The following is a 56890-nucleotide window of genomic DNA, read 5'->3' as shown; positions in this document are numbered from 1 at the left end:
TGGCAGTCTGTGCTCCAGCTGCCTTTGCTGCAGCTCAACCATACACTGGAGCATACTAGTTTGGTCCTCCAGCAGCCTCAGCATTGAATCCTGCCTCCTCTCATCACGCTGCCACCACATTCGAGCTTCAGCCCTCTCTTCAGCCCGCCACTTACTCTCTTCAGCCCGCCACTTACTCTCTTCAGCCCGCCACCTCTCCTCCCGGTCATTTTGTTCTTTCCTGCACTCTGACATTATTTGCCTCCACACATTCGTCTGTGCTCTGTCAGTGTGGGAGGACAGCATGAGCTCGGAGAACATTTCATCTCGAGTGCGTTTTTTTTTCTTTTTAATCTTCACTAGCCTCTGGGAAGGAGAAGATCCTGTGATCATTGAAACACATGCAGCTGTTGGAGAAAAAAAAAGGGACAGCGGTATTTAAAAAGACACATTTTATAAAACACTGGCTACAGTCTTTCAGGGTAAACCTTGCTGTTAACATCACATACATAGCACATGTGCTTTCGTTACAAGGTTGCATTTTGCCCCCCCCCCACCGCGTGGCTACCCCCTCAACCCTCCCCCCTCCCTGTGGCTAACAGCGGGGAACATTTCTGTTCAGCCGCAGGCAAACAGCCCAGCAGGAATGGGCTCCTCTGAGTGTCCCCTGAAGAAAAGCACCCTATCGCAACCAGGTGACCATGGATTATATCTCACTCTCCTGAGGATAACACAGAGAGATAAAGAACGGATGTTGTTTGAACGCCAGCAAATATACACTGCAATGCTTTGTTGTACAATGATTCCCGAGTACGTGTTACTGGCCTGGAGTGGTAAAGTGTCCTACCATGAAGGACACAATAAGTCTGCCCTCCCCAGAAACCTTTTGCAAAGGCTTTGGGAGTATATCCAGGAGAGCCGCGAATGCCAGGGCAAAGTAATCCTTTCACATGCTTGCTTTTAAACCATGTATAGTATTTTAAAAGGTACACTCACCGGAATGTAAAAGGTAAAAAAGTTTAAAAGGTACACTTCTCCGCCTGCTGGGTCCAGGAGGCAGCCTTGGGTGGGTTCGGGGGGTACTGGCTCCAGGTCCAGGGTGAGAAACAGTTCCTGGCTGTCGGGAAAACCGGTTTCTCCGCTTGCTTGCTGTGAGCTATCTACAACCTCATCATCATCATCATCTTCTTCGTCCCCAAAACCTGCTTCCGTATTGCCTCCATCTCCATTGAAGGAGTCAAACAACACAGCTGGGGTAGTGGTGGCTGAACCCCCTAAAATGGCATGCAGCTCATCATAGAAGTGGCATGTTTGGGGCTCTGACCGGGAGCGGCCGTTCGCCTCTCTGGTTTTCTGGTAGGCTTGCCTCAGCTCCTTCAGTTTCACGCGGCACTGCTTTGGGTCCCTGTTATGGCCTCTGTCCTTCATGCCCTGGGAGATTTTGACAAAGGTTTTGGCATTTCGAAAACTGGAACGGAGTTCTGATAGCACGGATTCCTCTCCCCATACAGCGATCAGATCCCGTACCTCCCATTCGGTCCATGCTGGAGCTGTTTTGCGATTCTGAGACTCCATCATGGTCAGCTCTGCTGATGAGCTCTGCATGGTCACCTGCAGCTTGCCACGCTGGCCAAACAGGAAATGAGATTCAAAAGTTTGCGGGCCTTTTCCTGTCTACCTGGCCAGTGCATCTGAGTTGAGAGTGCTGTCCAGAGCGGTCAAAATGGAGCACTCTGGGATAGCTCCCGGAGGCCAATACCGTCGAATTGTGTCCACAGTACCCCAAATTCGACCCTGCAAGGCCGATTTAAGCGCTAATCCACTTGTCAGGGGTGGAGTAAGGAAATCGATTTTAAGAGCCCTTTAAGTCGAAATAAAGGGCTTCATCGTGTGGACGGGTGCAGGTTTACATCGATTTAATGCTGCTAAATTCGACCTAAAGTCCTACTGTAGACCAGGGCTAAGAAGTGTTTGTTAGCCAGCTGAAAAAGTACACAGACTTGATTCTTACAAATCTACAAGAACGATTGCTGGATTCTACTCAACCTCTATGTAGCTTTTACAGATCCCTGTCAATAAAACACCGACAGCTGAGTGGAATGAGGCACTACCAGCAACGGGGCTGCCATGTGCTCAGGCCAGAGTAGAGAATTTTGAACACAGAGTGGAAAATCATAGGACAAACAAATGAAAATTTAACTTCAACTTCTTCTTTATCGTCATGAGTCGTTCGACCCAATCTTTGTGCTTTGTTTCCTGCGATGAAAGAAGCAGGAATTCATCTCTTGCTACTCCCAGTCACAACAGCTACAGTTGATCATTCTTTTTCCTCATTGAATAGAATTTTGTATTCTGAAAGAAGTCACCTTTTGCCTGAATACGAGCAGATCATGAAGGACTGGAAGTACCGGACACACAAGAAGACACCAAAGAGTTGTGCAAAATTACAAGAAGAAACCAAGAAGGATGTAGATGTCGTGCTTCATAGTAGGCTTGAGTAGCCAACTTTAATTTCTGTGATGATTTTAAAATATGAGTTACATCTAATAAAATAATCTTGAAACATTTTTCAGCTTTTATTATAGTGCCATTCAGCCCCCCTTCACCCTCACGGTCTCAGCTCTCGTTGGCCCTCACACACACACACACACACACACACACACACACACGCGTATATTCGAACACCCCACCCCCCCATTTCAATTCCTGGGGAAAGTGCTGGGTCCCGTTGTCCCCCACCTGCACCTTTCAGAGGGACAGCGTGGGGATGGCTGGGGGAGGAGCCCCACCCTCCAGCCCACTGACATGAAGGCAGCGTTTGTGGAGGAGCTGCTGGGACCAGATGGGGAAACACAGGTGCTGCTCTGCTCCCATCCATTCTTTCCTGGATTCTTCCCCCCTCATTATTTAGCACCGAGGGACATCTGCCCAGAGGACTTATCCTTGCTTCTTAGGTGGCCCTGTATTTCTCCAGCGCAAACACCCCCCACACCCTCACCCACGCTGCCCATCAGCATCCTGACACTGCTGCAGCCTGAATCACCATGTAGCAGGTGTCCCGCAGCCCAGCTCTGATGCCGATTATTGTTACCACTGTTCAATGCTGATATTCCAGTGCACAAGCAGGGAGTGGGGGCCAGATCCTGCCATGGGGTGAAGTGCTGTCCCTGTGCTGCTCCAGCCAAAAGCCAGCTGGTAAGAGCCACCCGTCAGGGCTGTGGCAGTGGCCTGAGGAGACAGTCCCTGTCCCAGGGGGCTTAGAACCTACCAGATCACTTGCTTTTTGAAAACAAGGTCACTGTCAGACCCTGAGAATCTCCAAGCACGTAAAAAACACTCATTACTTGAGCTTCACAACCCCCCTGTGAGGCTGTAATCCTAATCCTAATCCCCAGGTCTTTTTCTGCAGAACTGCTGTTTAGCCAGTTGGTTCCCAGCCTGTGGCGGTGCATGGGATTCTTCCGTCCTAAATGCAGGACTCTGCACTTGTCCTTGTTGAATCTTATCAGATTTCTTTTGGCTCAATCCTACAATTTGTCTAGGTCCCTCTGGACCCTATCCCTACCCTCCAGCGTATCTACCTCTCCACCCAGCTTAGTGTCATCCATGAACTTGCTGAGGGTGCAATCATTCCCATCATCCAGATCATTCATGAAGATGTCATAACGTGATTTTGGTAATTAATTGATCTTTAAATATTCGTGGTAAATGGGCCCAATGGCCTGTGATGGGATGTTAGATGGGGTGGGATCTGAGTTACTACAGAAAATTCTTTCCTGGGTATCTTGCTGGTGAATCTTGCCCATATGCTCAGGGTTTAGCTGATCACCATATTTGGGGTCGGGAAGGAATTTTCCTCCAGGGCAGATTGGAAGAGGCCCTGGAGGTTTTTCGCCTTCCTCTGTAGCATGGGGCTCGGGTCACTTGCTGGAGGATTCTCTGCTCCTTGAAGTCTTTAAACCACGATTTGAGGACTTCAATAGCTCAGACATAGGTGAGAGGTTTTTCATAGGAGTGGGTGGGTGAGATTCTGTGGCCTGCGTTGTGCAGGAGGTCAGACTAGATGATCATGATGGTCCCTTCTGACCTTAGTATCTATGAATCTATGAATCTATGTTGAAGAAAACCGGCCCCAGGACCAACCGCTGGGGCACTCCGCTTGATACCGGCTGCCAAATAGACATCGAGCTGTTGATCACTACCTGTTGAGCCCGACAATCTAGCCAGCTTTCTATCAATCTTATAGTCCATTCATCCAATCCGTACTTTTTTAACTTGCTGGCAAGAATACTGTGGGAGACTGCACCAAAAGCTTTGCTAAAGTCAAGGTAAATTACATCCTGTGACGAAGTGGGACTGTTCTTAATGTTTCCTCTGAATATTGTGGGGGTGCCTCAGTTTCCCCTATGCAGTTCTTAAGTCTCTAGGTGGTGGGGTAAGGGTGTATAATCACTGCAGAGCCCTAGAGGGCATGTGTGTGCAGGAGTCTGGACACAGAGGATGGCCGACACCCTGTTTCCTGGCAACTGATGGCCTGGGCCCTTCCCCCCTCCAAGGTGAGAGCTGAAGGGTTGGAGAACAAAGGAATCAGGTGACCTCCTGGCCTGGGAAAGGGACAAAGCCCAGAGGAGGAGGGGCTGGAGGGAGTTTCAGTTTGGGGCTGGCTGGGACATGGAGTGAAGTGCAGAAGTGGTTGTCTGGCTCACTGCCCCCCAAAATGGACGCAGCTGAGGGGTCCTGTTCTCTTCACCTACAAGCTCTGTTTTAGACCATGTTCCTGTCGTCTAATAAACCTCTGTTTTACTGGCTGGCTGAGAGTCACGTCTGACTGCGGAGTTGGGGTGCAGGACCCTCTGGCTTCCCCAGGACCCCGCCTGAGCGGACTCGCTGTGGGAAGCGCACGGAGGGGCAGAGGAGGCTGAATGCTCCAAGGTCACACCCAGGAAGGTGGAAGCTGTGTGAGCTTTGTGTCCTGAAGACAGGCTGCTCACAGAAAGGCAGCTGCCCCAGAGTCCTGATTGGCTTCATGGGGAGCAGTTCCAGAACATCGCCCAGGGACTCCGTGACACATCCACCACTTTCCGCATATCCACAGAGCCAGTTATCTCATCATAGAAGGCAATCAGGTTGGTCAGGCATGACTTGCCCTTGGTGAATCCATGTTGACTCTTGCTGATCACCTTCCTCTCCTCCACGTGCTTCAAAATGGATTTCTTGAGGACCTGCTCTATGATTTTTCCAGGGACTGAGGTGAGGATGACTGGTCTGTAGGTCCCCAGATTCTTCTTCTTCCCTTTTTTAGAGATGGGCACTACATTAGCCTTTTTCCAATCATCCAGGACCTCCCCTGATCGCCACGAGTTTTCAAAGATAGTGGCCAATGGCTCTGCAATCACATCAGCCAAATCTTTTTCAGAGTCACTGCTTCCCAGGATAAAATCCCTCACTGTGTAAGTATGGCCCACATTCTTTTTTCCTAGATGTAGACATTTATATATATCCATATTAAAATGCATATTGTTTACTTGCACTCAGTTTACCAAATGACCCAGATCGCTCTGAATCTGTGACCTCTTAGTTATTTACCGCTTCCCCAATTTCTGTGTCATCTGCAAACTTTATCAGTGATGATTTTATGTTGTCTTCCAGGTCATTGATAAAAACATTAACTAGTGTTTCAGATGTCATTAGTATTTGTATTCTAGTAACACCTCCGGCCTCCTTTGTGTGTGGCCCTGTACAAATGCAGAGCAAGAGAAAGTCCTTGTTCTGGAGAGGCTGGGTCTCCGGGGGAAAGCTAAGCTGGTCTTAAGGCTGTGTCTTCACTAGAACCGCTGCAGCTGCACCACTGTAGTGCTTCCGTGAAGACGTTCACTACAGTGACAGGAGGGGCGCTCCCTTGCCGTAGTTAACCCACCTCACCAGGATATGGTAGCTCGGTCTGTTGATTTTTCACACCCCTGAGTGACGTAGCTGGAGCAACCTAACTTTTTAGTGTAGACCTGGCCAAAGGTGTCAATATAAACCAATGTAGGGCTGGTCTACACTGAAAAGTTACATCGACGTACCTATGTCTCTCAATGTTGTGAAAAACCACTTGAGAGACCTACTTAATCCAACCTAACCCCTAGTGCAGACAGTGCTAGGTCAGCAGAAGAATTCTTCCATCCACCGAGCTAGTCCGTCTCGGAGAAGTGGACGACCAACAGCAACGGGAGAGCCCCTCCTGTCACTGTAGTGAACGTCGTCACGGAAGCACTACAGCGCTGCAGCGATCGCGTAGTTATACCAGTGCAAGCCTGGGAGTGGACATTCTTGTTCGGGTTAAACGGGGCTTTCTTCTGTTTAACGCAGGCCATATCGACACTGACAATTTTTTTGCTGAAAGTTTGGTCAACAATCAAAAAGTGTTTAAAGAAAACCATTGTTGCATGTTCACATTGTCTTCATCTGTCAGCATAGCATGTCCACACGTGAGGCAGTCACATCAGCAGGAAGAGCAATGCACTGTGGGTAGCTGTCCCACAGTTCAACTCTCCATCCTATGCCGCTCGATGTTGTGGGAGACGGAGTAGATCGCAGCACATCATGGGTCCAGGCTCAATGTCCCATGGTGCAGTTCTTTCTGTCCCAGTATTCCATGTGCTTCCATCTTCAGTTTGCGGCATTTTTCAACATCCCTTGTTTTCTGCTCGGCCTGCCATCTCTGTCTACAGGCATGGATCCTGCGCTGGTCTCCAGTGCTCTGCTAGCTGTCACTAACACATTACGAATGGCAGCGGAGTTATTCTTGAAGTTACGAACGCAATGGTAGTCACAGTTGCCAGACGCGCTGTCCAGCCTGGATAGGGCAACATTAAATTACTATTGGCATTCATGGAACAGCTGAACATGGTGGATCATCGCTTTAGGGCTCTGGAAACTAGCACTAAGTGGTGGAATCGCATCAGAGTACAGTGCAGAGTACAGTGACTGCCATTTATTGCTGGACCCCATGGAAGACTTTTATGAGAGATGCCAATGCCCTAGAGAGACAGCCTCATCCTATGCCATTGAGTTAGAGGCCCTACAGCAAGCAGTAGAGAAGAAGCTCTGAGGCGGCCATCCTTCCCCTGATTGGGACTGTAAGTTGACACAGCAGTTCATGCAGGGCATCTGGGAGCGAGAAGTGTGCGACATGCTGGCACCTATGCAGCCTCGCTACATGACATTCCAACAGCTGGAAGGAGAACTGCGTCAGCTGGCCTGGGAGAGGAACGTAGAGGGTACAATGGATAGGCCAGCCCGGAGGATAAACAACATGCGGCAAGCTGCCCTGCCAGATGGTGCTGTGCAGGCTGCTCCTGAGAGGCCTCCAACCCTGCAGTACCCCAGATCATGTGATGCTGGAGGCAGTGAAGGGCCTAACTGGGCTAGTCCAAGAACTGACTCTCCTCCAGAGATAGAGCCATGGGAGAATGGGACAACTGGAGGTACAAGTACTGCGGCAAGTGCAATAGCGAGGACGACACCCCAAAATTCTAGATGGGGACATGGTCAAGGTACCCCTGATGTTAGTGTTCATGCCACCGTTGTGGACAAGAAGGCCACATAGCCAGGGGCTACCATCAACCTCCTCAGCCCCACCCCATGGCGCCAGGGCAAGTTGAGGCTCCCGCTTCTTTAAACTGCTAAAGACTGACACTGAGGTGCAGATGAAGGTCGTAGAGCTGGTGAGAAGTCCCCCAACAGCATCAGCGTGCAGAACTTCCCAGTGTACCATACCAGTTGCAACCTGGCATCCCAGCCTGGTGGGGCCCTTGAACGAAGAAACTGTGGAAGTGAATGGTATCCTGTGCAAGACTCTAATTGCTTCAGGGTCTTAGGTCACAACCAGCACAGAGGATTTCTGGAGAAACCACCCTACCCTGAGCAAGTTGCATCCCATGCCTGTAGATATCCTAATAGAGGGAGCCGTGGCCAAGGAGTCTCCCATCAAGGAGCAATCAAGTTAGATTTATCTTTTCTTTGCCGAACCAACAAGGGTGCCTGACCTGGTGGTGCCTGGGACGAAGTATTGCTAGGGAGTACTCATGCTGTTAGGGACAAATGTCATCCATACCAGTCGGCAGGATTTAGCTAACCAGTCCGGGAACTAATTCCCAGCCTGCCTGAAAGGAAAGTCATCAGTCTGGTATGCAGCCTACAAGCAAGTGGTCCCTGGCCAAGGGAGGCCATCCTTGAGATACACTGGCCAGTGGCCCATCTTGTTAAGAGCTGGAGAAGGAAGAAGTGAAGGCCCCCTGTGGTGCAGGGTGGGAACCATGCACTATTCTGGTAGGACCTGATTCTGAGACTCACCTTCCAGAAGACCTGAGGGTGGAGGAAGGTATAACAGATGTTGAATACGGGAAGGCTTATGTTTATCTGCAAAATGTAGGACAAACAACAACTGTAATAAAGAGGAACCAGCATTTAGCAATAGCTTCAGTAGTCTACAGCATGGCTAGCGTGAGCAGCAACATAAAATATTCTCCAGGACAAGCACTGAGGGAAGTGGCACAGGCCGATGCTGCTGTGCCAGAGGTGGACCTCAGTCAGGTAACTGTGCAGGACCCAGCTCATCTGAAGATATTGGAAGAATTGCTGCAGCGGAATGTAGACGTATTTTCTCAAAATGATCTTGACTTGGGCTGCACTTCTACAATCAAGCATGAGATACCCTTGATTGATACTATTCCTGTGAGGCAACCCTATCGGAGAATACCTCCAGCACAATACCAGGAGGTCCACAATCACTTGCAGGGGATGGTAGAAGCGGGAGCAATCAGACCGAGTCAAAGCCTTTATGCTTCACCAATGGTGGTGGCATGGAAGAAAGATGGTTCTATGCTTGACTACAGACAGCTGAATGTTAAAACCACTCAAAATGCATTTCCTCTGCCCTGTATCAAAGAAGCCCTGGATGCTCTAGGCGGAGCCTGATATTACTCCACACTCAGGATAGTGGCAGGAGGAAATGGCAGAGTAGGAAAAACCCAAAACCGCATTTATCACCCCTATGGGGCTGTTTGAATGTAATCGGATGCCTTTCAGTCTACAGAATGCCTCGGCTACCTTCCAGGGGCTGATGATGCATGTCTTGGGGGATTTAAACTTCTCAGCAGTACTGATTTACATTGATGATGTCATAGTGTTCTCCCGTACTTTTGAGGTGCATCTACAGCGCCTGGAGATGGCTTTTGATAGACTCCATCAACACGGTCTCAAGCTGAAGCCCAGGAATTGTCACTTGCTACGAGAAGAGCACATAGTGTTTGACAAGGTATTGCAACAGATACAAATAAGATACAGCAGGTGACGGATTGGAAGACCCCCTTCTAACAGGAAGGAAGTGTTACCGTTTCTTGGATTTACTGGCTATTACAGGAAATACATCAAAGGCTACTCCAAACTGATAGCCCCATTATTCAGATTAACTGCAGGTGAAGCCCAGACCAGAAGGAGAAATCAGAGGGGTCCCACTAAGATACCCAGTTTTGTTTGGACAGAGGAATGTGACCAGGCTTTCACAGAGCTGAAGACAAAGCTGACTACTGCACCAATATTGGGAAATGCTGATTACAGCCTACCATTCATACTCCAGACAGATGCAGCCACAGAGGGGCTAGGAGCCGTACTGGCTCAGGTCCAGTCAGGGAAGGAGAGGGTCATAGCTTATGCCAGCAGGGGCTTAACTCCCACAGAAAAAAATATCCCGTCCATAAGCTGGAGTTCTTGGCGTTAAGATGGGCGGCTGCAGATAAATTGAGAGACTATCTACTCGGGCACCAGTTTACGGTGCTGACTCAGAACAACTGCTACTGCTAAATTGGATGCAACTAGTCAAAGGTGGATGGCAAAGCTGGCAGAGTTCAACTTCAACTTAAAGTACCGGCCTGGGAGAAGTAATGCCAATGCTGATGGCCTGTCTCAGTTACCCTGGGAGGAGGTGACAACTGTTTCAAATGCTGGATGCAATGTGTCCTCCATAGCAACCCAGGGTGAATGCCAAAGGAATGCAACAGAGAGAACTCCACAGTCCAGGCATAGAATTAATCCCAGGCCTGCCTAAGGAAGAGTTGAGGAGGCTGCAGGAAAAGAATACCATAATCTCCTGAGTAAGGACCTACCTGCCCAGGCAATGGGCACCCAGGAGAGGCAGAAGGAAGAAACACCAGTGGGGACATTACTGAATCAATGGAAGTGATTACAGCTGGTAGAGGATCCTTTACAGGAGGACAACAATCCCGGGAGAGGGGCAGATCCAACAGGTGGTGCTGCCAGAGAAACTACAGAGAGAAGCGTTCAAAGCTCTGCACACGGACATGTGACACATGGGCATTGACCATACGGTGGATCTCATCCGCTCTCACTGTTATGGGAAAGACATGCAGTCCCCCATCCAGGGGTGGTGCCTCTCTTGCGAAAGGTGCTGCCTAAGAAAGAGAGGCATCTCTGAAGGCAGAGTTCCACTTACCTCAATCCACACCAGTAGGCCCCTGGAGCTAGTGTGCCTCAACTTTCTCACCCTGGAACCATCCTGGGGGGCATCGAGAATGTCCTTGTAGTCACTGACCATTTCACTGTTGGGGAGTTCAAAGAGCAGAACCATGGCCGATCACCCTCAAGGGAATGGGACTACTGAGTGGTTCAACCAAACACACTCATGGATATGCTGGGAACCCTGCATCCGGACCAAAAGGCGAACTGGAAGGACTATGTTGAGCCCATGACTCATGCCTATAACTGCACGCAGCATGCATCCAATGGGTTTTCCTCATTCTTCTTAATGTTTGGCTAGCACCCCAGGCTGATGGTAGATCTGGCCCTGGGTTTCCCCACGGGGGGGTGATGGGGTGGAGGTGGAGGAGTACATCTCCCAGCTAAGGGAATGCCTTGAGAGAGCATCTCATCAGGCTACACAGGCGTCTGAAGCCACCAAACTTCACCAGAAACAGGACTATGACTGCCAGACACGAGAAGCCCCACCGACCCCTGGAGACAGGGTGCTAGTAGCCAGGGAGAAGAAAGGAAGACAGAAACTGGGAGACAGATGGGAACCAATTCCCTATATTGTGATCAGAAGACCAGGGAACTTGCCTGTCTATACTGTACAGCCGGAATCAGGAGGAGGGGAGTAGGTGATACACTGTAACCAAATTACACCATGCATGTTTCTACCTATCGGTGGGGTCAATCAACCAGCAGACCAGGAGGTACGTGATAAATGGAGGGAGCCAAGCTGCGACTTGAGGGAAATTTCCCATTGGAGGCAGGGGCAGGGAAGGAACTTCCTGGGGGCTCTGTAGGTAGGCCAGGCTGCTATAGGGGAAAGAAAACCAGTAGGGGGGTGATGTACAAAGGGGATACCTGGGACATGGGGGATGGGCAGTGCAATGAAGGGGAGCCAGTGCTACATTGTACTGAGTCACAAGACCCAGACCCGACCGAGACCCAGACCATTTTGACTCAGACCCTCAGTACTCTGACCTGGAGGCAGAGGCAGATTTAGAGTTAGTGGGGCCTGTGCACAGCTTCATTTTTGGGGTGGGGGGACCCTTGGGACCCAGCCAAGAAAAAGAACATTCTCCCTCCGCCCCACCCATTTTTCATTCTTTTTTTTTCTTCCTCCTCCTCCTCCATTATAAGTAATAGGAAGTAAATGAAAATAAAATGAGGTACCTTGATTATTTTTTGTAGTCTAACTTTTTTTCACAGCCCACTTGAAAATTGCTGAGGGTCTCGGCGGACCACTTAATGATCTTTCCAAATGCTGTTTGTACCATTAGCTAACTATTGTAAAGTGCTTTGTATAAGAGCGCTTTCTAAAACAAAACTTAATAACCTTTCCTCGGTCCACCTGAATGGAGTTCTCGGACCACAGTTTGAGAACTTCTGGTCTAGAAGAAAGCTTATAATTGCATCACACTAAGGTGAAAAATGTGTACAAATAAAAAGTATAGATGACTCATGAATAGAAAAATAAAAGTTAACTTCCTCTGAAGAAATTTATTTGAAAAAAAAATTTATTCAGATAGCTTTTTTCTACACCTTTTCTTTACAAAATCGTCAATTAAGTCATCATAAGTAATATTTTGTAAAGAGGCACGTTCCATTGTCAATATTGCCGAACTTGTCACATGTTCCTGACTCATCGTATTTCACAAATAATTTTCACTTGTTTCAATACAGAAAAAGAACGTTCACCAGAAGCATTTGTGACAGGTATTGTTAAAAATATTTCCAGAATGGTTTCTACATTTGGAAAGTTTGCCTGCAAACCATCACATACAAGTCTATACAAATCAACTGATGATCTCGAAGCACAGCCCTCCTCATTTTCAATAAAATGAATGAAACATTTCACTTCATCTTCAAAAAGATTTGTGTCCATGTCCTCTCAGTAGAATTCACTTAATTTCTTACTGAAGTGGCTTTTAGCATTTTCATCAATACTCCTGTAAAAAAAACACACAAAATAAATCAACAGTTTCCTTTGGAGATTCACCTCTACTCTGCAATTGCACTATTATTGTGTAACCCTTCTGCCCGTCAGAGTTGGCAGCAACAAGGGCCGGGTTCAGTATCTAGGGGTTCCATTTCAATAACACTATGCAAAACCAGCTCGAGCTCCCACCTAGTGACCTGGGACAATTACATACCACCCTCCCAAGCACCTCTAAGAGGCAATACTTCCCCTCTCACAAGCACAGAGTCTGAGTGTAGCAAAAACCTTCTAATAAAGGAGGAAAACAATGCAGCATTATGTTGGGGAAACACCATAAACAGAATTCATAACACCAACCATGAGCAAAAGACCACCCCCAAGTATGTTTGGCAGTGTCCTTTTCCCCTCAGGGTCTTAAGTCCATTAACCTGTCAGTCAGTCAGTCAGTCAGTTAGTCAGTCACACACACACACACACACATACACACCCCACCCCACCCAGTTTCTGTCCTTGGTCAGTGCAGCCCCGAGTTCAGAAGTTCATCTGCAGAGTTTATCTCTCAGCCTGGGTGGAAGTGGAGGGAAGTATGGGGGGCATCTTACATGCTCCGCTGCTCGGGTCGATGGTCAGGTGCCACACCTCTCCATGGGGTCCTGCTGCAGTCTTCACCACCAGCCATCCTGCTGTCCACTCCACTCACAAACTTGTCTTCAGCCCCCGCCCCCGCCCTTAACACAGCTCTCAGCAACTTCAGCTCTTTAGTGATTTCAGCTCTCAGTGATTTTTAGCCGGTAGTAGGAGGAGCCTCAGTGCTAGTACACCACTAGCCCAAAGCAGGGCTAATGCTTAGACTAGGCATCAGTGATTTCAGCTCTCCAGCATATAACAAGAATCCTAATGGAGCCAAAATTAGCTCTGTTATTACACCATGGAGAGGGGCAGAAAGAGAAGGGGTCTAACCAGTGTTTCAGGCCCTCCAACAAGGCCCACACTACTGGGTACATATACATACCTACCCCCAACCTCTCTCAATTCCCTAGGCATTGGAACCCATGTCCCTTGCCTAGCGAGTACTACTTAGTTGAGGGTGAATCCCTCCGTCATAAAATGCCAAGTACAGTTGTACGGTCCTTGAGTCACATAACTAGGATAAGAATGCTTTATTATTCCTGCCCCAATAACAGAGAAACAGGGGATCCCACAGCAGCCAAACTGACTATTTGGGCAAGCAGTCCATCATGCTAGACAGGGTGGGGGTGCCCATGCAAATGAGATCAGCCCCTGAAGTCCTCTTCCACAGCTCACCACCACATGTTAGGGTACAGCTCATTCTGACTCTGCTTACAATTGTGTCACAAATAACATTGACAGTTTCAACGATGATCTTCTCTTTCATTTTTAAATTGATTTCATTGTTTCTAGTTTCATTGAAAAAATACCTTCCTGCTTTTTTTACGTTTCTCATCAGATATATCAGAGGAACTTATATTTTCTGTTAATGTTAATGCCTCTGCTTCCACTGACCTATAGTCATTTTGAACTTCCATGACAAAAGTTTTAACTGAGGCTAACAATTGTGCAGCATTCAATAAATTTGTATCAACCTTTTGCAGTGATTTTCTGATGGCATTAATTCTTTGAAGTAAACGGTTCCACAAAAGAGTAAAAACAGCAATATTGTACTTTTCAAACTTTTCTGCAAAGGATTATGCTTCAGTTTTCGCAGGTGGTTTTTCAGAATTTCATGTGGCTATGTCGAATAAGCTTTTCTTTATATCATCTGTGACAGGGTCAGGCCAGATGGCTACAGGAGATGTAATCCTATTGGGATCCAGGAAGTGGGCAGGCAAAGCCCGCCCACTGCTAAAGGATCCCCCCCCCCAGCCTAAGAGGGGGAGCCACAGGACCTGGACACCAAATAAATCTGGGGGACAACAAATGAAATAACAGGGACAGGAGTGTGGTGAAAGGGTCAAACGAAGGGAACCGGACGGGGACACCGAGCAGAGAACCCCGGACAGCGCCCACTGCTCCTCAAAGGTGTCAAGGGAGTCAGTGGACACCGCCCAGAGGAACTCTGCCCGGATACATGAACGGACGGAGGATCGGAAATAGGCCCCACAGTCACAGGAGACTCCATCGGCCAACCGCCTCACTCTGATTTTATAGCTGGCCATTTTAGCTAGGGCCAGGAGGAGGTTGACCAGGAGATCCTGTGACTTTGTGGGGCCGCAGATAGGGAGTGTATAAATAAGAAGGGGAGGGGAAAAGTGCAACCAAAAGCATAATAAAATATTGGTGAGGAGCCGGAATAGGGGCTGCAGCCTGGCACACTCCAGATATACATGTGCCAGGGTTTCCCTCACGCCTCAAAAGGGGCAGGTGTCTGGGATAGAGGTGAACCGCGCCAAGAACACGCCCATGCTCATGGCTCCGTGAAGGAGCCGCCAACAGATATCCCCGGCGGGCCTCGGGACCAAGGTGGATTATAGGCTGGCCCACTGGGGCTCCTCACCCTCCAAAGGTGGCAAGAGGTCCCGCCATTTTGTATCAGGGCGGGACACCACGGTGAGGGCGTGTAGGGTGTGGAGCACAAGCGTGTATAGATATTTCCTTGGCGCTGTTTGGAAACAGACCGGCTGCAGCTCAGGCAGCCGGCTCACAGTGAAGGGCTGAGGGGGTCGGTTGGGTCCACGGGGCAGGGGCCCAAATAAAAGATCTGGCAGGCCTGGGGTAGTGGGTGGGCGGGGTGCGCCCTCGTGCAGGACCCGGTCGAGATAAACCCGAGCAGCAGGCGGCAAAGCGGCCCTCACCTCCTGAAGTATGCACAGGGGAGTACAAGGTCTGGAGAACCCCATGCGCTGAGCGAGCATCAGGGGATCCAGCCAGTCTCCCCGGTCACAGTCCAGGAGGTCTCCGACTCTTGTGACTTCTGCCAGGACCAACCTCTGGCGCACCGAGCGGGACTCCGCCACCTGCACACGGAGCTGGGGGTTGTGTAGCAGGGGCTCTGTGAGAAGATCTGCCCCCTCGGTGGCTGCCATGGACCTGGTCGTTGAAAACAGTTTCCAGGTCCGGAGGAGGTCCTGGTAGAAGACCAGCAGCCCAGAGAGGTCTCGCGGAAGACCTCTCGGATGGAGATAAAGAAGCTGCCGGTCGTATCGGAGCCCTCGGAGGCGGTGCAGGAAGGCATGTGCCAGTGTGCTCCACGCCGGACTACCTGCACCACAAAGGAGCCTCTGCAGGGCCTGGAGGCGGAAGACATGGACCTGAGTGTGCAGACATTTCAGGCCCTGCCCTCCTTCCTTCAGGGGTAAATGAAGAACTCCAACAGGGGCCCAGAAACGGGAGCCGCGATCCATCTCCCGAAGGAGGTGGATGCAGGATCGAACAAAGGCACCTCGGGCTTGATGGTCCTGAGTTACCTGGTGGCCTGGCAAGCAGTGGAGACGGGGCTCTCCCGCTCGTCTGAGCTTAGTGGGGGAGCTGCCCCTTGGGCCCGAGCGGGAGCAGTGATGGACTGAGTGGGAGGAGGGGCGGCTTCGGGGGCCGGGCAGCTTGGGGCGCCGGCGATGAAGGGGCCAGCGCCCTGCCGGGCTCAGGGGTCCCGGATGTTCCTCCTTGCCGGGCTAGGGGGCAGTCCCTCCGGATGTGCCCCATCGCCCGGCAGAGGTAGCACCATGTGCCATGCAGCCGTTGCCGCTGTGGATACCATCATTACTGTCATGTAGGAGGGGTCCTATAATACATGGGTGTCTACCCCCCCACCCCCAAGTACCCTCCTCCAGGGGTAGATGGAGAACCCCTGCAAGGACCCAGTGCAGTCCTGACCAAAAGAACTCTAGAATCGATCTCCGGAGGTGGGTCAGGAAACCCGGGGCCGGGGCCAGGGTGTTGAGCCGGTACCAGAGCATGGACAGGACTAGTTGGTTAAGCACCAGTGCTCTCCCTCGAAGGGAGAGACATCGGAGTAGCCTCATCCATTTCCAGATCCACTCTATCACCCCGCCCTCTAAATTTTGCCAGTTCTCCGGCGGGGAAGGGTGTGTGGCGGAAAGGTAAACGCCGAGATAGAGCAGTGGACCCGCGCTCCACCGGATGGTCTGAAGCGCGGGTGGGAGGGAGCTTGCCTGCCGCCAGTCCCCTACCGCCAAGCCAGAGCTCTTGACCCGGTTGACTCGGGCGGAGGAGGCTGCCGAATAGATGGCCTGGCATGCCTCCACTCGCACCAAGTCACCCGGGTCCTGGACCACGAGGAGTACGTCATCGGCGTACGCCGACAGGACCAGCCGCAGCTCCGGCTCCCGCAGCACCAACCCTGTCAACCTCCTGCGGAGGAGAAAGAGGAAAGGCTCGATCGCCAGAGCGTACAGCTGGCCCAAGAGGGGGCACCCCTGCCGCACTCCTCGCCCGAAGCTGACCGGTTCGGTCAGGGTCCAGTTGAGCCTAACCAAACACTCCGTGGAGGCATACAGCACCCGGAGAGAACTCACAAACTGAGGTCCGAATCCAAACGCCTGCAGAGTGCCCAGGAGGTACCCATGGTCTACTCTATCGAACGCCTTCTCCTGATCAAGAGACAGGAGGGCGAACGACAGACCGTCTCTACGCCCGAGTTCCAAAAGGTCTCGGACTAAAAATAGGTTGTCAAAAATGCTGCGACCCGGGACAGTATAGGTCTGGTCTGGGTGGATCACGTCCGCCATCATGGACCCTAGCCGCAGCGAGATTGCTTTCGCTACGATTTTGTAATCCGTGCTAAGGAGTGAGACGGGACGCCAGTTTCGTAAATCGCGGAGGTCCCCCTTCTTCGGCAGCAAGGCGAGCACCGCTCGCCTGCACGACAGAGGGAGGACCCCGCTCTGCAAGGACTCAGCCCAGACAGTGACTAGGTCTGGGCCGAGGATGTCCCAGAACGCGCGGTAGAACTCCACAGTCAGCCCGTCCATGCCCGGAGATTTATTGGTGGGCATGCGACGGAGGGCTTCTGAGAACTCAGCCAGGGTGAGAGGCAGCTCTAGTCGGTCTCGGTCGCCCACACTGACCGTGGGAAGTTCCTCCCAGAGCACCCCGCAAGCGCCAGGATCGGTCGGATCCAGGGAGAAAAGGCTTGTTTAGAAGTCACGGGCCCTCCCACACATCTCACACATCCCACACATCTCCTCCGGATCCGTGAGGGGGGTGCCGTCTTCCGCTAGAAGGCAGGTGACGTGTTTCTTGGCCCCCCTCATTTTCTCCAGGGCATAGAAGAAGCGGGAGCCGCGGTCCATCTCCCGAAGGAGGCGGATGAGGGACCGAACGAAGGCACCTCGGGCCTGGTGGTCCTCGAGGCCCCGGAGCTCCTCCCGCTTCTCCCGGCACACTCCGCAGAGGGACGGGTCCTCGGGGTTGGCGGCCAGGCGCCTCTCCATCTCTAAGACCTCCCGTTCCAACTGTTCTATCGCCGCATTTCTCCGTCGGCTGGTGCCCCAGGTGTAGTCACGGCAGAAGAGCTTGGTGCGCACCTTCCCTAGATCCCACCATCGCCGCACCAAGGGAAAGGCATGCCACTGCTCTCCCCAGGCCAGCCAAAACTCCCGGAAGGACTTCACAAAGCTCTCGTCCTCCAACAGGCTGTTGTTAAAGTGCCAATAGGCTGGCCCCGGTCTCTCTGCACGGAGGGAGACTGTTATGGTGGCTAAATGATGGTCAGAGAATGGGGCCGGCCAAATGATGGAGGAGTGGGCCTGTGAAAGATGGAAACAGGATAAGTAAATACGGATAAGTAAATACGAGAGTGGTGTGACCGATGGGCCTCCACCCAGACAAAAGTGAACATGGAGGTGTCATCTGGGTGATGGTCACTCCAGACGTCCACTAGGGAGTGATGTTCGACTATTCCTCGGAGAATGTTTGCGGCGGCTGGGCTCAGCTCGGCCCCTGAGCAGTCCTGTTCCTCGAGGGTGGTGTTATAGTCCCCTCCCAGGACCAGCCACTCATGCAAATCTAGGGTGCTGAGAAAGTCAGACACCCGCCGATAGAATTGTGGCTGCTTTGGGCTCGTTGGCGGGGCATAGATGTTAACAAGGTTGACCATGAGCCCCTCCATACGGACTCGAAGGTGCAGCAGGTGGCCCGGCACGGCCTCAGTGACCCCTAGCACCTCGGACCGTAGGGTGGGGGAGAACAGGGTCGCCACTCCAGCTTGCCAAGTCGTGAAGTGGCTAAAGTATACCCCGTCCCCCCACTCCAGCCGCCACCTGTCCTCGAAGGTCGGGTCCGTATGGGTCTCCTGCAGGAAAGCTACAGAGTACCCCCCTTCCCGAAGGTAAGAGAGCACCTGGGACCTGCGGAGAGCCATCCTACAGCCCCTGGTGTTCAAGGTTGCAATAATGAGAGGTGTCATGCGGAGGGCTGGGACGGTGGGGGTTTCTTATTGGTGGGGGTGTTCTTGGCCCCCGGCGGGTTGCGCAGCAACCCGTGACCCATCCCGTGGATGAGTAGATCTTTCCGGAAGCCGCGGGCCCGCTCATAGGCCGCAGCACCGCGCTTTCCTTGCCCTCTGCCCTCCTTTTTAAGCGCCCTTGTGGCCTGAAGAATTTGATCAAAGTCCCCCCATAGCTGAAGAGCCAGCTGTACCCTATTGCGGGAGCCACAGGTGTGTTCTAGGAACTTCCGTAGTGCATGCCGCAGCTCATGGGGGGGTGGGGTTACGATTTCCGGGGTATTCCCTGGTGGGGCTCTTAATGCAGCCTCGTGGTCCGCTAAGGCGGGTAGGCAGGGTGCGGACCGCCGACGGGGCGTCTGACAGGCTGGGGTTATTAAATCCATTTCATGCCTTGGGGTGGAAGGGGATGGCGGGGAAAAAATTGCAACTCCTAATGGGTCGCGACTAGAAAGTGCAAAGACTGCTCCCTGGGGGGAATCTGCGAAAGGCGGGAAAAAAATAACCTCAGGGGCGGCAATAGCATTGCAGGAGGAGGTGAATTGGGCAGGGACAGGGGTGGGGGCAGGGGCAGAGGTAAGGCTCTGGGTTTCAGGAGGCTAGCAGCTAAAAGAAGGTGCCTCCTGAGCAGAGTCGAGGGTTAAGGGGTAAGGGAGGGGGCTCCCAGTGACGCTAGGCGCTGGCTCCGTGGTGGTCTTGGCGGCCATGGCATCAGGTGGTGGACCACCTTCTGCAGGGTGCTCACCCGGGAAGGCAATTAGGGGGAGGGAGCATGGGGAAAGGGGGGCTGGGGTGAGGTTGCCCAGATCGAGGCCAGCCAGCAGTAGATCATCCTCTCCCTGGGTGACCTGGGTCAAATCTAAGGCCTCAATCTCCGCATACACGGAGGAGAGGCCAACTCCTGCTACCCCGAGGGCCTCTCCTCTAGGGCCCGCCTCAACGGTCGCTTCGGGGTTCACGGGGGGTTCGGGTGGTATCCGGGCGGAAGGAACTTCCTCAGGGGTCTCGGAGGGGAGGGTCTCCCGTGGAGGGGGAATTCTGCCCTTCAATGCCAGTCTGTCTTCCCCTCCCGACACCAGCGGATGGATCTCACTCGTGGCCATAGCGGAAGGCTCAAAATCAGTGCCTCCCTTCCTGGACTTCCAGGGGGCTTCCGCATCGGATGGGTGCAGCGGAGCTCGAGCCTTCCACTTGCCTCGCTTCCCCTGGACTAGGGTCCAGCCCTCCATAGCGTCGTCTGGGGGTTGGTTAGCAGGGGTCGTGTCGGGGGACGGAGGCAATGGTTCAGGGGTTCAGGGGGGGTAACGGTGAGGCAGCATGAGGGGCGGGGGGTTCTCCTTGGGGCGGGCCCTCTCCTATACCCGGTAATATCTTTGCCACACCCTCCTCCATAGGCTCTGCCGGATTGGTAATAGCAAGGGTGGGACTCCCTTGCTCGCCTGGGCGTTGTAGGAAAGGTGTCTCTTGGGCCCGGACGGGAGCAGCGATGGGTCGAGTAGGAGGAGGGTTGGTTTCAGGTGCCAGGCGGCCAGGGGCGTCGGCAACGACGGGGCCGATGTCCTGCCGGGTCTCGGGGGTCTCAGGTGCCCCTCCCCCCTGGGCCAAAGGGCAGTCTCTGCGGACATGCCCCGCTGAGCAGCAAAGGTAGCACCGGGCCTCTCCCGTGGAGTAGTAGACCTGATAGCGGGCTCCTTGGTAGGGGACTTGGAAGGACCCCTCGACCGCCTCTCCGTCACGCGCCGCCGGCGGCGGTAGAAGCTGCACTTGCCAGCAGAACGAAAGGACGTGACGGAGGGTGGGGTCCTTGCAGCCCAACGGGAGAGGGCTGATGACAGAAACAAGTTTCCCCAGGGTGGAGAGAGCGGGTAACAGGGTGGCATTGGGTAAAAAGGGAGGAATGGAGGTGAGGACGAGGCGAACGCCCAGGTCTTCTAGCGGCTCTAGGGGGACAAACACCCCCCCCCACAGCCAGGCCCCTCTCCACTGCCTCCTGGGCGGCAGCCTCCAAAGCTAAGAAAAAAACGACCTTCCCATACATTTTGGAGGCCGCCACAATAGCCGTGGGTCCTACCACCTTCGCCAATGCCTGCACGTATGTCTCCACGTGGGGCGAGGCGGGCACCAGGAGGCAACGGACACCGTGTCTCCTGGTCAAGGTGGGGAAGGGGCCCCGGTCGCTGGTGATGGTAGCGGAGGCAGTGGGTGGGCGAGATGACGAGGCGGCAGGCAGGGGGGAGCCTGCCACCGCCCGGGCATACGTCCTGGGGACCGGGGGAGGGACGTTTGCAGAGCTGGTGGAGGGAACAGCAGGGAGGGACGCCATGGTCGATGACGAGGCCACAGCGGTGGGGGCAGCCTCTGCCATGGAGGGCCTAGTGGTTTTAGCGGGGCTCTTTCCTTTCTTCCCGCCCTGGCCTTTCCAGCCAACTGGGGGGGTTTCCTAGAATCTGGGGGGGCGGTGGACGTAGCAGCGGCAGTAATCGCCCCGGTGCCTCCTGCTGCCGGTGCCCCAGCGAGGGCGGTGGCAGGTGTTTTGACAGTAGTGGGGGGGGGGGCTTGGGGGTTGGGCAGGGGGGTAGGTGGGGGAGGGACAACTGATATTGTTAGAGGGGCCTCGCCCCTCTCATTCCCCGCCATTGTGAGCAGGGAGAGACGGGGAGACACCAGAAGGAGCGGGGGGGGAAGCAGATTAACCGCTCCTCCCTGCTGGGCTGCAGGCGGCGGGGGGTGCCAAAGGGGTTGAACTGGAAGGGGGAAAAACAGAAATCGGGGTCCGGTGATAGGGGCAAGCTGTGGGGTAAACAGTCTGGGGGGGTGTGGACCCACGCACGTTTGTCCAAAGAGTCTCATTCGGTCGGCTGTTATGTCCGGTCCGAAAGGCAAAGTTCAAAGCAAACAGCTGGATCCGAAGGCAGATGGCAGGTTGCCAGCAGGGATGGACAGCGGGGGGGCCGTGACAGTTGTAATAATGTTGGGGGGGCACCAATGAATCGGGGGGCAGCTCCGTGCCACACCCCCTGTGCCGCCACAAACGCAATTAAACCACAGTCAAACTCCCCCCCACGAGAGTATAATTCAAAAAATTACTTAGTCTTACGGCCCCCTCCACGATGATTTGTAGCTTCCCTGGGTGATTTCCTCTGTCTTCTATCTTCTTCTCCAGCTTTGTTGGCTTTGTACCAAGGCTTCCGGCAGGCCGAGAATGTTGCAGAGATAAGAAGAAATTCCGAGCTGACAGCAAAACGGCTGGGTCTGGGGGCTTCCACTCCCCCCTCCGGGTAGCGGGTCAGCAATCTTCCCCCTCTCCTCCGGGGGTTTCAGCTAAGGCAAATAGCTGTGCCCGAGAGCAGGCGTGGGGCGGGGGGTGCTGGCGGCAGGCTGGCAGCCGACCAGCACTCGAACGGCAGCAAAGAAAAACGGCAAAAAAACAAAACAAAACAAAAAAGCGTCTGGCCCGGTCGGGGGGGGGGGAACTAAGGCAGGGTCAAAAAGTAAGACAAATCCAGGCCAGGGGGCTATAGGAAAGAATAGAAAGCAGATAGCTGAGGAGCAAGTGGGGGAGGTCCCGTTTCCCAACAGGAAAGGTTCCAGAACAATCAGGAACCTTCTGGAGACAATTAAGACAGACAGGCTGATTAGAACACCTGCAGGCAATCAAGAAGCTGTTAGAATCAATTAAGGCTGGCTAATCAGGGCACCTGGGTTTTAAAAAGGAGCTCACTGCAGTTTGTGGTGCGCGTGTAAGGAGCTGGGAGCAAGAGGCACTAGGAGCGGAGAGTGAGAACGCGGACTGTTGGAGGACTGAGGTGTACAAGCATCATCAGACACCAGGAGGAAGGTCCCATGGTGAAGATAAAGAAGTTGTTGGGAGGAGGCCATGGGGAAGTAGCCCAGGGAGTTGTAGCTGTCGCAGAGCTGTTTCAGGAGGCACTCTAGACAGCTGCATTCCACAGGGCCCTGGGCTGGAACCCGGGGTAGAGGGCGAGCCCGGGTTCCCCCCAAACCTCCCAACTCCTGATCAGACACAGGAAGAGTTGACCTGGACTGTGGGTTCAGAAAAATGGCCAAGCTGAGGGCTGCCGTGAAGCTCCAAGGTGAGCAAATCCGCCAATAAGCGCAAGACCCACCAAGGCAGAGGAGGAACTTTGTCACACATCATAACTTATTTTCAAAGCCAAAACAGCATGTGCACGAGCAGACCACCTGGTGTCACAAATTCTTTTGACTGTCAAATGTTTTTCACTTGCCTGCTCCAAGTGTGATTGTAGCATATTCCACTGCTGCATGGAAACCGGAAAAAGGACACATACGTTTTGAACAAAGTCAAAAAAATGTGTAGCTCCCTCACAAGATTCGGTTGCAGCGTCGCAGATTAAATTTAAGGAATGGCTGGAACATGGTATGAATAAAGCAGAGGGGCTTGCATTGTTCAGTCTTGCCTGTCAACCTGAATATTTTCCTGCCATATTTGCGGCTTTATCAAAGCTCTGCCCAGGACAATTTTTGATGTCCAAACCTAAATTTGCAATGATTTCCAAACCGTTGTCTCCAGACATTCAGAGTATGGGATTTTAGCAGGACAAAACAAAGAAATCACTCTACATCTTCACCATTCCCGGTCACATATCTTAAAATTGATGTTAATTGGTCTACATGACTCACATCTGGTGCTGAATCGACTATTCTGGAATAGTACTTGGCATCCTTTAATTCATCAGTGCATTGGTTTCTGAGCCACTCTGCCATTATAGTGATGAATTCATCATAGGTTTGGTGTGTTAAAAGGTTGGTCTTTCCTGGGCCACAATACTGATAATTTTTCAAATGTTCTCTGAGAAAACCGTCAAATTCACTAAGATATTCAAGGCAGGTTAAAAAATTACCTTTTTGATTTGGCAATGATGACTCATCATGTCCTCTTAGAGGTAGTCCCAAAGAAGACAGCAGTTTGACCGTGGCAACAACACATCTCAGCACCTTCCTCCAATCAGAACACTCCTTTTCACTCCTGAGCCAATAACACAGAATCAATTCTTCCAGATAATTTACACCTTGGAACAAACTTACACGTAGCATTAATATGAGTATGGGAAGTTTCCCATATGATCAGCAATATGTCTTGCAACATTTCTCCAATTAGAGTGCCCACCGATGAATGTTTGTTTTCCTTTACTATGGTCAGGGAATAATTTGCAATCATAAGAGTAGACTGCCTTAGTGGTTTCCGAAAAAATCAACCAAATTCTCATTTCTGTCATGCCATTTTTTTTCATCCTCAGAAAATTGGACTCATGAAGACCTCTCAATTGCTTTCATCCTGCAACCTCATACTCTTTTCTCAGATTTTCCATATTACCTATGTTTTTTTGGTTTATTTACTAAGAAATAGTCTATCATAGCCAATGAGACAGATTTTGGCCATAATGCAATGTCTTCGGTAGGTTTCTTCCCTTCCTTCAACAAAATTACCAATATTTTGTAGTTCCATTGTCACTTCAGGGTCCACTTGTTTAACTTTTGCAGTCGTTGTGGTATCCCCACAACTCGGCAAGTGATCAGATAATTCAGATGTTTCCTCGCCCCTACTTTTTGATGAATGTCCACTATTCAATATTTCAAGCTTTTTAAAATACGATGGCAAACTGTCTTTTTGCTTAGCTTAATCTTCTTGCCTCGCCTTCATTTTTTTGCTTTTTTGACTGCCAGACTCTTAGTGTCGCTTCATTATTGCTAAAAAACTGACCTTGATTTTAGGCAGATTAAAAATGTCTGAAAGAGCAGGGACCTAGCCAAGGGTGGGCCTGGGTTGGTCCTGGACTTCTCAATTAGGTTTAACATAGTTAATCTCGCATTTTGATCAGGCTCTGTAAAAACGGGATTTTGAAACACTACATATGTAACCCTTCTGCCAGGTCAAGCCAGCAGCAACAAGAGACCGGTTCAGTATCTAGGGGTTCCTTTTCAACAATATATTACAAAACTGGCTCGAGCCCCCACCCAGTGACCTGGGACAATTACACACTGTGACATTGCAGTCTATGTGATTTTATAAAAATATGCTAATGAGTGTGAATATAATGTAACTAGAATATGCTTCATGCAAAAGGTCTCTTGTAAGGTATCATTACAGAGTTTATAATCTACTGAGTGTGGTCATCCTATTTGTATAAATGTATCACTCTTGTATCTGAAACTAGAAATATGAAATATAACTCTGAGGGCCTATTGTAATTATGCAAAGCGTGGGCCATTAATGGTGGTTTGGAACCTTGATGGCTCCCAGCAGCCAGGACAATTGACTGTGGATGGCTCTGTTTGCAGGCAGGCCTTCCTGTGAGTCAGGCTGGGAGGAATGAAGGTCTTGGGGTCTCACAGGACATGTGATCATGTCACCTGACCTGGAATCCGTCTTTAACCTGGTGCTATTCCATTGAGAACTAGGAGTGGAAACCCAAAGAGGGACAAAGGATTCCCACATATAATTGGGTGGAACAGAACAAGGAGGGAGCCATCATGAGGAATCCCCTAGCTACCACCTGATCTGGAACAAGCGCTGTACCAGGGGAAAGGACTGTGCCCAGACTTGGAAGGCGTCCGGTCTGTGAAAGAAACTTATTGAAACACCTCTAAGGGTGAGATTTTATCTGTATTCGGCTTTATTACTGTACTAGACTTAGACTTGTGTGTTTTATTTTATTTTGCTTGGTAGTTCACTTTGTTCTGTCTGTTACTACTTGGAACCACTTAAATCCTACTTTCTGTATTTAATAAAATCACTTTTTACTTATTAATTAACCCAGAGTATGTATTAATACCTGGGGGATAGGGGGAAACAGCTGTGCATATCTCTCAGTTAGTGTTATAGAGGGCGGATAATTTATGAGTTTACCCTGTATAAGCTTTATACAAGAGGCTGCCCAGTGTGCCTTAGCAATAAAGCTCTCCAGCTGAGATTTATGTTAAGTGTGTGGGTGGCCCCTGAAGACGTCTCGGTGAGTGGGCAGCTGGTGGAGAGGCATGGCAAGTGGCTAGCAGGGTACCTGGTGGAGAGGTGTGGCTAGCAGGGTGCCTGGTGGAGTGGGCCAGAGCAGAGCCCTGTCGAGGCATGGCAATCAGCCATTGGGGCAATGAGTGAGTACCCGAGCAGTGCAGTGTGTAAGGTGCCTACTTACCCCCCACCCCTGCCTTCCACTCAAGGTGGGAGGTGAACTCTGCGGATGAACCTCTGAACTCTGGGCTGCACTGGCCAAGGACAGCAACTGTGATTAGGGACAGGCACGTTAAAGGGATTTTTGGGTTGCTGGACTTAAGACCCTGAGGGGAAAAGGGCACTTTCCAACATACTTGGGGGTGGGTCTTTTGCTCATGGTTTGTGTTTATGAGCCCTAGTTGTGGTGTTTTCCCAAATTAATACTGAGTTAATTCCCTCTGTAGTGACTTGATGACTCACCAGTACAGCACCTCCTGCTGGTTCAAGGCAGCCTCTTGTAATAGGTGCTGTCCTAAAGTAAGTCTAATACTTAAACCTAAGCATCAGTGACTTCAGCTCTACAGCATATAACAAGACTGTCAATTGAGTCTAAATTAGCTCTTCTATTATATCATAGAGAGCAAAATGGTATCTTGGGCAAAACCACATTCCTTACCCACACTCTCTCAATTCACTGGGCTCAGGAACCCATGTCCCCTGCCTAGCAAGTGATATTCAGTTGAGGATGAGTCCCTCCATCGGGGTATGCGAGGTACAGGTCTTCTTCTCTCGGTTCACACAAAAAGGATAGCAATCCTTTATTACTCCTGCCGCAATAACAAGGAGACTGGGGATGCAACACCAGCCACAAGTGATCATTTGGGCAAGCAGTCCCATCATGCTGAGCACCTAGGCAGGGTGGGTGTGTCCACGCAAACAAGATCAGCTTTTGAAGTCTTTTTCCACAGCTCACCACTGGATGTCAGGGGAGAGCTCATCCAGACTCTGCTTACACATACTAATGACAAATCATGGGAATGGTTGCAAAGTGCGGGGGAGGGTGCTTTTGTTCAACTGGATAATTGGTCAAGCAGACAAGCTTTGATTGGCAAAAGACAATTTCCCTTAGTTGCTGTTATGCTATTGCGGAGACAGCAAAAAAATGGAGAAGCAAAACCTTTGCTAGACTACCTCAAAAAAACATGTTTAGAGCACAATTTGCAGAATAAGTCTGCAGAATGCAGAAAGCCTGGACCGCTTTGCCACTTGCAATGCTTATTAAATTCAGTCATTTGTCAGATTTGGCCTGCATTTTGGGGTCCCCTGTCACTGGGGGCCTCATGCCACCGCACGGTTTGTTTCACGATAAATCTGCCACTGCCTGGAGGAGCCTGACCAGACCATGGGGACCACAGAGGAGACCAACCAAACTGAGGAGAGTCTGAACGAACCTAATTGGATTGGAGAAGGGCAGACAGAGTGGGACCAGATTGGAGAGCTGCCCAGAGATAGTTCACCAGCTCCTCGGTGCTCAACAAGACAGCAAAGGGCACCTGTCTGGCTCAATTTGGAACAGTGGGCTGCCTGATGAAAGAGGAGCAGAGACCTGGGGTTTGGCCAGTGCTGCTGTGGGGCAATGTGCAGCAGGAAATTCTTGGAAACATTGAAAAAAGGGGGGTAGCATGTGATATTCAACCTGAGAGGTTTTTGACTAAGGAAAGGGACAAGGTTGCCCTTTCAATAAGCGGGGGAAGGGTATAGCCCAAGGTCCAATGTGCTTCATCAGCAGCCCTGGGAATTACAAGTTGTGGATTACAAACTGTGACATGTTGGGAGAACTTCCTGGTTCCTGCCAGGATCTTCCCTCTGTCCCCCCCCCCCCCGCCTCCCCCAGCAGGAGGTCTCAGCATTGACGGAGCTGGGAGCATGGAGCCGATGTCCCTGAAGGTTTGTCAGAGTGGGCCTGGTCTGAAGTGAACACACAACACAGAACATACAAAGGAGCCTCAGGCCCAGTTTCTCAAAGTTGTGTAAAAAGTCGCAAGGCAGGCTTCCCTATCTGGAACAACCTCATACTGGGCCAGTGAACTGGAGAGGGGGCTACAATTGTTGAGTACATGTACAGCATTGAAACACTGCACTAAAACACACTGCTGGTAACATACCTGTCCCTTTCTCACTGACCCTTCACTAGCACACACGCTGGCAAACACCCCGAGCATGGTGAGCGTATCCAGGGGCGGGAGACTTTGTGCACTGGAGAAAAGCAATGTGAAAGGGTCATGGGGCACTTATTGTGGGGAGTACTACTCTAAACTTTCCCACCCTTTTCCACAGGTGAGGGTCATTGTGGCAGATATCTCACTCCTGAGGGAAAGCAGGGGAGCCAGGGCGTGTTTACTACACGCTTGCCGCTTCTGCCCCAGTCCCTCTGCTGCTCGCCTGCGTGCCACTTTGGTCCCTGCCCAAGTGACTGCCGAGTGGCGCAGGAGAGTGTCCTTCAATGGGGGAAGGAACAAAGCAGCTCTGCCACGGAAGCTCTGGCAGAGGATGGGCGAGTACCTCAAGGAAAATTTCCTAGAGATCCCTCTAGAACGGTGGTTCCCAAACTTGTTCCACCGCTTGTGCAGGGAAAGCCCCTGCCGGGCCGGGCTGGTTTGTTTACCTGCTGCGTCCGCAGGTTCGGCCCATCGCGGCTCCCAGTGGCCGCAGTTTGCTGCTCCAGGCCAATGGGAGCTGCTGGAAGCGGCGTGGGCCAAGGGACGTACTGACCACCACTTCCAGCAGCTCCCATTGGCCTGGAGCAGCGAACCACGGCCACTGGGAGCCGTGATCAGCCGAACCTGCAGATGCAGCAGGTAAACAAACCGGCCCGGCCCGGCAGGGGCTTTCCCCGCACAAGCGGTGGAACAAGTTTGGGAACCACTGCTCCAGAGGATTCCCATGAAATCTTGGTGTGCATCAACATCCTGTTCTGCAGTACTACTTGGCTGCATGGGGAAATGCCCAGCACACAAAAACAAAGCCAGCCTTTCTACATTTCTCTGCCCTCAAACCACCTCTGCACTTCACAAAGCAGATGACACTAAACTGGGAGGAGAGGTAGATACGCTGGAGGGTAGGGATAGGATACAGAGGGCCCTAGACAAATTAGAGGATTGGGCCAAAAGAAATCTGACGAGGTTCAACAAGGACAAGTGCAGAGTCCTGCACTTAGGATGGAAGAATCCAATGCACCACTACAGACTAGAGACCGAATGGCTCAGCAGCAGTTCTGCAGAAAAGGACCTAGGGGTTACAGTGGACGAGAAGCTGGTTATGAATCAACAGTGTGCCCTTGTTGCCAAGAAGGCCAATGGCATTTTGGGATGTATATGTAGGGGCATTGCCAGCAGATCGAGGGATGTGATCGTTCCCCTCTATTCGACATCTGGAGTACTGTGTCCAGTTTTGGGCCGCACACTGCAAGAAGGATGTGGAAAAATTGGAAGGAGTCCAGCAGAGGGCAATAAAAATGATTAGGGGACTGGAACACAGGACTTATGAGGAGAGGCTGAGGGAACTGGGATTGTTTAGTCTGCAGAAGAGAAGAATGAGGGGGGATTTGATAGCTGCTTTCAACTACCTGAAAGGGGGTTCCAAAGAGGATGAATCTAGACTGTTCTCAGTGGTAGGGGATGACAGAACAAGGAGTAATGGTCTCAAGTTGCAGTGGCGGAGGTTTAGGTTGGATATTAGGAAAAACTTTTTCACTAGAAGGGTGGTGAAACACTGGAATGTGTTACCTAGGGAGGTGGTGGAATCTCCTTCCTTAGAGGTTTTTAAGGTCAGGCTTGAGAAAGCCCTGGCTGGGATGATTTAGTTGGGGATTGGTCCTGCTTTGAGCAGGGGGTTGGACTAGATGACCTCCTGAGGTCCCTTCCAACCCTGATATTCTATGATTCTACTTACCATGGGTCTCCTCTCCAGCTTCTTGCTCCCTGGAGAGTAACTGCAGAGACTAGCTAGACACCTCCAGAGTGGAGAACAGCTCCTGACTGCACGCAGCACTAGGCAAGCCCACCATGGGCTCCCCATCCTCTGCCTCCATCTCTTCATCGATGACTTCCTTCCCTGGGTTAGGTCTAGTTTCCATCAGCTCCAGCCAGGCCGAAGTATCAACAGTGCTCTTGGTGGTGGAGGTGGGGTCGCCACCTAGCATAGCATCCAACTCCTTATAAAAACGGCAGGCCTGGAGCACAGCACCGGAGCAATGGTTTGCCTCCCTTGCATTCTGGTACACATTCCTCAGCTTCTTCACCTTTGGTTTGCACTGCAGCATGTCCCTGTCATAGCCCTTTTCATGCAAGCTGCGTGAAATCTGGCCTTAGGTATCGAAATTCCTACAGCTGGAATGCAGCTGGGACTGGACAGCCTCCTATCCCCAAATACTGAGCAGATCCAGGAGCTCTGTATTGGTCCAGGTGAGAGAACATTTGCTGCGTGGAGCCACCACGGTCACCTCGGAAGATGCAATGGGAGCTCTCTACGCCAAGCAAACAGGAAGGAGAATTTCAAAATTCCCAGGGCTTTAAAAGGGGAGGCTGGAAGCTTGTTTACTTGGCAGTGGAGTTGCAACTGCTGACCAGAGCGCTCAGGATGGGCATTGTGGGACACCGTCTGGAGGTCAATTACAGCAATAAACTCAAGCACTGTGTCTACACTGGCACTTTAGCAATAAAACTTTTGCATAAAAAGCCTTATGACTCTCCTGGAGGTGGTTTTCTTATGTTCTGGAAATGAGGCGTTCCACTGGCACAAGTGGCTTTGCTGTGTGTACGCCTCCACTGTTTCGTCGCCAAAAGCTGCCTTTTGGCGAAAAAACTTGGCAGTGTAGACAAGCCTTAAATCAACCGGCAACTAGTTTAGGATTCCTCTACATTTGATTCTAAGCTGACGCTAAACTGAATAAACTGCTTTTAAACTGAAATAAAAGGATTCACATGGGGTTTTGCACCAGTTTAACTAAACAGGTTTAAAACCAATTTAAGTGTAACCAGTGCAACAAACCCTAAACAGCAAACAGATGCGGAAAAGGGAAGTGAAGTGACTCAGCCAAGCAGCAGAGGAAGAAACAACTTTGATCTCCACTGGACTATGCAGTCTTCTGAAAGCCTCCTGAAAGAAATCCCTGTACTATATGAAAAACTGGAACTGTCCAGTATAGCTGGTGACTTTACAAATGGAAGGCATTATAGCAGGACTAGTTATTACAGCATCGGTCTTAAAAGGGCTCAGAGACATGTACATGCTCATTTCTTCAAGGAGAGGCATTTTTCTTCAAACGTAGCAATTTGTAAAACAGCAAGAACATGCAGGCCCTCTGCAGTGAGCGAGCACCTCTCCCGACCCCTCTGCGCGGGGAGCTCGGGTAAATCAACGCAGAGCAACCTCCACAGCGTGCCCTGCTGCTGACACAAGCAGGCAGACTGACGAAAAGTGTTTGACAGGCCACGTGGACATACGGGGAAGGCAATTCTGTCTCGAAAACAGCACATCACATTAAGTGGCATCCCCTCAAGCCTCTGCAGATCTATAGGGCAGAGCCAGAAGGTATCAAATTCTAAACAGACAGCATCAGATGCACCATTAGGGCTTGAAAAATTAATGTGAATATATTTGCAATGCACCAAACCAAAGCTTTTTTTCATGAAATTGCAGACACAGGGAATGGAGACCAGTTAAAGGGGCAATATCTAGGACATCTGAGCTATATCCTCCCTTGTTAATTACACTCTCTTGGCAGCTGAAAAAATAAACTTTCTTTCCTTACCAGCACTGGCTGTTTGCCGTTCTCACCTCTGCCCCAAAGGGAGAGTGGCTCTGGGACAGTAATCAACGGCCAGCCCTGAGAGCAGCCAAGGAACCTGTGTTGCACTGCCATCAGAGGGTGCACAAGACACCTTAAGTCCTGCATAAACCAGGGGATCTTTGAATTTCATATGGGCATGAGGATGGATCTAAAACTGAAACGAAACTGAGATCCGGATGAATTCTTGTGGTTTTAAAGTAGGTCACAAAGTCCGTGGGAACAGAGTGGCAGGGGTGTCCCTTTAAGAAAGCATCTTTGTGCACAACACAACCATGCATTTCACACATTTCTGCTTGCTAAGTATGTCAAATGGCTGTTTGGTCGGTTCACACATAACACAGCGCACTCCCTCATGGCGGAGCCTTTTCATGTCAATATCTGAAGGTGCTCGGTAATTATTTGGTGCATAAGAAGGGCTGGGACAACCAAGCTCAGCCATAAAGGTGCTGCAATGGAAAGGGTTAACTGTTTGCATTCCACCAGGAGCCCCATGTATACACGGCTATGCCATGCCAGCTGCGCACAGGGGTGAGTGACTCTGCCCCCCCCATCCTTCATTTATTCCACCCCCGCATAGTTTTCACACTCACCCCACCCTCCCTGGGGTTCTGCACTCACTCAGTGGGGAGGATATTTGGGGAATGCCCACAGGCACCATGCCAGCTTGGCTGTCACCCTCCCCCACCCCCCGCTGGAGCTCAGAATTAAAGTGCATGGCCCCTTGCATGGCAGACCTGTGCAGCACGCAGAGTTTGGTTTGGAGGCAGTGATGGCCTCACAGTCAGGCACCAGCGATGTGAAATCCAGGGCCCTGTTCCGCTACAGAGCACACCGCTGGCACCATTCAGTGACTGATCCTGGTGGCAGCAGCTGTTGTGGGGGCAGGGTCAGACACTGCCCAGTTTGCCTTGGGCAGCAAATGGCCTAGAGTCAGCACTGCTCCCCCCATGGCCAGTGGGATCTCTGCCTCTTGCAGCCACGGACCCAGGGCTGGATTACCCAATAGGCAGACTAAGCACGTGCTTAGGGCACCAACAAAGCAGGGGGCACCAGAAAAATTGAGAATTTTTTTTGAAAATGAGATATGTGTCTCCCACAGATGGAAAACCAGTTGAACAATTTATAACATTCCCCAATTTGAAAAGCCACACTGGTGAAGAAATGGCAAATCAAGTACTGCATTATCTGTGCCAAGTTTGCAAAACAGATTTCTCAAAGTGCAGAGGTCAATCTTATGACAACGCTGCCAGAATGTCAGGGCGTTATCAAGGAATGCAGAAGAAGCTTTTAGAACAGAACAAATATGCTATATTCATACCGTGAGCTGCACCCTCTCTCAATCTTGTTGGCCTCAGTGCTGTTGATTGTTGTCCGGTGGCAGTAAGTTTTTTCTCCACAGTCCAGTTACTTTATACATTTTTCTTTGCCTCAACACACCGATGGGCAGTTCTTAAAACATATTTGGGCAATGATCGTGTGTTGAAATCTCTTTCTAATACTCACTGGGAGGCATATGCAGTGGCAACAAGTGCAATTCTGGAGCCCTACTCAAAGATTGTGGATGCATTAGAAAGTATAGCTGAAGACCAATCACAAAAGGGAGAAACTATACGAGAGGCAGAAAACATCACAAACAAGATGCAAGAACTAGAGTTTGTATTCATGTTGACCATGATGAATGAAATTTTACAACACTTTGACCACACAAGTCAAGCTCTCCAAGAAAAAGAATTGGATTTGAAAACATGTGCAGAACTCTGTCAATCATTAGCAGACCACTTACACACTTTGAGGAATGATTTCAAAAGATCTGAAGACATATCAAAAGATATCTTGCCTGATACTAACTACAAAGAAGCCCAGTCACGCAAGCGAATCAGGAAAAAACAAGCAAATGATAGCAGGGCAACAGAAACAGCATTGAATCCTAGAGACAAATTTTGCGTATCTACTTACTAAACTATAATTGATACACTTGAAGCTCATTTGAAGAGGAGAGGAGAAGTGTACAAAGAAGTATCAAGTAGACTTTCTTTTCTAAAGGCTATGGACTTATCCGACGAACAATATTCACAAGGTTCCCAAAAGCTAGTTGACTCATACCCTGTTGACTTGAACACGAATCTCTGTGGAGAAGTGCGGCAGTTCCACTGTTATATGAGCACAAAGTTTAATGAAACAGGAAAAATGAAATTCAGTCACATTGATCTTCATGACACAATATTGAAAGACGGAATACAACGTGTATTTCCCAATGTAGAGATCGCACGACGTATTTTTCTAACGTTGATGATAACTAACTGCTCTGCAGAACGCTCTTTTTCTCAGCTGAAAAGAATAAAAAACCCTCAGAGAACAACAATGTGTCAGGACAGACTTGATTCACTTTCCCTATTGTGTATGGAAGCGGACATGCTTCGTCGAATCAGCTTCGATGAACTTATCCAGAATTTTGCAATCAGAAAATCTAGAAAGAAGCTATTTTAATTTCAGCATACGTGTAAGTTTTTTGTGTCATTTCGAAAAATAAAATTTTATTTTACGGTATAGTATTGTTTTTATTTTGAATAACATATGGGGGGTACCATAATCTTTTCAGTGCTCAGGGCCTCTAAAGGTCTTAACCCCGCCCTGCACCAACCAAGGGCCTGGCAGTCACACACCAGCTGTGCTGGAGCTCCAATAAAGCCACCGTGCAGCACAGGACTGTCAGTCAGAATAGTTCAAGCCTGGCTTATTTGACCGAATAGAGACTGAAAAGCCTGGGAGGGAGGTTTCAAGCCCTGGCTTAAATGGGCTAAGAACTCTTCCCTTCAAATGTGGAAAGGGCCCATTAATATTGCATGAGGCTGAGGGCAGGTGGGGACAGAGCCAGCCACAGAGACCAGGGAGAAAGAGATGGGGTGGGGTGGGTGGAGGAAGAGGAAAGAGATGGCCAATCTGCCCTGGAGGAAAATTCCTTCCCGACCCCATCTAACATCCCATCACAGGCCATTGGGTATATTTACTGCTAATAGTCAAAGATGAATTAATTGCCAAAATTCGGCTATCCCATCGTACCATTCCCTCCATAAACTTATCAAGCTTAGTCTTGAAGCCAGATATGCCTTTTGCCTCCACTGCTCCCCTCAGAAGGTTGTTCCAGAACTTCACTCCTCTGAAGGTTAGAAACCTTCGTCTAATTTCAAGTCTAAACTTCCCGATGGCCAGTTTATACCCATTTGTTCTTGTGTCCACATTGGTATGGAGCTTAAATAATTCCTCTCCCTCCCTGGTATTTATCCCTCTGATATATTTATAGAGAGCAATCATATCTCCCCTCAACCTTCTTTGGGTTAGGCTAAACAAGCCAAGCTCCTTGAGTCTCCTTTCATAAGACAGGTTTTCCATTCCTCGGATCATCCTAGTAGCCCTTCTTTGTACCTGTTCCAGTTTGAATTCAACCTTCTTAAACATGGGAGACCAGAATTGCACACAGTATTCCAGGTGAGGTCTCACCAGTGTCTTGTATAACGATACTAACACCTCCTTATCTCTACTGCAAATACCTTGCCTGATGCATCCCAAGACCGTATTGCAGGCAAAACAGAGGAATTACCCCCACAATTTCCTGTGTTTTTGTTCTATAGGCAGGCTAGGTTTCAATGGCTCCTATCTTTTAAGGGTTATGGGGAAATTATCCCACTGTTCAGTTATTAAATTCATGAGGTGGTGTACCTCAGTTTTTCTTCTTATACAGCAGACCAAGTTTATAATATTCTTTCTGCTGTGCTAAGTTTTAAGTGTATTCACAGGTAATAGCTGAGAAGCATCATTACCATATGACCTTAAAGGTTTTTTCAAAAATCATACACACTATCCATTGTTACAGGGGTTCTTCTTAACATTAAATTTATCCCAATGTTTAATATTAACATCAAATCTATTAACTTCGATTTCAGCACTGCATACACACACAAAAAGAATATTTTTCCTACTTAGGGTTAACCTGTCCCTCACTTATTTTTAGGTTTGACTTCTTTTTCCACCTTCCTCTATCAGTAAGGTAATTTGCATTTTCACAGACACTTTCTGGCTTGCTTTTGGATCCAAAGCCATCAGCAGGCCAGAGACCCTCTCTTAAAAGGGGACACAATCAACTTCCACCTGAGTTTTGATTTCTTTTCATTTTCAACTTCTGCTTCCAAAACACACAGTGATCTGAAAAAGAAAACACAACCTACTTAACCATTTACAACAAACACTTTGCTTCTCTACAAAAGAAAAAGGACACTAAACTATCTAAACTACTACATGCCACAAGGGGCCACAACAGTGGTTCCCTTAACCAACCCAGCAATATTGTTAATCTATCCAACTATACCCTTAGCCCAGCAGAAGAATCTGTCCTATCTTGGGGCCTTTCCTTCTGCCCCTCCACCCCCACGAACATGATATAGTTCTGTGGTGACCTAGAATCCTATTTTTGATGTCTCCGACTCAAGGAATATTTCCAACACACCTCTGAACAACATACTAATCCACAGAGACCTCCCTACCAACACTACAAAAAGAAGGATTCTAGGTGGACTCCTCCTGAAGGTCAAAACAGCAGACTGGATTTCTACATAGAGTGCTTCCGCCGACGTACACGGGCTGAAATTGTGGAAAAGCAGCATTACTTGCCCCATAACCTCAGCTGTGCAGAACACAATGCCATCCACAGCCTCAGAAACAACTCTGACATCATAATCAAAAAGGCTGACAAAGGAGGTGCTGTCGTCATCATGAATAGGTAGGAATATGAACAAGAGGCTGCTTGGCAGCTCTCCAACACCACTTTCTACAAGCCATTACCCTCTGATCCCACTGAGAGTTACCAAAAGAAACTACACCATCTGCTCAAGAAACTCCCTGAAAAAGCACAAGAGCAAATCTGCACAGACACACCCCTGGAACCCGACCTGGGGTATTCTATCTGCTACCCAAGATCCATAAACCTGAAAATCCTGGGCGCCCCATCATCTCAGGCATTGGCACCCTGACAGCAGGATTGTCTGGCTATGTAAACTCCCTCCTCAAGCCCTACGCTACCAGCACTCCCAGCTATCTTCGAGACACCACTGACTTCCTGAGGAAACTACAGTCCGTCGGTGATCTTCCTGAAAACACCATCCTGGCCACTACGGATGTAGAAGCCCTCGACACCAACATTCCACACAAAGATGGACTACAAGCCGTCAGGAACAGTATCCCCGATAATATCACAGAAAACCTGGAGGCTGAACTTTGTGACTTTGTCCTCACCCATAACTATTTCACATTTGGGGACAATGTAAACCTTCAAATCAGCGGCACTGCTATGGGTACCCACATGGCCCCACAGTATGCCAACATTTTTATGGCTGACTTAGAACAACGCTTCCTCAGCTCTCGTCCCCTAACGCCCCTACTCTACTTGCGCTACATTGATGACATCTTCATCATCTGGACCCATGGAAAAGAAGCTCTTAAGGAATTCCACCATGATTTCAACAATTTCCATCCCACCATCAACCTCAGCCTGGACCAGTCCACACAAGAGATCCACTTCCTGGACACTACGGTGCTAATAAGCGATGGTCACATAAACACCACCCTATACCGGAAACCTACTGACGGCTATACTTACCTACATGCCTCCAGCTTTCATCCAGACCACACCACACGATCCATCGTCTACAGCCAAGCTCTGCGATACAACCGCATTTGCTCCAACCCCTCAGACAGAGACAAACACCTACAAGATCTCTATCAAGCATTCTTACAACTACAGTACCCACCTGCTGAAGTGAAGAAACAGATTGACAGAGCCAGAAGAGTACCCAGAAGTTACCTACTACAGGACAGGCCCAACAAAGAAAATAACAGAACGCCACTAGCCATCACCTTCAGCCCCCAACTAAAATCTCTCCAACGCATCATCAAGGATCTACAACCTATCCTGAAGGACGATCTCTCACTCTCACAGATCTTGGGAGACAGACCAGTCCTTGCTTACAGACAGCCCCCCAACTTGAAGCAAATACTCACCAGCAACCACACACCACACCACAGAACCACTAACCCAGGAACCTATCCTTGCAACAAAGCCCGTTGCCAACTGTGTCCACATATCTATTCAGGGGACACCATCATAGGGCCTAATCACATCAGCCACACTATCAGAGGCTCGTTCACCTGCACATCTACCAATGTGATATATGCCATCATGTGCCAGCAGTGCCCCTCTGCCATGTACATTGGCCAAACCAGACAGTCTCTACGTAAAAGAATAAATGGACACAAATCAGATGTCAAGAATTATAACATTCAAAAACCAGTCGGAGAACACTTCAATCTCTCTGGTCACTCGATTACAGACCTAAAAGTGGCAATTCTTCAACAAAAAAACTTCAAAACCAGACTCCAACGAGAGACTGCTGAATTGGAATTAATTTGCAAACTGGATACAATTAACTTAGGCTTGAATAGACACTGGGAGTGGATGGATCATTACATAAAGTAAAACTATTTCCCCTCCTACTGTTCTTGTAAAGTGCTGGAAATGGCCCACCTTGATTATCACTACAAAAGGTTCCCCCGCCCGCTGCCCCTCCCCCCGCTGGTAATAGCTCACCTTTCCTGATCACTCTTGTTACAGGTCTCAGAGTAGCAGCCGTGTTAGTCTGTATCCGCAAAAAGAACAGGAGGACTTGTGGCACCTTAGAGACTAACCAATTTATTTGAGCATAAGCTTTCGTGAGCTACAACTCACTTCATCGGATGCATTCAGTGGAAAATACAGTGTATGCACTGAATGCATCCGATGAAGTGAGCTGTAGCTCACGAAAGCTTATGCTCAAATAAATTGGTTAGTCTCTAAGGTGCCACAAGTCCTCCTTTTCTTGTTGCGGATACAGACTAACACGGCTGCTGCTCTGAAACTTTTTTCAAAGTGACAGTCTGATTACTCAGAGCCACCTTAAGGCTCAGTGTTTCTAATGTTGCTTCTTTTTTGTGTGTGCACCTCACCCCTGCTGTTGCGTGAGAGGGGCAGTGTCTTTTTTTTAACTTCTTATACTACAGCTCTCACCTGCTATTTTGTTACAAAAAAAAAAAAAGGATCCAGAATTTCTCCCCATTCTCCTGGGTTTGACTGCCCTGCTGCAGCCAGGACTTGCATCTTTTAAAAAAAAAATTGAACTGTTTGCTATTTGCTGTTGAAAGCATTGAGGTACCTTAAGAGTTAAATGCTAAATACCAAAGCCAAACAACACTAGTCACCTTTGTCTGGCAAAAAAGTGTTTCTCAGTTTTGCAACTTTGAATGAAAGATTCAAATGGCTTTTTAGTGGTGTTATTTTAAACCAAACCAAACCAAAAAACAATTTATCTTAAACCCACAAAACAGAGTTTTACAAGCCAGGAGCACCGGCCTTGGTCCCAAACACTCCACACACTTACACAGTATATCCACACACACACACACACACACACAGATACAAGCATACTCTTCTGCTTCACATCCCTTACACTGCTTTAATTTTTACGCAGCTATACATACATTACATTGGTATATATTTGGGGTCAGGTAAGTTTCAGTAGAAACCCCTTATGTTCTTTCGGCAAATTTGACTAAATTGTTCAGTCAAATGATTCAAAGCAGACTGTCTTTTTGCCTGGCTTATTTACAAGCATTCCTTTGGAAAAGGGCCCATTTTTCCTTCAGAATGGCTGCAAAGAAACCAAGAATTCTTTTTCTATAACGCTTTTACTGTTAACATTTGTACAAGGTTCAACTGCTTAATTCCCTCCAGCCTCTGCAGAGTTAATTTCTCACTCTCTTTATCTGTTGCCTGCCTGCTTGTCTGGGCCTGATCCTGCTTTCCTTCCTGAACCGCCCCTTCCTATAGGCACAGGCTTTGTCCCACTAACAATTTAGCAAGAAGGGTGGGTTCCTCAACTAGCCCCCACCCCTCCCGATCCCTTTTCTTTGTTCCCTTTCTCTCTTGTTGCTCTGGGTGGTCATTCTGCCAGATGGGTAGCGACCCTTTCTGACAGAAGGCCCAGGTACTTTGCTATTGTTTCCTGTGTTAGACTCTATCAGTTCAGTCCAAAAGCCCTTCAGCTGCCTGCAGTGTCTCCACTGAATTCGTTACCAGCACAAAATTCTCTGTTACTCACACATTCAAGGGCACCCACCTTTTCCCCAGTTCGTAGGGCTCCGGGCAAAAAAGCACCTAACTTTACCCCTCCGTGGGCTCCGGGCAAGTACCCATTCCCTGTGGATTCTGCGCAAACTCCCTTTCCCTGTGGACTCAAGGCTTAATCTTTTGCGGGTTTACGGGATCTTTTACCAGTGAAAGAGCCTTACACAGTAATATACTACATAACCTCTATTTCTTAACAATCACCAAAACAGAATACACACACGTACAGTGCTCACCACTCCCAATACGACAGATGGACTTTTCCTGACTCCAGTTTCTCCACGGTGTCATTGGCAGAGTGTTAAGGTCTGGCAGCTCTGATCTTTGGGGCTGTGTCCTGGAGTTGGTTCCCTGTCTCTGGACATAATTTCTCCACTCGCGTAGGCAATCAGCCTGAGTTCTGAGTCCCAGTAATGGAATGTATCCGTAAATTAACTCGCGAACTGAGACACGGGAACTTGTAGGGAGCGACCCCACCCCGCCTCCTTTTACCTCCTATTGCAATGGACAAACTACAAACTGTTTGTACCATCCGTCTCCTTCCTCTCTACCAGTCCTCGCTGGGGCCTCCAAATTCTGTTCCCCGGGGTTCTTTCAACCCAAAGCTCTTGGTAACTTTTATTCTGTGCAAGGTGGTGTCAGGAAATAAATCAGGGAGACACGGCCGATGGCAGCGCAAACAGGACAACACAAGAGTGCTTTCACTTAAAGCTAAACTGTACTTAGTCTCAAGCACCTAGACACACGTCCACAACAGGTTAGTAAAACACCCCCAACCCTTGATAATTACCAAAGCTGAGTGTGGCTCTCGAGTGGCACAGGGGCGTCTGCCGGTGGGAAACACAAGATGCATCCAGAGGGAGAGTCCAGTCCTGAAGAGTCCCCCTACCTCAAACTTTTTCCCCTTATTTATACATTAGTAATCGAATTACATGTCCCTTTAAGCAAACTTGTTAAGTAGGCAGTTTCAGTGGTCAAGTGAGAGGTTCCTTCTGATTATCAATTAACCAGGTGTACATTTTTCCAGAGTTTGCAGCCTTGAAGCCCCAATAGACATTCCTGGGGCACATCCTGCTCTTCTAAGATGCATGTATCAGCAACTTCAACACAATTCTTATCAAGAAGGACGCAGGGTCAAGCTGCCCTCTCTGTGGCACCCAAACCCCCTCTCCCCCCCACCCCACCCCCGGCCTTGGTTAAGCTAAGCCTGCTGACTTGGCTGCTTTTAGCAATAAGCCATAGTGGTTTCAGGCACTTTACTGGTTTGCCAAAGTCTCCCCATACAAGTGGACAAAGGACTTTGTTGATTTCTTCCTTCCCTCCCCTCTCGCAAAAAGAGGACCTGCACAAGCTCTCGTCCCATCACAGCTTGAATGCTGGGGGAAGGAAATAAAAATCCCTGTTAAAAAGAAATTGTATCTCTATTCTGCTTGAACTCAGCTGGGGGGGGGGAAGAGATTTCTAAGCATAAGCAAGGGGTCCCCAGCTGTTTAGCTTGGGTTAGCCGTAAAGGACATATAAAGCTTGCGTATTATGGCCTGTACTATCTTTTGGAACCTAAGACTGTATCTTGTGTGTGCATGTTTACCTGCTTTAACCTTGTAAATAACTTGCAGATCTTTTTCCAGGTTAATAAACCCTTCATTAGTTTATTATGGGATTTGCTACGAGTGTTGTATTTGGTGAAAGATCTAGGGTGCACTTGACATGGGGTAAATGACTAGTTCTTTGGGACAGGGAGTAACCTAATTATTGATGTGATTTTTTGGTGTAAGGGACCATCTATCACCAAGGAAGACTTGTTTGGGTGGCAAGATAGCCCGGAGTGCCCAAGGGGACTGTCTGTAACTCCATGGTAAAGCTGTTACAGTGCTTGGGGAGTTCACACTTGTTACTCGGTTGGTGAGATCTAATTACAAAACACAACCAGTTTGGTGTTTATGCCCTGCTTCTTCACAGTCTGCCAGTCAGATTGACAGTCCTGACTCTGGTTTCCATGATGTATTCTATGGAGTTTTGCTGGACAGGGATTTACTGACCTTGAGCTGTCTCATAATTTGTGAAGTTGTTGGCAGCACCCTAATCAATAAGTGCCCACTGCCGTGGCAGCTGTTGAATTTCACTGAGGATGCAGAGCTTAATTGGAACCAGAAGATGCAGCAGGGCCCTGGGGAGCCCAGACAGGGCCCTCTCAAGTCTTGGGAGGTCAGCACCAGGTGTAGTCTCATGGTTGCAACCAGGCCAGCCATCCCTACAAGGCCCAGGCTTGATCGTTTCCCGAGCCTTTCCTGGCCAGGGTCTGTGATGAGCACGAAACGAGTGCGTGCTCTGACTTTCCACAGAAGAAGCACAGGTTATTGTGCTCATGTTGCTCCTTCTCCTTGGTGGTCAAATATTGGCCAGCCACATCAACCTGCCTGGATCCAGGGGCTGAGCTCAAGGGTGTTAGTGCAAGATGTGGGCGAGGCGGCCATGTAACGCCCCTTTATTCCTCCCTCCGCTTGTCAAGGCGGTCAGCTAGATCAGTGAAGGTATCCAGGCCTGTGTGGGCTTCCACCCAGGCCATCTCATCCCTGCCCTCTTCCCAGTGCCACCCCCCGCTTCCCCAGAACTGATACAACTGGGCCCCCTTGTTCCACTCGGTGTCAGCCACAAGCTGCCAGACGTGCATGGTGTACGAGGTAGCTGGCCCATGCTTGCCAGAGCAGCATCAGACGATTGCATGGGAGGCAGGCCATGGGAAAAGGCTTATAGGAAGCTGTTCCCATTGGTTAGGGCCAGGCAGTTCTGAGTAAGCAGAAAGCCCCATCCCACGCCTTACTGGTCAGAGAATGAATTACCAATCCCACTTTGGCCTGATCAGTGGGACAGGTCCCAGGGTACAGCAGAAACAATATATGTCACTGGGTAAGAAAACCCCTGAATTTTCAGTAGTCTCCATTGAATTGCTCTGATAGGGGCACTGCAGGATCTGGCTAGGCAATGGAATGCCTGCTCCCTACATGTCCCCACTGGCTGCTGGCCGCAGAGGGTCAGGGGGCTCTGTGAAAACTGTCAGGGATAGGGGTGTGCGTAGTCAGATCCAGAGGGTAGATGCATAGGCATCAGGGCCTGAGGAGTTAAGCCAGTTAAGCCAGTTGGTAGCCAGCGTCTAGAGCCAAGGGTCAAGCCAGGGTCAATAGCCAGGAACTGGAGCCCAGGGTTCAGCCGGAATCACTAACCAGGAACCCAAGGGCAGGGCAAGGACACAGGAACCAGGAAGGAGGAAGCAGGAACAAGGCAGGATCTGCCTTGTTGCACAACCAATTTCTTGATACTCCCTCCAGGTTTAAATAGTAGGTCTGTAGGAGCTGACAGTCATCCCTACCATACGTGCCACTTTCTGCAGTGACTGGTCTTCCCAGATACTTGATGTGTTGACTATAGCTCTGCCAAGGTTGCCTGGTCGTGCTGGGACTTGCTGCCAGCCAGGAGCCCTGCAGACTGGGATCAAGTCCCATGTAGGACTGTCTACTTGCACAAAGCCGAACACCCTTGCTCTGCCCCTCCTCCAAAACCCTGCCCTGCCCCTTTTCTGAGGCCCCAGCCCCAGATCACTCCATCACCCCTCTCTCTGTCGCTTGCTCTCCCCACCCTCACTCACTCATTTTCACCTGGCTGGGGCTGGGGGGTGTTTGAAATGGGCCCATTTTCCATTAACTTTTCTGTGACATTTTCAATCAAAATTTGCATGGAAATTGTCTTCAAAAACATAAGAACATAAGAATGGCCATACTGGGTCAGAGCAAGGGTCCATCTAGCCCAGTATCCTGTCTTCCAACAGTGGCCAATGCCAGGTGCCCCAGAGGGAATGAACAGAATAATCATCAAGTGATCCATTCCCTGCCGCCCATACCCAGCTTCTGGCAAACAGAGGCTAGGGACACAGTCCTGGCTTATAGCCATTGATGGACTTATCCTCCATGAATTTATCTAGTTCTTTTTTGAACCCTGTTATAGTCTTGGCCTTCACAACATCCTCTGGCAAGGAGTTCCAGAGGTTGACTGTGCGTTGTGTAAAAAATACTTCTTTTTGTTTGTTTTAAACCTGCTGCCTATTCATTTCATTTGATGACCCCTTGTTCTTGTGTTATGAGAAGCAGTAAATAACACTTCCTTATTTACTTTCTCCACATCAGGCTGAAAAGTCCCAGTCTTATTAATTATTCCTCACATGGGAGCTGTTTCATACCCCTCATCATTTTTGTTGCCTCCTTTTCCAATTCCAATATATCTATTTTGAGATGGGGCGACCACATCTGCACACAATATTCAAGATTTGGGCGTACCATGGATTTATACAGAGGCAATATGATATTTTTTGTCTTATTACATCAACATGTTTTGCTTTTTCCAAAAGCTAGTTTTTCGATGAACTAAAAATGTCAATATTGATTTGGAAAACAATCCTGATAGACATGTTGATTAAAAGTATCAGTTAATATGCAAAAAATTTCGAGAAAAGTAGAAAATTTCAATAACATACTTTTTTTTTTTTTGCAAAAGAGACCACTTTTCAATGAAGAAAAAAAACCCACAACCATTTAGTGTGAAAAATTTCGATTTACTCTAACAGGCAATGATTTGAAAAATTGACAGAGGTAAAACAAGAGACACCTCAAAGTTTGAACAACTTAAGAGAAGAAGAAGAATGTCTTGTTCCTTGTGATGGTTGGCCCTTGTTGGGAGTTGTCAGGTGGTCAGCCCCCTCTTAGTGTAAAGGGGGTTGGAAGGGGAGCCCAGGCCCTGCCATACCTCCAGGCTCCAGCCAGGCCCTGTGAGGGTTACCAAAGGACTAGCACTCAGGAGCATCTTAAGGCTGTCCTCCCTGGGCCACTTAGAATCACAGAATATCAGGGTTGGAAGACACCTCAGGAGGTCATCTAGTTCAACCCCCTGCTCAAAGCAGGACCAATCCCCAACTGAATCATCCCAGCCAGGGCTTTGTCAAGCCTGACCTTAAAAACCTCTAAGGAAGGAGATTCCACCACTTCCCTAGGTAACACATTCCAGTGTTTCACCACCCTCCTAGTGAAATGGTGTTCCCAAGTATCCAACCTAGACTTCCCCCACTGCAACTTGAGACCATTACTCCTTTTGCTGTCATCTGCCACCACTGAGAAGAGCCGAGCTCCATCCTCCTGGAACCCCCTTTCAGGTAGTTGAAAGCTGCTATCAAATCCCCCCTCACGCTTGTCTTCTGCAGACTAAACAATCCCAGTTCCCTCAGCCTCTCCTTGTAAGTCATGTGCTCCAGCCCCCTAATCATTTTTGCTGCCCTCCACTGGATTCTCTCCAGTTTGTCCACATCCTTTCCAGTATAAGCTGGACGCAATACTCCAGATGTGGCCTCACCAGTGCCGAATTGAGGGGAATACTCACTTCCCTCGATCTGCTGGCAGTGCTCATACTAATGCAGCCCAATATGCCATTAGCCTTCTTGGCAACAAGGGCACACTGTTGACTCATATCCAGCTTCTCATCTACTGTAATCCCCAGGTCCTTTTCTGCCGAACTGCAGCTTAGCCAGTAGGTCCCCAGCCTGTAGCGGTGCATGGGATTCTTCTGTCCTAAGTGCAGTACTCTGCATTTGTCCTTGTTGAACCTCATCAGATTTCTTTTGGCCCAATCCTCCAGTTTGTCTAGGTCCCTCTGGACCCTATCCTTACCCTCCAGAGTATCTACCTCTCCCGCCAGCTTAGTGTCATCGGCAAATTTGCAGAGGATGCAATCCACACCATCCTCCAGATCATTAATGAAGATGTTAAACAAAACCGGCCCCAGGACCAACCCCTTGATAGCGGATACACTCCACATGATACCGGCTGCCAACTAGACACTGAGCCGTTGATCACTACCTGTTGAGCCTGACAATCTAGCCAGCTTTCTATCCACCTTATAGTCCATTCATCCAGCCCATACTTCTTTAACTTGCTGGCAAGAATACTGTGGGAGACAGTACCTTGCTAAAGTCAAGGTATATCACATCCACTGTTTTCCCCATAACCACAGAGCCAGTTATCTCATCATAGAAGGCAATCAATTTGGTCAGGCATGACTTGCCCTTGGGGAATCCATGCTGACTGTTCCTGATCACCTTCCTCTCCTCCATGTACTTTAAAATGGATTCCTTGAGGACCTGCTCCATGACTTTACAGGGACTGAGGTGAGGCTGACCAGTCTGTAGTTCCCCGAATTCTCCTTCTTCCCTTTTTTAAAGGTGGGCACTATATTTGCTTTTTTCCAATCCTCTGTGACCTCCCCCGATTGCCACGAGTTTTCAAAGATAATGGCCAATGGCTCTGCAATCACATCAGCCAACTCCCTCCGCACTCTCGGATGCAGCGCATCCAGCCCTATGGACTTGTGCATGTCCAGCTTTTCTAAATAGTCCTTAACCTGTCTTTTCACCACAGAGGGCTGGTCACCTCTTCCCCATACTGTGCTGCCCAGTGCAGCAGTCTGGGAGCTGACCTCGTCTGTGAAAAATGAGGCAAAAAAAGCATTGAGTACTTCAGCTTTTTCCACATCATCTGTCATTAGGTTGCCTCCCACATTCAGTCAGGGGCCCACACTTTCCCTGACCACCTTCTTGTTGCTAACATACCTGTAGAAACCCTTTTTGTTACCCTTCACATCCCTTGCCAGCTGCAACTCCAATTGTGCTTTGGCCTTCCTGATTACTCCCTGGCATGCTCGAGCAATATTGTTACACTCCTCCCTAGTCATCTGTCCAAGTTTACACTTCTTGTAAGCTTCCTTTTTGTGTTTAAGCTCACCAAAGATTTATCTGTTAAGCCAAGCTGGTCACCTACCATATTTGCTATTCTTTCTTCAAATCGGGATGGTTTGTTCCTGCGCCCTCAATAAGGCTTCTTTAAAATACAGCCAGCTCTCCTGGACTCCTTTCCCCCTCAGATTAGCCTCCCAGGGGATCCTGCCCATCAGTTCCCTGAGAGAGTCAAAGTCTGCTTTTCTGAAGTCCAGGGTCCATATTGTGCTGCTCTCCTTTCTTCCTTTTGGCAGGATCCTGAACTCGACCATCTCATGGTCACTGCTGCCCAGGTTCCCATCCACTTCTACTTCCCCTACCAATTCTTCCTGGTTTGTGAGCAGCAGGTCAAGAGGAGCACAGCCCCTAGTTGGTTCCTCCAGCACTTGCACCAAGAAGTTGTCCCCAACACTCTCCAGAAACTTCCTGGATTGTCTGTGCACTGCTGTACTGCTCTCGCAGAAGATGTCAAGGTGATTGAAGTCCCCCATGAGAATCAGGGCCTGTAATCTGGAAACTTTTCTTAGTTGTCCAAAGAAAGCCTCGCCCACCTCATCCTCCTGGTCTGGTGGTCGATAGCAGACGCCCACCACGACATCACCCTTGTTGCTCTCACCTCTAAACTTAACCCAAAGACTCTCAACAGGCTTTTCTCCAGTTTCATACTGGAGCTCTGAGCAGTCATACTGCTCTCTTACATACAGTGCAACTCCCCCACCTTTTCTGCCCTGCCTGTCCTTCCTGAACAGTTTATACCCATCCATGACAGTGCTCCAGTCATATGAGTTACCCCACCAAGTCTTGGTTATTCCAATCACATCATAGTTCCTTGACTGTGCCAGGACTTCCAGTTCTCCCTGCTTGTTTCCCAGGCTTCTTGCATTCGTGTACATGCACCTAAGATAACTAGCTGATTGCCCTGATTTCTCAGTAGGAATCAGGAGGCCTCCCCTGTTGTACACTCCTCCTTGTGTTTCCTCCCGGTATCCCACTACCCCACTTACCTCAGGGCTTAGGTCTCCATCCCCCGGCAAACCTAGTTTAAAGCCCTCCTCTCTAGGTTAGCAAGCCTGCCTGCAAAGATGCTCTTCCCTCTCTTTGTTAGGTGGATCCCATCTCTTCCTAGCAATCCTTCTTCCAGGAACAACATTCCATGGTCGAAGAATCCAAAGCCCTCTCTCCAACACCACATGCGTTACCACGCATTTACCTCCACGATTCGATGGTTCCTATCAGGCCTTTTCGTTCAATGGGGAAAATGGACGACAACATGACTTGCGCCTCAAACTCCTTTATTCTTCTTCCCAGAGCCACATAGTCTGCAGTGACCGCTCAAGGCAGTATCATTGGTGCCCACGTAGAGAAGCAGGAAGAGGTTCCGGTCCGAGGGCTTGATCAGACTCGGCAGACACTCCATCACATCCTGAATTCTAGCTCCAGGCAAGCAGCACACGTCTCGAGTTTCCCGGTCTGGATAGCAGATGGATGACGCAATCTCCCTTAGGAGGGAGTCCCTGACCACCACCACCCGTCTCCTCCTCTTGGGAATGGTGGTAATGGAACCCCCATTCCTAGGAGAATGCATCCCATGCCTTCTGGTCAATGGGGTCTCCTTCTGATCTCTTCCCTCAGATGACTCTTCCAAACCATTCTCCGCTATAGTACCTGTGCAGAGAGCCTGAAAACGGTTTCTTACCTCTATCTGCATTGGGGGTACATGGGTTCACCTCTTTCTTCTTCTGGAGGTCACATGTTGCCAATTTTCTTCCCCGTTCTGCACTGCCCTCTTAGGTTCTTCAGCATGCTGTTACTGCAGTACCAAACGCTGACTTCTATCCAGAAAGTCTTCATTTTCTCTGATGCAATGCAGGGTTGATACTTGGGTCTCTAATCCTTTAACCTTCTCTTCCAATATGGAGACCAGCTTGCACTTCGTACAGATGAAATCACTTCTATCCTCTGGGAGAAAGACAAACATGGCACATCCTGTGCAGATCACAACAACTGATCGCTCACTATCCATATTGTCTTCCTTCTAAGAGCCTCTTCAGATGTTGTATTTATTGCTCACAGAAGCCTGAAAGGCAAAAACTCTGTGGGAACACCCCCCAGGCAAACTCCCTCTGTTTGCTTCTCCTCTGTTTGCAGCTCACTCTGCTCACTTCCTACCACCCACTCTGTTGTCCAAGTTTTGCAGTCTGTAGCAAGAAGGTAATAGCAAAAGGTACTAACCGCCCCTTCAGCCTGTCTGGGCCCACCACCTCTTCTCCAAGAGAGGCTTCTGCAGTGTCCCTTCTCAGGAGCTCCCAGAACAGGTCCTTCTCCCTGCCTTGTCGGCCCCCTTCTGAGTTGTCTGGCTACTTTTTAAGTTCCCCCTCCATCCGGAGCATGCTCTGCAGGTATGGCTGGATGGGGGTCATCTGGGCCCAGAGTTGCTCTTTAACCCCTTCAGTTCTCGTGCAGGCTTTATACGCCCCCATCACATTGCTAAGGTCCAATCCCACTGCCAGAACAGACCCTGCAGTGCTGAGACTTAGTATAGCTGTTGCTAGTGCAGAGATGCCTAGTGGTTAGAGCAGGGGGTTGGACTGTATTTGGACTATTCCCAGCTCTGCCACAGGCCTGCTGGCTGACCTTGGGCAAGTCACATCCCCTTTCTGTGGCTCTGTTTCCCCATCTGTAAAATGCGGATAATGATGCCAACCTCCTTTTGTAAAGTGCGGTGAGATCTACTCATGAAAGTCACGCTAGAGAAGAGGCAGGTATTAGTGGAAGCAGCACAGCTGGGATGGTTTTCGGGGAGGGCAGCGTGTGGCGCTGCTGGCATGGGTAGTGAATTGGCATGCTTCCCTGGAGCAGTCAGGCTTGATCTGGTCCTGCCGTGTTCTGGCCACTTGTCACTTTTCTGTACTGAGCCACACCAGGTTGTGTGGCTCTGAAACCTCAGCTACATCAAACAACCTCGCAGAGCCCAGCAGGGAATCACCGGCAGAACACGAGAAAGGAGGGGGTCTGCAAGAGTCAGAGCCGCACACTAGCTGGCCAGGCCATATCATGCTGGCCACCGCCTGGCCAGCAGAGCTGGGCTCTACACACATCTGCCTGGCTGCCTTCAGCGGGAATTGCAGGGGTACGTTCCTCCCTGGCTGGACAGCTGCTGCCCTCTGCTGGCCATCAGGGGTTTTTATAGCAGGGCTCCCCAGAGAGAACCATATGGACTGTCTCTTACCTCTTCCAAGCCATGCCTCTTCCCCCGCCACCACCCTTTTCCCAGGGTGTGAGGCAAACCTGCAGCCAGACCAGACTGCTCACTCAGCTACAGTGGCTCACCTGCTCTGCCAGGGTCAGCTGGGTCAAGAACTCTGGCCTGATGGTCGGGGATGCAACCGTTTTCATGTTCTCTCCACAAGTACTAATGCGGAGAGTGGACTAGATGATACATCGGAGGGAAGGGAGCAGAAGAAGGCTCCGCCAATTGGAAGGCATGAGATGCACTGTCCTAGGGATGGGGATTAGAATATCATAGAATCTCAGGGTTGGAAGGGACCTCAGGAGGTCATCTAGTCCAACCCCCTGCTCAAAGCAGGACCAATCCCCAATTTTTGCCCCAGATCCCAAATGGCCCCCTCAAGGATTGAACTCACAACCCTGGGTTTAGCAGGCCAATGCTCAAACCACTGAGCTATCCCTCCCCCTTCCCAAGAGAAGGAGGCGGGTGGTGGTAGTTGGGGACTCCCTCCTTAGGGGGACTGAGTCATCTATCTGTTGCCCCAACCGGGAAAACCGAGAAGTCTGCTGCTTGCCAGGAGCTAGGATTCACGATGTGACAGAGAGACTGCCGAGACTCATCAAGCCCTCGGATCGCTACCCCTTCCTACTTCTCCACATGGGCACCAATGATACTGCCAAGAACGACCTTGAGCAGATCACTGCAGACTACGTGGCTCCAGGAAGAAGGATAAAGGAGTTTGAGGCGCAAGTGGTGTTCTCGTCCATCCTCCCTGTGAAAGGAAAAGGCCCGGGTAGAGACTGTCGAATCATGGAAGTCAATGAATGGCTACACAGGTGGTGTTGGAGAGAAGGCTTTGGATTCTTTGACCATGAGATGGTGTTCCAAGAAGAAGAATTGCTAGGCAGAGAGAGGGAAGAGCACCTTCACAAGCAGGCTGGCTAACCTAGTGAGGAGGGCTTTAAACTAGGTTCACCGGGGGAAGGAGACCAAAGCCCTGAGGTAAGTGGGGACGTGGGATACCGGGAGGAAGCGCGAGCAGGAGAGCACGAGAGGGGAGGGCTCCTGCCTCATACTGAGAAAGAGGGATGATCAGCGAGTTATCTCAAGTGCCTATACACAAATGCAAGAAGCCTGGGAAACAAGCAGGGAGAACTGGAAGTCCTGGCACAGTCAAGAAATTATGATGTGATTGGAATAACATCATAATGTTTGGGATAACTCACATGACTGGAGTACTGTCATGGATGGATATAAACTGTTCTGGAAGGACAGGCAGGGCAGAAAAGGTGGGGGAGTTGCATTGTATGTAAGGGAGCAGTATGACTGCTCAGAGCTCTGGTATGAAACTGCAGAAAAACCTGAGAGTCTCTGGATTAAGTTTTGAAGTGTGAGCAAAAAGGGTGAAGTCGTGGTGGGCGTCTGCTATCGACCACCGGACCAGGGGGATGAGGTGGACGAGGCTTTCTTCCAGCAACTAACGGAAGTTACTAGATCGCAGGCCCTTGTTCTCAAGGGAACTTCAATCACCCTGATATCTGCTGGGAGAGCAATACAGCGATGCACAGATAATCCAGGAAGTTTTTGGAAAGTGTAGGGGACAATTTCCTGGTGCAAGTGCTGGAGGAACCAACTAGGGGCAGAGCTCTTCTTGACCTGCTACTCACAAACCGGGAAGAATTAGTAGGGGAAGCAAAAGTGGATGGGAGCCTGGGCAGCAGTAACCATGAGACGGTTGAGTTCGGGATTCTGATACAAGAAAGAAAGGAGAGTAGCAGAATACGGACCCTGGACTTCAGAAAAGCAGACTGTGACTCCCTCAGGGAACTGATGGGCAGGATCCCCTAGGAGAACAACATGAGGGGGAAAGGAGTCCAGGACAGCTGGCTCTATTTTAAAGAATCCTTATTGAGGTTACAGGAACAAACCATCCTGATGTGTAGAAAGAATTGTAAATATGGCAGGCAACCAGCTTGCCTTAACAGTGAAAGTCCTTGCTGATCTTAATCACAAAAAAGAAGCTTACAAGAAGTGCAAGTTTGGACAAATAACCAGGGAGGAGTATAAAAATATTGCTCTGGGATGCAGGAGTGAAATCAGGAAGGCCAAATCACACCTGGAGTTGCAGCTAGCAAGAGATGTTAAGAGTAACAAGAAGGGTTTCTTCAGGTATGTTAGCAACAAGAAGAAAGCCAAGGAAAGTGTGGGCCCCTGACTGAATGAGGGAGGCAACCTAATGACAGAGGATGTGGAAAAAGCTAATGTACTCAATGCTTTTTTTGCCTCTGTCTTCACGAACTAGGTCAGCTCCCAGACTACTGCACTGGGCAGCACAGCATGGGGAGCAGGTGACCAGCCCTCTGTGGAGAAAGAAGTGGTTCGGGACTATTTAGAAAAGCTGGCCGAGCACAAGTCCATGGGGCCGGATGCGCTGCATCCGAGAGTGCTAAAGGAGTTGGCGGATGTGATTGCAGAGCCATTGGCCATTAACTTTGAAAACTCCTGGCGATCGGGGGAAAGGTCCCGGATGACTGGAAAAAGGCTAATGTAGTGCCCATCTCTAAAAAAGGGAAGAAGAAGGATCCTGGGAACTACAGGCCAGTCAGCCTCACCTCAGTCCCTGGAAAAAGTCATGGAGCAGGTCCTCAAGGAATCAATTCTGAAGCACTTAGAGGAGAGGAAAGTGATCAGGAACAGTCAGCATGGATTCACCAAGGGCAAGTCAGGCCTGACTAATCTAATTGCCTTCTATGACGAGATAACTGGATCTGTGGATGAGGGGAAAGCAGTGGACATCTTATCCCTTGACTTTAGAGAAGCTTTTGATACGATCTCCCACAGTATTCTTGCCGGCAAGTTAAAGAAGTATGGGCTGGATGAATGGACTATAAGGTGGATAGAAAGCTGGCTAGATCATCGGGCTCAATGGGTAGTGATCAATGGCTCCCTGTCTAGTTGGCAGCCGGTATCAAGCAGAGTGCCCCAAGGGTCGGTCCTGGGAACGGTTTTGTTCAATATCTTCATAAATGATCTGGAGGATGGTGTGGATTGCATCCTCAGCAAGTTTGCAGATGACACTAAACTGGGAGGAGAGGTAAATATGCTGGAGGGTAGGGATAGGATACAGAGGGACCTAAACAAATTAGAGGACTGGGTCAAAAGAAATCTGATGAGGTTCAACAAGGGCAAGTGCAGAGTCCTGCACTCAGGATGGAAGAATCCCATGCACCGCTACAGACTAGAGACCGAATGGCAGCAGTTCTGCAGAAAAGGACCTAAGGGTTACAGTGGACGAGAAGCTGGATATGAGTCAACAGTGTGCCCTTGATGCCAAGAAGGCCAATGGCATTTGGGGATATATAAGTAGGGGCATTGCCAGCAGATCGAGGGATGTGATTGTTCCCCTCTATTCGACGTTGGTGAGGCCTCATCTGGAGTACTGTGTCCAGTTTTGGGCCCCACACTACAAGAAGGATGTGAAAAAATTGGAAAACGTCCAGCGGAGGGCAACAAAAATTATTAAGGGGCTGGAATACATGACTTATGAGGAGAGGCTGAGGGAACTGGGATTGTTTAGTCTGCGGAAGAGAAGAATGAGGAGGGATTGGATAGCTGCTTCCAACTACCTGAAAGGGGGTTCCAAAGAGGATGGATCTAGACTGTTCTCAGTGGTAGCTGATGACAGAACAAGGAGTATTGGTCTCAAGTTACAATGGGGGAGGTTTAGGTTGGATATTAGGAAAAACTTTTTCACTAGGAGGGTGGTGAAACACTGGAATGCGTTACCTAGGGAGGTGGTAGAATCTCCTTCCTTTGAGGTTTTTAAGGTCAGGCTTGACAAAGCCCTGGCTGGGATGATTTAGCTGGGGATTGGTCCTGCTTTGAGCAGGGGGTTGGACTAGATGACCTCCTGAGGTCCCTTCCAACCCTGATATTCTATGATACACCAGGAGGTTGCAGGGCCTACTTCAGGTCCCTCCTGAATTCACCTCTCCGGACAGAGTTCCTCTGGCCACATCCACTGGCTCCCTAGACACCTTCGAGGAGCAGTGGGCACTGTCTGGGGTTCTTTGCTCAGTGTCTCCCTGTGGTTCCCTGCTTTCAAACCTGTGATCTCACTCCTGGTCCTCTTTTGTCATTAGTTGTCCCCTGTGCTTAGCTGACACCAGGGTCTGGTAGCTCCTCCCCTTAGGCTGAGGGGAAGGGCCATTAGATGTGTGTGGACGGGCACCTGTTCCCCCAATGTGACACTAGGTGCAGTGACCCACCCCACAGCCTGCAGTGACAACCCTTAGCCTTGCTGAAGCAGCCTGTCCCTGGGCAGGGCCCAAGTCACATGGGTGACTTTAATTTTCCTGATATCTGCTGGGAGAGCAATACAGCGGTGCATAGACAATCCAGGAAGTTTTTGGAAAGCGTAGGGGACAATTTCCTGGTGCAAGTGCTAGGGGAGCCAACTAGGGGGGGCGCTTTTCTTGACCTGCTGCTCACAAACCAGGTAGAATTAGTGGGGGAAGCAAAAGTGGATGGGAATCTGGTAGCTCCTCCCCTTAGGCTGAGGGGAAGGGCCATTAGATGTGTGTGGACGGGCACCTGTTCCCCCAATGTGACACTAGGTGCAGTGACCCACCCCACAGCCTGCAGTGACAACCCTTAGCCTTGCTGAAGCAGCCTGTCCCTGGGCAGGGCCCAAGTCACATGGGTGACTTTAATTTTCCTGATATCTGCTGGGAGAGCAATACAGCGGTGCATAGACAATCCAGGAAGTTTTTGGAAAGCGTAGGGGACAATTTCCTGGTGCAAGTGCTAGGGGAGCCAACTAGGGGGGGCGCTTTTCTTGACCTGCTGCTCACAAACCAGGTAGAATTAGTGGGGGAAGCAAAAGTGGATGGGAATCTGGGAGGCAGTGACCATGAGTTGGTTGAGTTCAGGATCCTGACGCAGGGAAGAAAGGTAAGCAGCAGGATACGGACCCTGGACTTCAGGAAAGCAGACTTTGACTCCCTCAGGGAACAGATGGCCAGGATCCCCTGGGGGACTAACATGAAGGGGAAGGGAGTCCAGGAGAGCTGGCTGTATTTCAAGGAATCCCTGTTGAGGTTACAGGGACAAACCATCCCGATGAGTCGAAAGAATAGTAAATATGGCAGGCGACCAGCTTGGCTTAATGGTGAAATCCTAGCGGATCTTAAACATAAAAAAGAAGCTTACAAGAAGTGGAAGGTTGGACATATGACCAGGGAAGAGTATAAAAATATTGCTCGGGCATGTAGGAAAGATATCAGGAGGGCCAAATCGCACCTGGAGCTGCAGCTAGCAAGAGATGTCAAGAGTAACAAGAAGGGTTTCTTCAGGTATGTTGGCAACAAGAAGAAAGCCAAGGAAAGTGTGGGCCCCTTACTGAATGAGGGAGGCAACCTAGTGACAGAGGATGTGGAAAAAGCTAATGTACTCAATGCTTTTTTTGCCTCTGTTTTCACTAACAAGGTCAGCTCCCAGACTGCTGTGCTGGGCATCACAAAATGGGGAAGAGATGGCCAGCCCTCTGTAGAGATAGAGGTGGTTAGGGACTATTTAGAAAAGCTGGACGTGCACAAGTCCATGGGGCCGGACGAATTGCATCCGAGAGTACTGAAGGAATTGGCGGCTGTGATTGCAGAGCCCTTGGCCATTATCTTTGAAAACTCGTGGCGATCGGGGGAAGTCCCGGATGACTGGAAAAAGGCTAATGTAGTGCCCATCTCTAAAAAAGGGAAGAAGGAGGATCCTGGGAACTACAGGCCAGTCAGCCTCACCTCAGTCCCTGGAAAAATCATGGAGCAGGTCCTCAAAGAATCAATCCTGAAGCACTTAGAGGAGAGGAAAGTGATCAGGAACAGTCAGCATGGATTCACCAAGGGAAGGTCATGCCTGACTAATCTAATCGCCTTTTATGATGAGATTACTGGTTCTGTGGATGAAGGGAAAGCAGTGGATGTATTGTTTCTTGACTTTAGCAAAGCTTTTGACACGGTCTCCCACAGCATTCTTGTCAGCAAGTTAAGGAAGTATGGGCTGGATGAATGCACTATAAGGTGGGTAGAAAGCTGGCTAGATTGTCGGGCTCAACGGGTAGTGATCAATGGCTCCATGTCTAGTTGGCAGCCGGTGTCAAGTGGAGTGCCCCAGGGGTCGGTCCTGGGGCCCGTTTTGTTCAATATCTTCATAAATGATCTGGAGGATGGTGTGGATTGCACTCTCAGCAAATTTGCGGATGATACTAAACTGGGAGGAGTGGTAGATACGCTGGAGGGGAGGGATAGGATACAGAAGGACCTAGACAAATTGGAGGATTGGGCCAAAAGAAATCTGATGAGGTTCAATAAGGATAAGTGCAGGGTCCTGCACTTAGGATGGAAGAATCCAATGCACCGCTACAGACTAGGGACCGAATGGCTAGGCAGCAGTTCTGCGGAAAAGGACCTAGGGGTGACAGTAGACGAGAAGCTGGATATGAGTCAGCAGTGTGCCCTTGTTGCCAAGAAGGCCAATGGCATTTTGGGATGTATAAGTAGGGGCATAGCGAGCAGATCGAGGGACGTGATCGTTCCCCTCTATTCGACACTGGTGAGGCCTCATCTGGAGTACTGTGTCCAGTTTTGGGCCCCACACTACAAGAAGGATGTGGATAAATTGGAAAGAGTCCAGCGAAGGGCAACAAAAATGATTAGGGGTCTAGAGCACATGACTTATGAGGAGAGGCTGAGGGAGCTGGGATTGTTTAGTCTGCAGAAGAGAAGAATGAGGGGGGATTTGATAGCTGCTTTCAACTACCTGAAAGGGGGTTCCAAAGAGGATGGCTCTAGACTGTTCTCAATGGTAGCAGATGACAGAACGAGGAGTAATGGTCTCAAGTTGCAATGGGGGAGGTTTAGATTGGATATTAGGAAAAACTTTTTCACTAAGAGG

The 56890-nt window shown here is 49.7% G+C and overlaps 1 long non-coding RNA gene across 1 annotated transcript; it reads right to left on the bottom strand.

Annotated features, from left to right (window-relative positions):
- Positions 1–334: 334 nt before the first annotated feature.
- Positions 335–40735, bottom strand: LOC119563963. Its single transcript, XR_005222768.1, has 3 exons — positions 40693–40735; positions 23756–23880; positions 335–386 (listed from the first exon to the last, which is right to left on the bottom strand). It is a non-coding gene; the product is annotated as an uncharacterized LOC119563963 (long non-coding RNA).
- Between the last annotated feature and the right edge of the window lie 16155 nt (positions 40736–56890).

The sequence above is a fragment of the Chelonia mydas genome, chromosome 18, assembly GCF_015237465.2.
Source record: "Chelonia mydas isolate rCheMyd1 chromosome 18, rCheMyd1.pri.v2, whole genome shotgun sequence".
In the NCBI taxonomy this organism is placed as follows: domain Eukaryota; kingdom Metazoa; phylum Chordata; order Testudines; family Cheloniidae; genus Chelonia; species Chelonia mydas.
Note: the sequence above shows the minus strand (reverse complement) of the source record. Positions and strands in the feature narration are given on the sequence as shown.